Here is a 70,925-nt window from a genome sequence, read left to right as displayed (position 1 = left end):
TTTTCTTATAAAAGTTTGCAAATAAATAATATTTCATCATAAATCTTGGCCAACATGTATTCAGTTATCTTTTAGTAAAAAATGTACGTTTTTATTTTATTTTTTATATTATTAGTTATGTTTTCTTTTCCACATACTGTCACTAGAGATGAGCGAATCGAAGTAGCCGAAGTGGAATTCGAGTCGAATATCGGAAAAATTTCGATTCGCGCCGAATCCGAAAAATAGCCTAATTCGGACGCGCGAATCAAAATTTTTCCGAAAATGGCGGCTGACATGTGCGGCGACGGAGCGGGGATGTCTGGGAAGGCGCGCAGACAAGGCGCGCTGACCCATAATGCATTCCTCAACGACATGTGATCACATCAGCCAATCAGCAGCCAGCCAGCTAGCACTGTGTAATGGTCGAGCTATAAATAGCGGCCATTTTGGAATTCTTCATTTGCCTCCAGTCATTGAACAGAGGCAGACCGCTCTGTATTAGGGACAGGGACAGAGTTAGGGCCACAGAAACGATACTTGGGGACAGAGAAACGATACTTAGGGACAGAAAACTATTACTCAGGGACACAGAATTGTTAATTAGGGCCACAGAATCGTTACTTAGGGACAAAGAAACGCTACTTAGGGCCACAGAATTCATACTCAGGGACAGACAGAATTGTTACTGAGTGCCAGAGAATTGTTACTTAGGGCCACAGAAACGTTATTAGGGCCACAGAATTGTTACTCAGGGACAGACAGAATTGTTACTGAGTGCCAGAGAATTGTTACTTAGGGCCACAGAAACGTTATTAGGGCCACATAATTGTTACTCAGGGACAGACAGAATTGTTACTGAGTGCAAGAGAATTGTTACTTAGGGCCACAGAAACGTTATTAGGGCCACAGAATTGTTACTCAGGGACAGACACAGAATTGTTACTGAGGGCCACAGAACTGTTACTTAGGGCCACAGAATTGTTACTCGCACAGACACAGAATTGTTACTCGCACAGACACAGAATTGTTACTGAGGGCCACAGAACTGTTACTTAGGGCCACAGAATTGTTACTCGCACAGACACAGAATTGTTACACAGGGACACAGAACTGTTACTGAGGGCCACAGAACCGTTACTTAGGGCCACAGAATTGTTACTCGCACAGACACAGAATTGTTACTCGCACAGACACAGAATTGTTACTCGCACAGACACAGAATTGTTACTCAGGGACACAGAACTGTTACTGAGGGCCACAGAACTGTTACTTAGGGCCACAGAATTGTTACTCGCACAGACACAGAATTGTTACTCAGGGACACAGAACTGTTACTGAGGGCCACAGAACTGTTACTTAGGGCCACAGAATTGTTACTCGCACAGACACAGAATTGTTACTCGCACAGACACAGAATTGTTACTCAGGGAAACAGAACTGTTACTGAGGGCCACAGAACTGTTACTTAGGGCCACAGAATTGTTACTCGCACAGACACAGAATTGTTACTCGCACAGACACAGAATTGTTACTCAGGGCCACAGAACTGTTACTTGGGGCCACAGAAACGTTAATCAGGGACACAGAATTGTTACTGAGGGCCACAGAACTGTTACTTAGGGCCACAGAATTGTTACTCGCACAGACACAGAATTGTTACACAGGGACACAGAACTGTTACTGAGAGCCACAGAACCGTTACTTAGGGCCACAGAATTGTTACTCGCACAGACACAGAATTGTTACTCGCACAGACACAGAATTGTTACTCTCACAGACACATAATTGTTACTCGCACAGACACAGAATTGTTACTCAGGGACACAGAACTGTTTCTGAGGGCCACAGAACTGTTACTTAGGGCCACAGAATTGTTACTCGCACAGACACAGAATTGTTACTCAGGGACACAGAACTGTTACTGAGGGCCACAGAACTGTTACTTAGGGCCACAGAATTGTTACTCGCACAGACACAAAATTGTTACTCGCACAGACACAGAATTGTTACTCAGGGACACAGAACTGTTACTGAGGGCCACAGAACTGTTACTTAGGGCCACAGAATTGTTACTCGCACAGACACAGAATTGTTACTCGCACAGACACAGAATTGTTACTCAGGGCCACAGAACTGTTACTTGGGGCCACAGAAACGTTAATCAGGGACACAGAATTGTTACTGAGGGCCACAGAACTGTTACTTAGGGCCACAGAATTGTTACTCGCACAGACACAGAATTGTTACACAGGGACACAGAACTGTTACTGAGAGCCACAGAACCGTTACTTAGGGCCACAGAATTGTTACTCGCACAGACACTGAATTGTTACTCGCACAGACACAGAATTGTTACTCGCACAGACACATAATTGTTACTCGCACAGACACAGAATTGTTACTCAGGGACACAGAACTGTTTCTGAGGGCCACAGAACTGTTACTTAGGGCCACAGAATTGTTACTCGCACAGACACAGAATTGTTACTCAGGGACACAGAACTGTTACTGAGGGCCACAGAACTGTTACTTAGGGCCACAGAATTGTTACTCGCACAGACACAAAATTGTTACTCGCACAGACACAGAATTGTTACTCAGGGACACAGAACTGTTACTGAGGGCCACAGAACTGTTACTTAGGGCCACAGAATTGTTACTCGCACAGACACAGAATTGTTACTCGCACAGACACAGAATTGTTACTGAGGGCCACAGAACTGTTACTGAGGGCCACAGAACCGTTACTTAGGGCCACAGAATTGTTACTCGCACAGACACTGAATTGTTACTCGCACAGACACAGAATTGTTACTCGCACAGACACAGAATTGTTACTCGCACAGACACAGAATTGTTACACAGGGACACAGAATTGTTACTGAGGGCCACAGAACCGTTACTTAGGGACACATAATTGTTACTGAGGGCCACAGAACTGTTACTTAGGGCCACAGAATTGTTACTCGCACAGACACAGAATTGTTACTCGCACAGACACAGAATTGTTACTGAGGGCCACAGAACTGTTACTTGGGGCCACAGAAACGTTAATCAGGGACACAGAATTGTTACTGAGGGCCACAGAACTGTTACTTAGGGCCACAGAATTGTTACTCGCACAGACACAGAATTGTTACTCGCACAGACACAGAATTGTTACTGAGGGCCACAGAACTGTTACTTGGGGCCACAGAAACGTTAATCAGGGACACAGAATTGTTACTGAGGGCCACAGAACTGTTAGGGCCACCGAATTGTTACTCGCACAGACACAGAATTGTTACTCGCACAGACACAGAATTGTTACTGAGGGCCACAGAACTGTTACTTGGGGCCACAGAAACGTTAATCAGGGACACAGAATTGTTACTGAGGGCCACAGAACTGTTACTTAGGGCCACATAATTGTTACTCGCACAGACACAGAATTGTTACACAGGGACACAGAACTGTTACTGAGGGCCACAGAACCGTTACTTAGGGCCACAGAATTGTTACTGAGGGCAACAGAACTGTTACTTAGGGCCACAGAATTGTTACTCGCACAGACACAGAATTGTTACTCAGGGACACAGAACTGTTACTGAGGGCCACAGAACTGTTACTTAGGGCCACAGAATTGTTACTCGCACAGACACAGAATTGTTACTCAGGGACACAGAACTGTTACTGAGGGCCACAGAACTGTTACTTAGGGCCACATAATTGTTACTCGCACAGACACAGAATTGTTACACAGGGACACAGAATTGTTACTGAGGGCCACAGAACCGTTACTTAGGGCCACAAAATTGTTACTCAGGGACACAGAATTGTTACTGAGGGCCACAGAACTGTTACTTAGGGCCACAGAATTGTTACTCGCACAGACACAGAATTGTTAGTCAGGGACACAGAACTGTTACTTAGGGCCACAGAACTGTTACTTAGGGCCACAGAATTGTTACTCGCACAGACACAGAATTGTTACTCAGGGACACAGAACTGTTACTGAGGGCCACAGAACTGTTACTTAGGGCCACAGAATTGTTACTCGCACAGACACAGAATTGTTACACAGGGACACAGAATTGTTACTGAGGGCCACAGAACCGTTACTTAGGGACACATAATTGTTACTGAGGGCCACAGAACTGTTACTTAGGGCCACAGAATTGTTACTCGCACAGACACAGAATTGTTACTCAGGGACACAGAACTGTTACTGAGGGCCACAGAACCGTTACTTAGGGCCACAGAATTGTTACTCAGGGACACAGAATCGTTTAATTAAAGAGTATGTCAGACAACATGCAGAGGAGTGGCAGAGGAGGCAATGTTTTAGGAGCGAGCAGACGTGGCAGCAGAGGAAGGGGTCGAGGCAGCACTATTCGCAGCCAGAGGCTAGTGCTCCCGGTGTCATCCAGTACAGTGAGGAAGAGCTAACAGAGGGCGGTCAGGAACGGGGGGAGACATCCGCCTCTTCAGCAGCCAGGCGAAGAAGTAGTGGCGAGGAGAGTGGCTCGGTAGCCGGTGTAGAGACAGGTCTGTCTCCTGACCCACACGCAGCCGAGGGGGCTAGTAGTGAGGCGGAGACCCTAATTGATGATGATGAGGCTGATCGCACTTGGCAGCCTCGTCGTCATCAGGCTATTGCTTCCGCATCATCAGGAGAAGAGGGTGGCAGCTTGGCAGCGAGCAAAACAGTCGGTGGGTTGTCTCCATCGCCACACTCTGCCATGTGCCACTTTCAGGTCTCCTCACACACTGCTGGTGTGTTGAATTTTTTGACATAGGGTGCTGGCAGATTACGTGCCTCCCATAGCTGCTGCCAGGCCCCTAATCTGCCATGGGCCCCTATACCGCCTCCTCATGCTGCTGCCAGGTCCACAGTCTCTCATGCCATGTGCCACTTTCAGGTCTCCTCACACTGCTGGTGTGTTGAATTTTTTGACATAGGGTGCTGGCAGATTACGGGCCTCCTATAGCTGCTGCCAGGCCCCTAATCTGCCATGGGCCCCTATACCGCCTCCTCATGCTGCTGCCAGGTCCAGGCGAACGTAGTCACACAGGGGAGGAACTTCTGAGTGTAATGAACAGAGAAATCGACAGATGGCTGTCTCCGCACAAACTGAAAATCGGAACCATGTTGACCGACAACGGAAAGAACATGGTGTCTGCTCTGCGTCAAGGAACGTTGTGCCATGCGCCATGCATGGCTCACGTGTTCAATCTGGTTGTCAAGCGGTTCCTAAAATCCACCATCCCACTGCAAGACATCCTAAAAAATGGCACGTAAACTTTGCATGCATTTCAGCCATTCCTACACCGCAAAGCACACCCTCCTTGAGCTGCAGCGGCAGAACGGAATTCCACAGCATCGCCTGGTCAGGGTGCGGTAGACGTGGCGCACAGATCTCAACGCCACATGACCCCTGTGGGGGCAGGCAGGACAGGAAGAAGAGGAGGAGGTAGAGGAGGACATTTGTGCTCAGGAATTATTGAGTGAAATGGGTGGTTTTTCCACTCAGCGGACAGGAGTGGAGGAGCAGGAGCATCTGGTAGAGGAGGAGAAGGAGGAGACAGAGGACCCAGACGCACCGTGGCAGTATGCTGTGGAGATGGAGGCAGGGAGTCCCTCGCATTCCTTGGCACAAATGGCCCATAGCATGCTCGGTTGCTTGCGTAGCGACAGCCGAATAATAACCATCAGACAGAGGGATGACTTTTGGCTGTCCACCTTGTTGGACCCTCGCTACCGTTCAAAAATGGTGGCCTTTTTCACACCTGCTGAGAGGGAGGCCAAAATAACGTACTATAAAAACCACCTATGTAGTCAGTTGGTATCTGCCTTTGTGCGCCAACGTCCATCCTCAGACACTGTGGGCCCTGTGCGCTCGCGTTCCGCTGCCATGGCAGCAGGGGAGGGGTGGGGTGGTAGGAGCAGTGGCAGCTCCACCAGCAGCGGCTGCCTCAGTCTGCAGTCGATGATGAGTAGCTTTCTTCACCAGCGCAGTGAGGAAACTACTAACCAGCCGCAGCAGCAGCAGCAGCAGCATCAGGTGGACCTGGAGCAGGACCTCAAACAACAGGCTTGGGCCTACTTGGACAGCACCCTGCCAACCGAGGTAGACAATCCCCTTGACTACTGGTCAACGAAACTTGACCTTTGGCCCCAACTAGCTGAATTTGCCCTTGAAAGGCTGTCATGCCCGGCCAGTAGCGTGGCATCGGAGCGCGTGTTTAGTGCGGCAGGAGGTATTGTAACTCCGCGGAAGACACGACTGTCCACCCAAAGTGTGGAGAGACTCACGTTTGTGAAAATGAATCAGGCGTGGATTAGTCTGGATTTCAAACCACCAGTTCCTGACACAACTGACTAAATCCGCCATGAATCATGCCTCAAACATGTGCCACTTTCAGGTCTCCTCACACACTGCTGGTGTGTAGAATTTTTTGACATAGGGTGCTGGCAGATTACGGGCCTCCCATAGCTGCTGCCAGGCCCCTAATCTGCCATGGGCCCCTATATACCGCCTCCTCATGCTGCTGCCAAGTCCAGAGTCACTCATAGGTCCCTGTACGGCCTCCCATTGCTGCTGTCTCCATCGCCACACTCTGCCATGTGCCACTTTCAGGTCTCCTCACACACTGCTGGTGTGTAGAATTTTTTGACATAGGGTGCTGGCAGATTACGGGCCTCCCATTGCTGCTGCCAGGCCCCTAATCTGCCATGGGCCCCTATACCGCCTCCTCATGCTGCTGCCAAGTCCAGAGTCTCTCATGGGTCCCTGTACGGCCTCCCATTGCTGCTGTCTCTATCGCCACACTCTGCCATGTGCCACTTTCAGTTCTCCTCACACACTGCTGGTGTGTAGAATTTTTTGACATAGGGTGCTGGCAGATTACGGGCCTCCCATAGCTGCTGCCAGGCCCCTAATCTGCCATAGGCCCCTATATACCGCCTCCTCATGCTGCTGCCAGGTCCAGAGTCTCTCATGGGTCCCTGTACGGCCTCCCATTGCTGCTGTCGCCATCGCCACACTCTGCCATGTGCCACTTTCAGGTCTCCTCACACACTGCTGGTGTGTAGAATTTTTTGACATAGGGTGCTGGCAGATTACGGGCCTCCCATAGCTGCTGCCAGGCCCCTAATCTGCCATAGGCCCCTATATACCGCCTCCTCATGCTGCTGCCAGGTCCAGAGTCTCTCATGGGTCCCTGTACGGCCTCCCATTGCTGCTGTCTCCATCGCCACACTCTGCCATGTGCCACTTTCAGGTCTCCTCACACACTGCTGGTGTGTAGAATTTTTTGACATAGGGTGCTGGCAGATTACGGGCCTCCCATAGCTGCTGCCAGGCCCCTAATCTGCCATAGGCCCCTATATACCGCCTCCTCATGCTGCTGCCAGGTCCAGAGTCTCTCATGGGTCCCTGTACGGCCTCCCATTGCTGTAGTCTCCATCGCCACACTCTGCCATGTGCCACTTTCAGGTCTCCTCACACACTGCTGGTGTGTAGAATTTTTTGACATAGGGTGCTGGCAGATTACGGGCCTCCTATAGCTGCTGCCAGGCCCCTAATCTGCCATAGGCCCCTATATACCGCCTCCTCATGCTGCTGCCAGGTCCAGAGTCTCTCATGGGTCCCTGTACGGCCTCCCATTGCTGCTGTCTCCATCGCCACACTCTGCCATGTGCCACTTTCAGGTCTCCTCACACTGCTGGTGTGTAGAATTTTTTACATAGGGTGCTGGCAGATTACGGGCTTCCTATAGCTGCTGCCAGGCCCCTAATCTGCCATAGGCCCCTATATACCGCCTCCTCATGCTGCTGCCAGGTCCAGAGTCTCTCATGGGTCCCTGTACGGCCTCCCATTGCTGCTGTCTCCATCGCCACACTCTGCCATGTGCCACTTTCAGGTCTCCTCACACACTGCTGGTGTGTAGAATTTTTTGACATAGGGTGCTGGCAGATTACGGGCCTCCCATAGCTGCTGCCAGGCCCCTAATCTGCCATAGGCCCCTATATACCGCCTCCTCATGCTGCTGCCAGGTCCAGAGTCTCTCATGGGTCCCTGTACGGCCTCCCATTGCTGTAGTCTCCATCGCCACACTCTGCCATGTGCCACTTTCAGGTCTCCTCACACACTGCTGGTGTGTAGAATTTTTTGACATAGGGTGCTGGCAGATTACGGGCCTCCTATAGCTGCTGCCAGGCCCCTAATCTGCCATAGGCCCCTATATACCGCCTCCTCATGCTGCTGCCAGGTCCAGAGTCTCTCATGGGTCCCTGTACGGCCTCCCATTGCTGCTGTCTCCATCGCCACACTCTGCCATGTGCCACTTTCAGGTCTCCTCACACTGCTGGTGTGTAGAATTTTTTGACATAGGGTGCTGGCAGATTACGGGCCTCCCATAGCTGCTGCCAGGCCCCTAATCTGCCATAGGCCCCTATATACCGCCTCCTCATGCTGCTGCCAGGTCCAGAGTCTCTCATGGGTCTCTGTACGGCCTCCCATTGCTGCTGTCTCCATCGCCACACTCTGCCATGTGCCACTTTCAGGTCTCCTCACACTGCTGGTGTGTAGAATTTTTTGACATAGGGTGCTGGCAGATTATGGGCCTCCTATAGCTGCTGCCAGGCCCCTAATCTGCCATAGGCCCCTATATACCGCCTCCTCATGCTGCTGCCTGTCCAGGGTCTCTCATGGGTCCCTGTACGGCCTCCCATTGCTGCTGTCTCCATCGCCACACTCTGCCATGTGCCACTTTCAGGTCTCCTCACACACTGCTGGTGTGTAGAATTTTTTGACATAGGGTGCTGGCAGATTACGGGCCTCCCATAGCTGCTGCCAGGCCCCTAATCTGCCATAGGCCCCTATATACCGCCTCCTCATGCTGCTGCCAGGTCCAGAGTCTCTCATGGGTCTCTGTACGGCCTCCCATTGCTGCTGTCTCCATCGCCACACTCTGCCATGTGCCACTTTCAGGTCTCCTCACACTGCTGGTGTGTAGAATTTTTTGACATAGGGTGCTGGCAGATTACGGGTCTCCTATAGCTGCTGCCAGGCCCCTAATCTGCCATAGGCCCCTATATACCGCCTCCTCATGCTGCTGCCAGTCCAGGGTCTCTCATGGGTCCCTGTACGGCCTCCCATTGCTGCTGTCTCCATCGCCACACTCTGCCATGTGCCACTTTCAGGTCTCCTCACACACTGCTGGTGTGTAGAATTTTTTGACATAGGGTGCTGGCAGATTACGGGCCTCCCATAGCTGCTGCCAGGCCCCTAATCTGCCATAGGCCCCTATATACCGCCTCCTCATGCTGCTGCCAGGTCCAGAGTCTCTCATGGGTCCCTGTACGGCCTCCCATTGCTGCTGTCTCCATCGCCACACTCTGCCATGTGCCACTTTCAGGTCTCCTCACACTGCTGGTGTGTAGAATTTTTTGACATAGGGTGCTGGCAGATTACGGGCCTCCCATAGCTGCTGCCAGGCCCCTAATCTGCCATAGGCCCCTATATACCGCCTCCTCATGCTGCTGCCAGGTCCAGAGTCTCTCATGGGTCCCTGTTTGGCCTCCCATTGCTGCTGTCTAAATCGCCACACTCTGCCATGTGCCACTTTCAGGTCTCCTCACACTGCTGGTGTGTAGAATTTTTTGACAAAGGGTGCTGGCAGATTACGGGCCTCCCATAGCTGCTGCCAGGCCCCTAATCTGCCATAGGCCCCTATATACCGCCTCCTCATGCTGCTGCCAGGTCCAGAGTCTCTCATGGGTCCCTGTACGGCCTCCCATTGCTGCTGTCTCCATCGCCACACTCTGCCATGTGCCACTTTCAGGTCTCCTCACACACTGCTGGTGTGTAGAATTTTTTGACATAGGGTGCTGGCAGATTACGGGCCTCCCATAGCTGCTGCCAGGCCCCTAATCTGCCATGGGCCCCTATATACCGCCTCCTCATGCTGCTGCCAGTTCCACAGTGTCTCATGCCATGTGCCACTTTCAGGTCTCCTCACACTGCTGGTGGGTTTCATTTTTTGTCATAGGGTGCTGGCAGATTACGGGCCTCCCATTGCTGCTGCCAGGCACGTAATCTGCCATGGGCCCCTGTACCGACTCCTCATGCTGTGACGTTGCAACAAGGTGGAATTCAACCCTACATATGTTAGACCGCCTTTACGAACAGCGAAAGGCCATCACAGATTTCCTGATGTGAAAAGCGGATAAAGGTACTCCCTGTGTAACTTAGATGTCAGCCATTGGCAGCTCATGCGTGACACCTGCGCTTGCTCAGGCCCTTTGAGGAGGCCACGCTATTCGTGAGTCGGCAGGACTATGGGATGAACAACGTCATTCCTCTGTTGCACGTCCTGGAACAAATGCTGTTAACAATGGCTGGTCAGGGTGCGGTAGACGTGGCGCACAGATCTCAACGCCACATGACCCCTGTGGGGGCAGGACAGGAAGAAGAGGAGGAGGTAGAGGAGGACATTGGTGCTCAGGAATTATTGAGTGAAATGGGTGGTTTTTCCACTCAGCGGACAGGAGTGGAGGAGCAGGAGCATCTGGTAGAGGAGGAGGAGGAGGTGGAGACAGAGGACCCAGACGCACCGTGGCAGTATGCTGTGGAGATGGAGGCAGGGAGTCCCTCGCATTCCTTGGCACAAATGGCCCATAGCATGCTCGGTTGCTTGCGTAGCGACAGCCGAATAATAACCATCAGACAGAGGGATGACTTTTGGCTGTCCACCTTGTTGGACCCTCGCTACCGTTCAAAAATGGTGGCCTTTTTCACACCTGCTGAGAGGGAGGCCAAAATAACGTACTATAAAAACCTCCTATGTAGTCAGCTGGTCTCTGCCTTTGTGCGCCAACGTCCATCCTCAGACACTGTGGGCCCTGTGCGCTCGCGTTCCGCTGCCATGGCAGCAGGGGAGGGGTGGGGTGGTAGGAGCAGTGGCAGCTCCACCAGCAGCGGCTGCCTCAGTCTGCAGTCGATGATGAGTAGCTTTCTTCACCAGCGCAGTGAGGAAACTACTAACCAGCCGCAGCAGCAGCAGCAGCAGCAGCAGCAGCAGCATCAGGTGGACCTGGAGCAGGACCTCAAACAACAGGCTTAGGCCTACTTGGACAGCACCCTGCCAACCGAGGTAGACAATCCCCTTGACTACTGGGCAACGAAACTTGACCTTTGGCCCCAACTAGCTGAATTTGCCCTTGAAAGGCTGTCATGCCCGGCCAGTAGCGTGGCATCGGAGCGCGTGTTTAGTGCGGCAGGAGGTATTGCAACTCCGCGGAGGACACGACTGTCCACCCAAAGTGTGGAGAGACTGACGTTTGTGAAAATGAATCAGGCGTGGATTAGTCTGGATTTCAAACCACCAGTTCCTGACACAACTGACTAAATCCGCCATGAATCATGCCCCAAACATGTGCCACTTTCAGGTCTCCTCACACTGCTGGTGTGTTACATTTTTTGTCATAGGGTGCTGGCAGATTACGGGCCTCCCATAGCTGCTGCCAGGCCCCTAATCTGCCATGGGCCCCTATACCGCCTCCTCATGCTGCTGCCAAGTCCAGAGTCTCTCATGGGTCCCTGTACGGCCTCCCATTGCTGCTGTCTCCATCGCCACACTCTGCCATGTGCCACTTTCAGGTCTCCTCACACTGCTGGTGTATTCCATTTTTTGTCATAGGGTGCTGGCAGATTACGGGCCTCCCATAGCTGCTGCCAGGCCCCTAATCTGCCATGGGCCCCTATACCGCCTCCTCATGCTGCTGCCAGGTCCAGAGTCTCTCATGGGTCCCTGTACGGCCTCCCATTGCTGCTGTCTCCATCGCCACACTCTGCCATGTGCCACTTTCAGGTCTCCTCACACTGCTGGTGGGTTCCATTTTTTGTCATAGGGTGCTGGCAGATTACGGGCCTCCCATAGCTGCTGCCAGGCCCCTAATCTGCCATGGGCCCCCGTACCGACTCCTCATGCTGCTGCCAGGCCCGTAATCTGTCATGGGCCCCTGTTGTCGCTTGTTGGCATATTCCGCTCGTTCAGATGCTCCTTCTCCTGCTACTCCTCTTCACGGATTCCGTCAGCAGTCTTTCTTGGAATCCGTTTCCAAGAGACAACAGTTTGCGAGCACGCACCAGACGGTGCAGAAGCTGAACGTCCTCCTGTCCAAGTTGCTGCTGCCAGGCTCGTAATCTGTCATGCGCCCCTGTAACGCCTCCTCATGCTGCTGCCAGGTCCAGAGTGTGTCATGGGCCCCCGTACCGACTCCTCATGCTGCTGCCAGGCCCGTAATCTGTCATGGGCCCCTGTACCACCTCCCCATGCTGCTGCCAGGTCCAGAGTGTGTCATGGGTCCCTGTACGGCCTCCCATTGCTGCTGCCAGGCCTGTAATCTGCCATGGGCCCCCGTACCGACTCCTCATGCTGCTGCCAGGCCCGTAATCTGCCATGGGCCCCCGTACCGACTCCTCATGCTGCTGCCAGGCCCGTAATCTGCCATGGGCCCCTGTACCGCCTCCTCATGCTGCTGCCAGGTCCAGAGTGTGTCATGGGTCCCTGTACGGCCTCCCATTGCTGCTGTCTCTATCGCCACACTCTGCCATGTGCCACTTTCAGGTCTCCTCACACTGCTGGTGGTTTCCATTTTTGTCATAGGGTGCTGTATGGCCTCCCATTGCTGCTGCCTCCACCGCCACACTGTGGCTCCACACTCTGGTTTTGGCCCCGTGACTGCCCAAATGGGTGAAGTGTGCGGTGATTCTAAGATCGACGGCACTCATCTGCATGTCATACTGACTGACAGTATTATTTCTCTTCCCCAGCAGACTCCAAGGGCATTTAAATTAAAGGTACAGTGTTCAGCACTAATATTAAGTCTCTCTGAAGCCTAGAAACACCCTTTTTTAAGTTAAATTCACAGCGAATATATTCGACTCAAATCAAAATTTTTCCACGAATTCGCCGAATCAGTCGAATCGAATTTTTGAATACTTCGCTCATCTCTAACTGTCACCCTAGCAGTACAGTGTCACCATGGTGACACTGTACTACTTGTGGGGGGTGATGTTTTTTTTTTTTTACACTGATTGCTTTTACACCCATAAAGGCTGTAAAAGCAATAATTTCTCCTTCTCTTTGGCTGCATTCTTGCAGCCATTGAGAACTACTGTGTAAGCTGTGATTGGTCACAGCTTGTCACATGGTACAAGGCTGTTGTGAATAGCCCTGTACCATGTGACCTCTGTGATCATTCACAGATTTCACACGTAGTAAGCAATGATGTCAGAAGTGACATCTTGCTTACTACTCTGCATGTGATCACTGATTGGCCAATCAGTGATCACATGATCAGGACCTCACACAGAGGTCCTGTATGACAATTGGTGTTCCACTGTGTCCAGAGTACACAGAGGGGACCGGATCGAGGTGCTGCGTGCTCCCAGGGAGCGTGCACAGTCCAAAAAGGGGGGCGCCGTTTATGAACGGCAACCTGCCCTTGGACTGCCACCGTATATACAGCGGCTGGACAGCAAGTGGTTAAGGATTGGCACCATTGGGGGGCGGGTACCCGAATTTGACAGGTACTTGCTCCCAATTGCGGTCGGACCGCCTAGGCGATCGGAAACGGAAGGTGTCCTCCCTCCTTCCCCTCCTGTAGTCTTCTGGGACACGTGACAGGTCCCAGAAGACTAAAGAACCATTCATGAAGCGCAGCGCTCCTCGCACATGCCCAGTGGGTACCTGGCTGTGAAGCCACAAGCAGTCACAGCCGGGTGCCCACACTGAAGATGCCGGCCTCCAGGAATCCAGGATGGCAGGTGTAATGGGCTGCGGGGGACACACCATGGGACCGAGGGACAGGTAAGTGGCTGTTTTTTAAAAATCAGAAGCTACTGTTTTTGTAGAGGCTGACTTTTATTTTTTGACAGGGTCAGTGGAACTCCGCTTTAAATCCTCATGATTGTGAACCTAGGGTCAAAACGGACATAAGCAAATTGATTGTAAACAAATAGCAACTGTTTACATTTGTTCAGTTCCGTTTCAATGGATCTGGATGTTGGCTGTTCCATTTAAAAAAACCAACCCTGAACAGATATGGATTATTATTATTATACAGGATTTATATAGCGCCAACGGTTTGCTCAGCGCTTTACATTATAGTGGGGGACAGAAAACGAGACAGCACAGTAACAATACGATACACGAGGGGTTCGAGGGCCCTGCTCCTTGGAGCTTACAATCTAGGAGGGAGGGGATGGTGGTACAAGAGGAAATAGCTGTGGGGGATGGAGTGGTAGGAGGAGTGGAGGAGATCGGCAATTAGCAGAGGGCGGGGTAGGCTTCCCTGAAGAGGTGGGTTTTCAGGGTGGATGTAGGCAGATATAAACAGATGATCATTTGTTTACATTCACTCACTCATCGATTTACATCATGGTTCAATCTGGATCCATCTAAAAAACTGTCAGATCTAGACTGAAAACTCATGTGAAAGGGGCCTAAAGCCTAGTACACTTGATGAAAATATAGGATGAATGATTATCCGTTGTTTTGGTTTTTTTTTTGCATTCTCGTACGATAGAATACAACTTTGGAAGTGATGTAATGTATTGTATTTGTATTGTGTTTTCAGACGAAAACTGTACTGATTAACCAAAAATCATAGAATCTGGTATCTTACGAGAAACAATTTTGTGTTGGTCCCTATGACAGACAGCAGAAATATTATTTTATTTTTGTACTGTTTTGTTGAACTCCACAGGTTTGGCCAACAGTCAGCCTGCCTGCTCTTTGAAGCTAGGAGTTCCTGTGCCCCGCAGGGGGTGGGAGATGAGGTTGATCTCAGCAGGGGGCCCAGACAGCATGATGTCCTGTGGCTGTGAAAAGCCAGATGTGTCAGCACTGGGTGCTTGTGGCGTGGTCAAATTCAAAAGACAATAATGTCCCTATGGGGGGAGAATGGTCAGAGTTTGAGTCAGGATGGAGAAAGAAGCAAATGGATGCAGGCTTTGCTAGGAGATGCATTGAACTGTGCTTTGATTTGTGCACTGCTGGGACTTGTGGTTCTACATTGCCTGTGTTGTCTTGAAGCTGCTGCCAAGACACACAGCCCTCTGAAGATCCTTGAGGAGTTGGTGCCTAGCTGGCTAGACTTCCTCTGCTGAGGCCACTGTTGGCTGGTGAGTCCCTGAATTGCTACCCTGTGCTCTGCCTGTCTGCTGTGTGCCACCCCCTGTGAGGACCAAACCTGGAAATTGTCTACCAGAACTGCCCCTCTGCTGTGTGCCCCCTGTACTTAACCATTGTCTGCCAGAACTGTCCTTCTGCTGTGTGCCCCTGGACTTAACCATTGTCTGCCAGAACTGTCCTTCTGCTGTGTGCCCCTGGACTTAACCATTGTCTGCCAGAACTGTCCTTCTGCTGTGTGCCCCTGGACTTAAACATGTTCTGCCAGAAGTGCCTGTGAAGTGTGCCTGGATGTAACCAATTGCCCTTCTGCTGTGTGCCCTTGGTTTTAACCATTGTCTGTCAGAACTGCCCCTGTGCTGTGTGCCCCCTGGACTTAACCATTGTCTGCCAGAACTGCCTCTGCAGTGTGCCCCTGGACGTAATCAATGTCTGCCAGAGCTGTCCCTCTGCTGTGTGCCCCCTGGACTTAACCATTGTCTGCCAGAACTGCCCTTCTGCTCTGTGCCCCTGGACAAGGGCCTCCTCCCCACAACCCTGGGCGGTGATTGCGGGGGTCTGCAGGTGGGGGGCTTATTGGAATCTGGAAGCCCCCTTTAGCAAGGGGCCCCCCAGATCCCAACCCCCTCCATGTGAATGAGTATGGGGCACATGATACCACTACCCATTCACAAAAAAAAAGTGTAGAGTGAAAAAAGACAGGAGACAGTCTTTGACAACACAAAATAAAAGAATGTCCCCCGGAGTAAATCCAACATCAATCACAATGCCACCCGAAAAAAGGAAAACAAAAGGCTCCGCTTCCAAAGCTGGCTCCTGGCCGTCTGACTGCTCCGCTGGCGTAACAGTTCTGAAATATATAAGGGGCGGGGCCACCCTGGAGCATCACGTGTGTGACCCTGCCCCTTGTGGCATCATCAACCGGGGCATGCTGGGTCATTGATGTCACAAGGAGGTGGGGTCACACACATGGTTTCACTGGGTGGCCCCACCCCTCACACATATTTAAGAAATTGCAAGCCAGCTGAGCAGGCAGACTGCTGAGAGCCAGTGTCAGGAGCGGAACCTTTTCTCTTTTTTTCTTTTTTCGGGTCGTCGTCATCAGGAATCGTGATTGGCGTTGGATCTACTTCGGGGGACACTCTTTTATTTTTCTTCTTTTGATAAAGGACTTGTCAAAGAGTGTCTCCTGTCTTTTTTTCATACTACATTGTTTTTTTTTTTTTATGTGAATGGGTAGCGGTACCATGTACCCCATACTCATTCAACTGGGGAAGGGGGGGGGGGCAGGATCTGAGGGCCCCCTAAAGGGGGCTTCCAGATGCCAATAGGACCCTCACCCAAAGACCCCCACAACCGTAGGCCAGGGTTGTGGGGAAGAGGCCCTTGTCCCCATCAACATGGGGACAAGGTGCTTTGGGGGGAAACCCCCCATGTTGAGGGCATGAACCTGGTATAGTTCAGGGGGGGCATTCACTTGTCCCCCCCCCCTTTTCCTGACCTGCCGGGCTGCATGCTCGGATAAGGGTCTGGTACGAATCCTGGAGGGGTCCCCACACCATTGTTTCTTAATTTTGGCATGGGGGTTCCTCTCAATACCCATACCAGACCCGTAGGGCTTGGTATGAATAGAGGGGGGACCCCACAATGTTGTTTTATTATTTTGTACATTATTTTTAATGCCATTTATATGCAGCTGAGCTGCAGTTTGTAGGTGTTGTGTGGGTGTGGCTTTGACTTTAGTGTAGGCGGGGACACAGGGGGCCCCATTATCTCTTATTGCCTGGGGGTCCTATGAGTTGTCAGTCCACCCCTGGGTGCTATATAAGTTCTGTATAATAATAATAGTCAATAAAAATACAAGTCAACTATAGTGGTCAACAACAGCTAGAGATGTGCACAACGGAATCATTTGTTTTGTTTCAGATTCATTTGTTAATAATTTGTTATTGGCATATTCATTATCTTAGAATTATTCTTTTTTTAAATTAGTTTTTAATATTTGTTATTTTAAAATCAATATCAAATTATTTGAATTCAAAAATTAATTTGAATTCAAAATAGAAACGCATTGCAATAATGATTCCCACTCTGACTGCTGAATAGAATAAAATAGAATAGAACAAAATTATATTCTAATTTATTATTTTATTTCAAATCTATTCTTTTTTTTTTTCTATTTTGTTTCTGTTTTGTTCTATTGTATTCTTTTCTTTTCTGTTCTATTCTATTCTTTTCTACTCAATTCTATAAAGCAGGCTAAGTATGAATCATCATCTTATTTCACTTTTATACCTTACTGTATTATTAAGTGTTCTTGCATGACAAGACCACTTCCTGTTATCTCACATATATATTCTTATTATTATAGCCAAATTTACCACCCTAACTCCTCCCACAGTTTTTACACTACATAGACAGTAATATACCGAAACATGCGGATTGTTCCCGATTGGTGTGCTATTACTTTGTGGAATGTTTCGCCTAATGGTTCACAAAATATCTGCTTTTTTGCGGTGAAATTGGTCCCATAGGAATGAATGGCGGAATGTTCAAAACTAGAGTGGGAGCTGACAAAAGCTAGAGTGTGAGCTGAAAAATCAGGACATGAGTTCTAAACTGCCATCACTCCCTCATTTTCAAGCCCACCTACACATATCTTATATCAAAACGGTCAGCTATCCCTGCTGCCACTAAAAATGTCCACGGCTAAGCCATAGTCCTCTCCTGATAATTTTCACAATATGACCATTTGTTTGCAATTCACGCTGCCCATTGACATTCATTGGAACTCCACTCTAGCCACCTCAAATTTGAAAGGCAATTTCTAAACTGCGACTGTTCCTTCATTGTTAATATTTCAGAGACATACTATGCAGCAAACTGTAGGTCTGGGTCTTGTGATTCTCATAATATAAAGCTCTTCAGTGTAGGAGTTATAATTTTTAAACTACAACTGTTTGAAGATGGCAGCCGCCAGTGAAGTGAGCAAGTTGGAGCAGTTTGTTTTTAACCACTCTTCTCTGCCCTTGCTGTACAGTGAGTTGCCATAGGAACCCAGGTGTGTGAGCAGGCAGCAGAGTGACAAAAGCTACTCCACCCAGTTACTCCGCCCACTCCAGTTGTAGACTACTGGTGGAGGCAAGAACACTTCACACAATTTCCCCATAAATTGTAGCTTTTCAAGTTGCAATATGTTTCCATTTTGAATCTTAATTATTTTTTTCAAAATCAGATAAATCCAAAATTTGAATACATCCTGATTCCTACTCTCTGAATAATGAATATTTCTTCAGAATTATGATTTGTAAAAAACAAATCACACAAGTCTAATAACAGCATACCCAGAAGCCAGACCATTCTGCCAGGGAAATAAACTGACCCAAATGAACTATTTAAAGTGTCACTAAACCCACATCAACAAAAACTATCATGAAATGCCGTAAAATATGCTGTTTATACTCAGTCACTATGGAATTCATTTTCTGTACTCTGCAAAAAACCTGGTTGATCCTGCTGTTTTCTCTCTATCTCTCCCTTCTGTCCATGTCCTCAATTCAGTTGGGGATTTTGTAGAGCAGTGTTGGTAGTTACTGCACATGCTCAGTTTTCAGCGAGTTTCTATGTTAAGCATTTGCTTCCTATCACATCTGAGCAGCACATCTGACTATAGATTCACACATGTGGGTGTATACACAGCAGTAAATGACAGCCCACTCCCTCCTCACCCATGTCCACTAACCAGCTAAACACAATGGAGTTGGATATTATATCTTGACTGATGGAGGTTTCACCTCCCTGTTATTCTAAGGCACAGGCTGGAGGGGCGGAAATCTGCCAACACCATGTTACTGCCAAAAAATAATAAATATTTAATTTCAAATATATATTTGTATGAACATTTAAAACAGTTTATTGATATTAATTATTTGTGCTCTGTATCCCAAATGCCTCTTTTTTCCCCCTCATTTTAAACATGTGACCACCAGCAGAGGCCTAGAAGCTCCTCCTAGACAGAATGGGAAACAGCTGGGTCATGTGACAGCTGTATATCTATTAGGAAAAAGGTACTTCCATTTTTTTTTTAAATTCAGAAAAGAGATAGCTAAGTCCAGCAAAGAGACATCCCCATATGGCAAAGAGATGGCCCAATCCAGCAAAAAGACAGTCACAGGCAGCCTGGTAGCACAGGCCCACATCTACAGATGTGGCCCCTCAGCATCCCTATAATCCTACTCTGCAGAAATGTTAATTGTGCAGCCACAATACTAGAACTTACATTCAATGGGCAGGCCAGTCCTCAAAAGCTCCCCCAGGCACACACTACCGTTCTGCTCTCCTCTCCATCTTTCTCTAGTCTTCCGGGCTCAATTTGACTGAACCGTGCTCTATCACTGCCAGTCACATGACGACTGATGCCCTGCCCAGCCTACAGGTGAGAGGAGGCTCAGGAGGATCTTGTCTGTTGAGCCATGTCCCCCCCTCAGTAACAAGTTACTGAAATAAAATACAGTGGAGTGGACAGCTTGGGGCAGCTGGGCCCCTTGAGGCCCTGATGACATCACCCCTCTGACGGGAGTCACCTGGGTGCCGTGCGCACCCCTTGAACCTTCATAGTGACACCACTTGTGCAGAGCAGTGACATTGTGTATATTGGTCATGTATTTTCTCGTTTGCTGTGTGCAAAGTCATGTCTGTTGTCCATGCCCAGGGTCATTGGGAACCCTTGCATTGCCCCTGACTGGAGCTCATACAACACACATAGCTGACTATGTCCTTGCTTTGACCAAACAGAACCATAGGAGACAATAAATGGCTAGTGCTGGGTTTCCCTTTATTAAAAAAAAAAAAAAAAAACATGGTACACTTTGTATTATTCGAAAAAAAAAAATAAGATTTTATCTAAATTATTCTACAGATACAAGGAGTCAGGTTTTTTTTTAATGTTAAAGCCCAACTCCAGCAATTAAAAAAAATACCTTGCACTGTAAGGGTAAACAGATGGAGCCAGAGAGCTGAATGATTTCCTAATAGGCCATGTTATACCTGAATTTGTCTAAAGGATGAAGCTAGAGAATATTATTTCTGGAAGGGCAATGTTATACCCATATTTTTCCACAGGATGGCACCAGAGAATGAAATAATTTCCCAATGGGAAACTCGAATTTGAAAACAGGATGGAGACAGAAAGTGCAATTCTATTATCTGGCGCCATCCTCTGGTCAAATACAGGTATAGCATTGCCCTTTGGGAAACCATTCTACTCTCTGGCTCCATCCTGTGGACAAACATGGGTATAACATCGCCCTTCAGGAAATCATTAATAAAGGATAAGTTCACCTTTGGGAACAGGTTACTTGTTTTTAGGGTGGAACATGTAACAAGTTCCCACTGCAGTGACTGCCCCCACCTTCCCTGGCACAGCAGTAGGAGGAGAGGTTTCCCCATACCAGCTGTCAGTTTTTGAAAACAGCGTGGCTGTGCAGGGCTCCACCCACATGGCCACATCATTCATTCACAGAGTTCTGTGAATTAATGAACTACAAGTCCCAACAGCCTTTTCAGATGTTGGCTTGTAGTTCTCAGTGGAGAGCTCTGAAGTTGTTCATTGAGGCTTCCTGTCAGACGGCATTCTCAAGGGGGATGTACAGGCACACAGATACACTGACAGTGTGCAGGAGATCTGCATGGCACAAGAGATCTGATAAATGCTGGTACAATGTTTTCCAGGCTAAAAAAAAAAAAAAAAAATTTATATATATATATATTTGTATTCTAACTATTAAAGTGTTACTAAACCCAGGACCCCAAATTCACTATATCTGGTCTCCCCAGACCCTGCATTCACTATATCCGCTCTCCCCGGACCCTGCATTCATTATATCCATTCTCCCCGGACCCTGCATTCACTATATCCGGTCTCGCTTGACCCTTCATTCACTATATCCGCTCTCCCTGAACGTTGCATTCACTATATCTGCTCTCCCTGGACCCCGCATTCATTATATCTGCTCTCCCCGGACCCCGCATTCACGATATCTGGTCTTGCCGGAACCTGCATTCACTGTATCCGCTCTCCCCAGACCCGGCATTCACTATATCCGCTCTCCCTTGACCCCTCATTCACTATATCCTCTCTCTCCGGACCCTGCATTCACTATATCCGCTCTCTCTGGACCCTGCATTCACTATATATGGTCTCCCTGGACCCTGCATTCACTATATATGGTCTCCCTGGACCCTGCATTCACTATATCTGGTCTCCTACAGTACACACAACATGGAAATGCAATTATTTTAGTAAATATAAACTGCTAAATACCTTTTCTCATCAGCAGTTAGAGCAGTTTTGTGACTATCAGTGTCAAGCCCACCACTAGGATAAAGCTTGTAGGAGTTTTCTTTCTGCTCTAGGAGGATGCAGAACCCCTAATCTCTGTGTGGACAGTGCTGATTGACTTTGTGCTGATCACATGCACTCCCTCAAGAAAAAAAAAAAATCTCTAGCAATACACACTAAATGGAGCATGTGAATGTCTACGGTTCAGTCTGGAAATAAGTGGTCACTTGAAAAGGATGGAATAGAGAAGACAGGATCAAACAGCTTTTTACACAATGCAGAGGATTAACCCCTTAGGTTCCACAGTGAGTATAACAAGCACGCTTTACTGCATCTACAGACTGATTGTAGTGTTGTGGGTTTAGTAACATTTTAAGAAAAAACAAAACACAAAATAAATGAAACCTAAACCATAATCCCTGATACAAACGTCCACTTGTCTGTAAGGTTAGACAGAATGTATTAGTAATGTGAACAGGAAACATTGGAGATCGGGATGAAGGTTTGTAACTACAAAGCTGCCCTCCATCACCTGGGGGGCCCCTGGAGGTCCCCAGATTTGTCCGAGGAAAGAGGAGAGCGACACAACACTGCGATCGGTCTCACAGAATTTCATTGAGCAAAGAGTTTTTCTGTGACTCAACATTAAAAAAAAAACAAGAGCTAACGATATCTAAGAATATAAACACATCGACATATTTTAGGAGTCTCATGACAAGTACGTTTTATTACATTTAAAGAATTGTACAGATTGTATCGTGTATGACCAGCTAAAAACCATCTTCCTTTCCCAGACTTTACAACTACTAGACATCCGTATACCTACAGGAGAAACAGATTCCTATAGACAGCCCTTTGTATGAGAAGGTGGGCGGCCCTGAGAAGGGCCTTTGTGACGATGAAGGGGGGGGGGGGTTATGAGGATTTATCCCCCGAATCCGTAGAGAGTGCGTCCCTGCCGTTTGAGAGCATAGACAACATCCATGGCGGTGACGGTCTTCCTCTTGGCGTGCTCGGTGTAGGTGACGGCATCGCGGATGACATTCTCCAGGAAGACTTTCAGCACTCCGCGGGTCTCCTCATAGATGAGGCCGGAGATGCGCTTGACTCCCCCTCTGCGGGCCAAACGTCGGATGGCGGGTTTGGTGATGCCCTGGATGTTGTCCCGGAGCACCTTCCTGTGGCGCTTGGCGCCGCCTTTCCCCAGACCCTTCCCTCCTTTACCGCGACCAGACATGACGATTCTTCTCTGCTACAAAGACCGACTGAGCTTTGGGCTGGGCCCGCCTTCCTTTTATACAGCCTGAGCGGACCTGATGGGAACCTTCCTGGGAAGAGGCGGAGTCACACCCATTCTTTATACACAATACAATTGGATTCATTTGGAAGCTTTCTCCACGTTCCGCCCTTTTCAGATCCCTTAATGACAATAGAAATCCATCTCCAGGAGAGAAATCTCTTCATTCTTCTCAATGGTTTTCTATTTCTTCCTCGGAGATTACACAGAAACATTCATCTTTCACATTTCAGAACACAAACCATCATCACCAGTTACTATTGTTAGCAGCAATTTAATATTGAGAAATATGACTTGGAAATAAACAACACAAACATTTATACCGATGCCCCACGTTCCTCTTTATAATTCCCAGCGGACCTGAAGGGAGACTGGTGGAAAGGGGCGGGGTCACAGCCATTCATTCCTCCGAAGAGAACTTCATTTATTTGGACCCTTTGGATGATTTTTAATGACTGATTTGGAGGAGGAAAACGATTTGGTTCCTCAGACATGTCATATGTTCTCTCTGGATACATTGTCCGTATTTCTCCGGCAGTCTCCTTATTTCTACCAGTCATTTCACATTTGTTTGTATGAATATTCTGGATGTGATATGGGGGGGGGGGATCTGTAACTGCTACATGTCTGAAGGAGGGACACATAAATATCGGTCAGTGACATGATCGTATACAGATGTGATCATGGAATCTACAATACTTGTATTCACAATGTGTTACATGATTCGGTAAATATGGAAATCCATCTCCAGACTCATCAATACATCTACTTGGGATGAAAGCGATGATAATACTTCTCGGATAAATGTCTCATCTGATGATCTCCTTTGTTCTCTGGCTCGGATTTGGCGGTATAATCGGGCGGGATATATGTAACGATCAACACAATTCCGGCGGTCAAACTTTGATGACAGAAATTTAAAATATGAGCCAATCACAGCTGTGGGCGGTTCCTTCATCAGCCAGTAACGTTTTCCTTACGAGGAATCCATAAAAATGTATCCGGATTTTTTTATTCTGGGAGGGAAAGAAAACATTGCAATGAACTTGATGTTCCGGAACTCGCAGAGCCTGGAATGAATGGAAGGATTGATCGATCTTCCCGGATAAAACGGTCAATGGATGCAGATTGTCTGTAACGGTCCATAGAATTCCGGCGGGAAAGATGAAGTAGAAAGTGGAGCCAACGGACAGTTCTGGGCGATTCCTTCAGATAAAACGTTTCTCTACTCGGGAGTTTGAAGAGATCTGTTCCCTCAGTCGGGAGGATCGTTGTTCGGTATATATTGAATATATAGACTTGATTGATCTCTTCTCTAAGACAAACTCAACAAACGTCAAACTCCATTTTGTCGGGTTTTGTATTATGAGGAATTGGAGTGAAAATAAAACATTTCATATTTGGAGATTTGAATGAAGCGATTAGAAAGTTGATCCAATGACAGTTATAGACGTTTCCTTCAGACAGTAAAACATCTTTTTTTTCTACGTGGAGTGTGAAGGAGGTGATGAGATCTGTTCCCTCAGTCGGGAGGATCGTTGTTCGGTATATATTGAACGATCTCTGATCTTCAGGAGAAACTCATCACAACTAAAGGAAGGCGGATAAGATCCGTCCCTGGAATAAGATGTCATTTCCCCAGAGTCTCACACTGACAACATTTTCTATTATGTTTTATACCTATAAATAGTTTATAACGTTTTGTACCGTAAATTATATTAATAAATAAAAGCCGTTATTTTATCTTGCGACAACATAAGCAAAAAGGATCTCCGACTTCTCCCCGAGAGTCCATCCCACAGAAGCGGGAGATAGAGAGGAGTGTGGGATTGGTGTCCATAGAAGCCGTATGTCCGCCCTTTGTATGGAGATGTGGGGGGCTCTGAGAAGAGCCGTTGTGTTGGCGGATAGAAGGGAATCCTGTGGGGGGATTACTTGCTCTTGGCGGCCTTGTGGCTCTCGGTCTTCTTGGGCAGCAGCACGGCCTGGATGTTGGGCAGGACTCCTCCCTGGGCGATGGTGACGCCGCCCAGCAGCTTGTTGAGCTCCTCGTCGTTGCGGACAGCCAGCTGGAGGTGTCGGGGGATGATGCGGGTCTTCTTGTTGTCTCGGGCGGCGTTGCCGGCCAGCTCCAGGATCTCAGCCGTCAGATACTCCAGGACGGCCGCCAGATAGACAGGAGCTCCGGCCCCGACCCGCTCGGCATAGTTGCCCTTCCGGAGCAGACGGTGAACACGACCGACGGGGAACTGAAGACCGGCCCGGGACGATCGGGTCTTGGCCTTAGCCCGAGTCTTGCCTCCTTGTTTGCCGCGACCAGACATGATTGGATGACTGACGAATCTCACACAGATAGGCCCCAGCAGCCGCTTCCTCTCCTTTATACACTCCATGCTCTGACGTCACACGCTGGGATTGGTTGCTTTTGAATTCAGTCAATAGCGGTCAGACTTGTTTCCCTTCCAATCTATACTGGAGAAAATAAAGCATGACGTCACTCTCTATCATATGACCGAGTCCTCCAATAGAAGAGTGAGGATAGAGGAGGCTCATTTGCATAGACCGCCTATAAAAGCAGCACATGAGGGCGGCTCCACAACACTTTTCCCGCAGCCAGCCAAGCAGTGGTGAACCCTGATCATGCCTGAACCAGCCAAGTCTGCGCCGGCGCCCAAGAAGGGCTCCAAGAAAGCCGTGACTAAGAGCCAGAAGAAGGACGGCAAGAAGCGGAGGAAGACTAGGAAGGAGAGTTATGCCATCTACGTGTACAAGGTGCTCAAGCAGGTCCACCCCGACACCGGCATCTCGTCCAAGGCCATGAGCATCATGAACTCCTTCGTCAATGACATCTTCGAGCGCATCGCCGGCGAAGCTTCCCGCCTGGCTCATTACAACAAGCGCTCCACCATCACCTCCCGGGAGATCCAGACCGCCGTCCGCCTCCTCCTGCCCGGAGAGCTGGCCAAGCACGCCGTCTCCGAGGGCACCAAGGCCGTCACCAAGTACACCAGCGCCAAGTAATCCCCCCGCCCCCCGGGGCCCCATCATCCCAACAAGGACACAAAGGCTCTTCTAAGAGCCGCCCACCATTCCAATCACTGAGCTGTCATCACATTGTATTGCCGCTAGAGGTCCCCCACACGTCACACTTACACGGGGTTTCTAGATTTCTTCTCGCTATCAGAATACCAGCCAGCCTTCCAGATCCCATTTATTGTGGAATTCCTGATTGTTCCATTTGGAGGATTTCATTTGTACAGAATATTGTCTTCTAGTGGATCCAGAAACAACCCGCATTGTAGATCCCCGGACAGAAGGCAGAGATTTGTCCCCATTAGCTATCAGCGTTCCGTTCTTTCACAAATGTTCGTGAAGCGGTCTGCATGCCTCGGGGCTTGATGGGAACACCGGAACCCAATGATATGGAGGGCCGGCCCAATACTACTGGTAATATAGTGTGTATCTATATGTATCTGTATTTTCCATTAGCGCATTAGGTGAATTTCAGGTGCATCAGATTAATACACAGAATGGAAAGTGGAGGTTATAAATTGTAATACGGTTATCATTAATGGGGGGGGGGGGGGGGGATACATTGGGCCGATTAAACCCCCCCCATTTACTTTGTCATCTAATTTACTGAATTATGGACAGAAATAGTCTTCTCTCGGGGTTTACAATTCTTACATTGATAAGAAGTTCTAATTTTTATTTATAAACATCTTTCTTATCAATGTTTTCCCATCTGGCAGTAAGGAGCTCCCAGAGAGATCGGGATATTCTACTAACAAAGAACCTGCAGATCTTGGCGGGAGACTAAAAAAAAAACATTCTTAAAATATAAGACACATAAAATATTTGTTACAAATAAACTAACTGTAAAATGAATGGGATGAATTGCTGCAGACTAGATGTCCGCCTCCTCACATCCTCAGCGATAGATTGTCATTGTGCCATCAAAGTCCACACTGTCCTCGCCGGGATCGGATTGTCCTTGGAAGTGGGATTCGGAGAGAAAAGGCAGAAATCACATTGTATCTCCTCCCAGATCCGCACACAAGTCATGTCTCTTGTCATCTCGCTCTTCTATAGACAATACATTGCAGCCCTTCTGACTGTCCCTGTTAGTCCACAATTGTGCTGGATGGACCGAGATGGGCGACAAACGTTCTGCTTCTTAGTCCCGAACAGAGGAATCATCGGATCCGTGAGATCGGAGGAGGATCTTCTGTCATCCCATTCACTGTATTATGGAGGAATCCAGTCCGATGTCAATGGATGTAATTGTTACATTGTACAGGGAGTCTCTGATCTCTGATTATTAGCAGATCTCTGATTAATCTTCTCTTCTTTGGTAGTAAGGAGAGCTCCGAGCATTGTATGATGTGGAGGAACTCCCCTCCCCCACCCCTGACACAGCGGGCTTCTCTACCTACAGAGATAACGTGCAGATTCTGGCGGGCATTTTGAAAATCCCGCTCTTTTTAAGTAACCCAATCATTAGAAGGGGCGTGACGTAGTTCTCCAATCAGAGGGCAGGGATGTGTATAAATAGCTGTGCAGAGCGGAGGCGCATTACATTCGCAGTTGCAGACAAGAGAGGAGTAGAGATGGCTCGTACCAAGCAGACCGCCCGTAAGTCCACCGGAGGGAAAGCTCCCCGCAAGCAGCTGGCCACCAAAGCCGCCCGCAAGAGCGCCCCGGCCACCGGCGGAGTGAAGAAGCCTCACCGCTACAGGCCCGGCACCGTGGCTCTCCGAGAGATCCGCCGCTACCAGAAATCCACCGAGCTGCTCATCCGCAAGCTGCCCTTCCAGCGCCTCGTCCGAGAGATCGCCCAGGACTTCAAGACCGACCTGCGCTTCCAGAGCTCCGCCGTCATGGCTCTGCAGGAGGCCGCAGAGGCTTATCTCGTCGGACTCTTCGAGGACACCAACCTCTGCGCCATCCACGCCAAGAGGGTCACCATCATGCCCAAAGACATCCAGCTGGCACGCCGCATCCGCGGAGAGAGGGCCTAGACCCCCCGCAACAGACATTCCACACAACCCGCCAACCAACGGCTCTTCTCAGAGCCACAACCTCCCCCCCACACAGAGCTCTGTACCGGGACTTCTCCGCCTTTCCACCTCATGGCGCCTTTTACATTTCAGCGCAATCTGGAGGCGCCCATTACAACATGTAAAGAACCAAACCGGTTTACACAACGCGGCGCCGTCTGTACATGGGGGGGATTTTTTTTCCTTCCAAAGCAAATAGTTTGTGTTCTCCCTCACTTGCCGGGTTTCTGTCTCAGCTAATGTGACCTCACTGCTGACAGGGGCAGGCAAGGATACTGTGCAGGGGCCCCATGTCCTTATCAATGACGTCATGGGTGGTTTTGTTACCAGCAGCTAGTAAATTGGGGTAAATGTTGCTGCAAATCTCAGGATAATTAATCTATATCTATTTGTGGTGATTGATTCTCACCTCTTTTTGCCTTTCTGTGATCAGAGAATCCATCATAGTTTGATTTTGGCCTGTCTGGTCTGGATTATATAATTCTCTCCCCCAAAAAATTAGTGTGATCCTTATCAATTCCTAATTGGGGCGGAGAAGAGTTGTTCATTTGATCATCTCCCTATAAATATAGACCAGTTTATGGGGGAGGTCACAGATGGCTCTGTCCTGTGAGGGCATTTTCAGTTGAACACAACAGGATAACTAAAGCAGCAGGAAGAACTCTACTGCACACTGGATGGGCTGCAGGCAAACACCCTGAGAAACGTCTACAAGTCTGATTCCCACTCCATGTACCTGTTTAATATGCCACCTCTATTCCTCATATTACTATCCTTTGCTCTCAATCTCCTTTCTTTATCCCTCTTCTCCACCTCGATTTATACATCTCACCCTCACTGCTACCATCTCCCTATTACTGCTCTCATCTCCTGCTTTACTTTACTCACCAGCTGACCCAAACACCAGGACAGGAAGGCTTGTGCCCTCATATACATCCCGCTCCCAACTTACTTTCCTCACCCTGCTTCTCCTAACCTCTGGGGATATCTCCCCACCACACCAGGCACCCTCGTTCCTCCAGAAATAGCTGCAATCCACTCCATTTAATCTCAATCCCCATGCTCCTAGAAACCACCCTCCCTTTTTCCATGTGCGCTCTGGAATGCCCACTCTGTCTATAATAAGCTCACCTCTGTCCATGACCTTTGTGTCTCCCACTCCCTTAACCTACAAGCAATTACAGAAACCTGACTCCAAGCAGAAGATTCTGCTTCTCCAGCAGCACTTTCCTATGGAGGCCTTCTCTGAGCTCACTCACCCAGACCCAGTAGTTGGAAAGATGGTGGAGTTAATTTGCTTCAATCCCCACTGAGCACCTTTCAAGTCCTCCGTAATCCTCCCTCTCTATGCTTCTCTTTTGAGACTTTCTGCTTTCAGCTGTTTTCTCCGAGTATTGCAATGATCTATCGACGATCTTGACCGGTTTCCTGCTTTCTTGATGACTTCTCCGCCTGGCTACCCTACTTTCTCTTCTCTGAAATACTATCATTCTTGGAGATTGTACCATCCCCATTAATGTGAACAACCCGGCTACATCCCAACTCTTCAACCCAATTTCATCTTTTACCTTAACACAATGGACACGGTCCTCCACTCACTCTGATGGGATTACAGACCTTGTTTTCTCCCATCCTTGCACTCCCTACAACCTCACAAACACCCCCTTTCCTCTCTCTTCACCTTCAAACACCTAACCCTCTGAACAGCAATTACCTGCAGAAACCTTCACAACTTTACCCCTTCTCTTTTCCACTCTGCAACTGACCGCCTCTATGACAGAATCTCTCCCCTGTCCAGCCGTGACCTGGCCACTGCTTTATACAACAGTTTGCTTTCATCCACACTAGACTCACTTGCTCCCCTAACAACATGAAGCATCAGGCCCCACCATTACAACCGTGCAGACTGACACCAGAAATCTTAAGCGACATAGTTGTGCACTGGAGCGATTGTGTCATAAAACCAAATCTCAGCAAGCATTCACCGGATATAAATCTGCTTTCCTAACATACAATTCCTCCCTCCATGCTGCCAAACAAGCCTACTTTGTCACTTTTATTAATACCTTGTCATCCAGTCCTCATCGTCTCTTCTCTACTTTTAACTCTACTTTCTCTACCCAGTACCTCACTCACTGCTCATGAGATTGCAAATCATTTCAAAAACAAGATTGATGCAATTTGTAGGGGCGTCTCCACTACACAGACATCCATCCCACTTAACATACCTTATATTAAACCTCCCTCAACACTTTCCACTTTTGATGTTGCTACTACCGTAGAGGTCACTAAAGTTTTCTCATTAGTTCGTCTCACTACCTGCCCCCTGGATCCTGTCCCCTCACAACTACTACGGTCACCCTCTTCTTCCATCCTATGTTCCCTCACATCTTCAATCTCTCCCTCTCTAACGGTGCCTTCCCCATCCCTCTGAAGCATGGGCACATCCTTACTCCCATACTTAAAAAGCCCCCCTGGACCTTAGAAACCTGAACTTAAGACCCATTTCCCTCTAAACTCTTAGAACACTTAGTGGACCCCAATGACCCGAACAACCTCAGACCCATTTCCCTGCTCCCATTTACATCTAACCTCCTCGAGTGCTGAGTCTACACCCGCCTAAGCTCTCACCTAAATGACCTCCTCGATCCCCTACAGTCCGGCTTCCGTCCCCTACACTCCACCGAAACTGCCGTACTCAAACTCTCCAACGACCTGCTAACCGCCAAAGCTAATGTCCATTATTCAGTGCTCCTACTTCTTGACCTCTCTGCGGCCTTCGACACAGTCGACCACCCCCTCCTCCTCCTCAAAAAACTACACTCCCTCGGCCTCAGAGATTCTGCTCTCTCCTGGCTCTCATCCTACCTGTCACAACGCTCTTTCAGCATTACCTATAATGCTACCACCTCCCCCTCAAGGCTCTGTCCTCGGGCCCCTTCTCTTCTCCATCTACACCTCCTCCCTTGGCCAACTCATACACTCTCATGGCTTCAACTACCACCTCTATGCCGACGACACAAATCTATCTCTCAACTCCCCACCTCACCCCCTCAGTCTCTGCCCGAATCACACACCTACTGAGCGACATATCAGACTGGACGTCGCTCCACTTCCTTAAACTGAACCTCTCCAAAACCGAGTTTCTTGTCTTTCACCCCAGCCCGGACACCACCCCCCACTGACTTCTCCATCACATCAAACCCGCCTCGCAGGACAGAGTACTTGGTGTCATTCTGGACTCCAACCTATCCTTCCAGCCCCATGTCCAATCTTTAACAAACTCGTGCAGACTCCACCTCCGCAACATCGCCAAAATATGCATGTTCCTAACCCCAGAAACCACTAAACAGCTCATCCACTGCAACTCCCTCCTCACTGGCCTGCCTCGCCGCTGGCTATCCCCGCTTCAGTCGATCCTGAATACGGCTGCCAGACTCATTCACCTTTCCAACCGCTCCATCTCCGCCACCCCCCTCTGCCAATCCCTCCACTGGCTTCCGATTGCGCAACGGATCTAATTCAAAATCCTTACACTGACTTACAAAGCTGTCCACCATACTGCCCCGTACTACATCACTGACCTAAGATCCAAGTACCACCCAGCACGCACACTCCGCTCCTCACAAGACCTCCTCTCTAGTTCCCTGGTCTCCTCCTCCAGTGTGTCACCCATCCTCTGGAACTTCCTGCCCCAACCCATCAGATTATCACCTACTCTCCTTTAGGAGCACCCTGAAAACCCATCTCTTCAGGGAAGCCTACCCCACCCCCTGCTAACCTCCTCCACTCTTCCTACCACTCCATCCCCGACAGCAATCTCCTCCTGTGCCACCATCCCCTCCCTCCTAGATTGTAAGCTCGAAAGAGCAGGGCCCTCAATCCCCTCATGTTTTGCATTGTTCTTTCACATGTTCTGTCCCCCTTTGTAATGTACAGCACTGAGCGAACTATTGGCGCTTTATAAATACTGTATAATAATAATAATAATAGTGAGGAAGGAGCTCAGGCGATTGTAGACTGGCAACAACCTTCTTGACCCTTTAGTCTGGCTTTCGCTCACTCCACTGAAACTGCCCTACTAAAACTCACTAATGATCTACTAACTGCTAAAACAAATGGCCACTATTCCGTTCTCTTACTACTTGACCATCCCCTCCTCCTCAAAGGACTCTGATTTCTCCTGGTTCTCCTATCGCAACGCTCCTTTAGCATTACCTATAACTCTGGCTCCTCCTCTCCACTTCCTCTTTCTGTAGGGGTCCCTCAAGGTTCTGTCCTTGGACCCCTTCTCTTCTCCATCTACAACCTCCTCCCTTGGTCACTTGATAAACTCCCATGGTTTTAGGTACCATCTCTATGCTGATGACACACAAATCTATCTTTCTACCCCTCACCTCACCCCTTCAGTCTCCTCTCGCATTACTATCCTACTAAGTGACATATCGGCATGGATGTCACTCCACTTCCTCAAACTCAATCCGAAACTGAGCTCACAGCTTGTTGCTGATCATTCTAACCCGTCTAGAGGATGATGTCTCCCAATCATTGGAAGGATTCTCCTTAGAATGTTCAGAATGGCCGCATGAAATCCTGAAATGATCGACTAGAAGAGGAAATATGAATGTTTAGTCCCCCAGAGATCTCTTGGGCAGTGTTTGGGAATTGGATTTATTTCTATCAGATCTTCTAAATCGGGAACAGATGACATGCGGAGCACGCAGCGATGTCGGTGTATGTATGGAGAGCTCTGTTGGGGGGAGGTGGGGGGCTCTGAGAAGAGCCTTTGGGGGGTGGAGATGAAGGAGGTCGCCGCCCATTATTTCTTCTTCGGAGCGGCCTTCTTGGGCTTAGCCGCCTTCTTAGCTGCCGGCTTGGCCTTAGCGGGACTCTTGGCGCCTTTTTTCGGCTTGGCTGTAGCTTTGCTCTTCTTGGGGCTCTTGGTCACCTTCTTGGCTGCAGCCTTTGCTGGTCTCTTGGCGGCCGGCTTCTTGGGGCTCTTGGCTGCGGTGGGGGCTTTGCTGGCCGCCTTCTTCTTGGGGGACTTGGCGGCCTTCTTGGGGCTCTTGGCTACGGTGGTTGTTTTTCTGGCCGCCTTCTTTTTGGGGGACTTTGCAGCCTTCTTAGCAGCCAGTTTCTTGGGCTTCGCCTTGGCGCCGTCGGGCTGCTTCTTGTTGATCTTGAACGATCCGGAGGCTCCATGGCCTTTGACCTGGACGAGGCTCCCCTTAGTCACCAGCGCCTTGAGGGCGATCTTCAGGCGGCTCTTGTTCTTGTCCACATCGTATCCTCCAGCGGACAGGACCTTCTTGAGGGCGGCCAGGGACACCCCGCTGCGCTCCTTGGAAGCGGACACGGCTTGGACGAGGAGCTCGGACACGGCGGGACCGGACGCCTTCTTGCTGCCTTTCTTGGCTCCTCCTCCGGCTGACGCCCTCTTAGCCGGCTTCTTCTTGGCGGCGGCCTCCGCTGGAGGAGCGGCGGCTGGGGCGCTCTCAGTCTCCGTCATGACTCGGGAAATGTTTCCACAATAGTTCATTACAAATCACACGGCGCTCCGCCTTATATACAGACCTTCTAACGCTGCGATTGGTTGTCACACAACTCCACTCTGTCCTGCTATTGGTTACACATCACACACGCCCACTGGCTGTCAGTCCACAGTCTGGGAATCTTCTCTCTCTCGTTGTGTTTCCCGGTAGATATAAAACCGATTTTAATCCGAAATAGAACGATGTCCGATGTGCACCGGGGAGCCGATCTGCTCCCTGGACTGTCACTTATCGGGGGTCACTTCCAGCTGTCAGGAGCTGCTCACGAGGCTGAACACAGAGGCTGCAAACACAACCATTCTCCGGAGTGGGGGGCCCATTCTGCCTTCTACCTGCTTGGGGGGACACATTCTACCCACAAAACAATCTGCTCCCGTCCCCCACTACAATCCGCTTCACATTACACGAGGGAAGAGGGGAGATCGCCAAACATTTCCCTCTAATACACAACTCGGCTCATCTCTAGCTGACTACAAGGAGCCGGGAACAAAAACATCGGCCGATCACAGGAGATCCTTGTGTCATGTCATGGCAGACATTGGGAGACATACAAAGGGCTCCGCCCATTACAGGGTGTCACGTGTCATGGCCTAGGTGTCATTATTGGATCATCATCACAAATGGACATTGAGAGCCAAATCCTGCCAATGACTTGATTGCCGCATTTCACTCCACAGCTCCATAGACTGCTCAGGGGGGAGGTTTGCTCGGAATCCTCGGATCTACAATAGGATTTGATGCTTTCAGTGATGGAAGTCAATCCATCACATTTGGATTCCCTGAGAGATCATTTCAGGAATAGGAAGTTTGCTGCAAATCCCATTCTTGTCTATCATGTGGGGAATGTGGAGAGGAAATGTCGGCTATTTGGAGGGGAATGAGCGGTGGGGTTCCTCTAAGACCAACACATGTCTACTGACCCTGACACTTCTTTTCTTTGTACTAACATGTAAAAGCCTCCAGGGTGTTCCCTTCTCCTCAGTCCAAGGAGAAAGAATTGCACCGACAAGAAGGGAATACACCAAACGATGGACCTGAAAACAACAAAGTATCGCCGACAGGATTCACTTGTTACAATGATTCTAATCCGGATACAATCCCCTCCCCAGATAAGCCATGGCCTAGGGACCTATAAGTGACAGGGAGACATGTACCCCCCCCCCTCCCATACCTAAAAGAATGTTTTGTTTTCATGTGGCATTGAGGACAAACAGGAAAGTGTACAAATTGTGTGATGTACACAAAAAAAAAAAAAAAAACACGCACAAAACAAACAAAAACAAAACAGACAAAAAACAATTTCTTTTTCGTAAAAGAAGAGGATTGCAGCGTTTTTTCTGCTCTCTGCGCTCCATCTTCGGTGTTTGTCCTGTTTAGTGTTATCAGGTAGAGGGAAAGTAAAGGAATATTGCCAAATGTTGAGTTGTCACCAGAATATGACCATAAAGAGTTCAATACATCACCTGGGAGACTTCACCCCTTTGATGAATATGTCAGCTGACATGCAACGCTCCTCCCCCCCCCCCCCCCCCCCCCAAGAGCACCGCTCCTCTCTATCCACAAAGCACCGCTCCTCTCTATCCGGGACGGACTAACCTGCATATTGGGGGGATGGGATGATTGGCTGCAATGCTCAACACCCCCATTAGGTGTCAGTATATTTTACACACATAGACGGGAAGGATTTTGTTGTTACTTTAAATATGTTTCACTTTTCTTCTCTGCTGGATACATTGTTGCAATCTATCAACATTCGATTCCCCCAGAGATCATTTCAGTAATGAGACCTTTGCTGGAAATCCTAATATTATCTGCCATGTGGTGGATCAGGGTGTCCCTCTTTTGCTCAGTCCAAGAAGAAGGGAATCATATTATTAATATTATTTGATGATGGTGATTATTATTATTATTATTATTAATAATATTCAGGATTTATATAGAGCTAACACTTTGTGCAGTGCTATAAAAAATATAAATGGAGACAATACAGCAACAATACAATTCAATACAAGAGGGTTAGGAGGGCCTGCTCCAGGGAGCTTACAATCTAGTACAGAGGGGCTGGTGGGACAAAAGGTAATAACTGCGAGGAATAAACTGATTGGAGAAAATAAAGAATCCATCAAAAGCTTTACCTGGAAATTGCTTTGGCATACTCCCCCCCCTCCCCCCCATCCCCAGATGTTTTAAGATGTACCTCAGCTAGTGTTGCATTTTCATAAGCTCACAGACACCAAGACAACCCCCCCCCCCCCCCACCCCACCCCCCCTGCACACTCGGTCTTTGTAAAAAATGAATAGAATAATAGGAACAATCGGAACACTATTGTACAAAATTAAAATCAGTTTTGGATAAAGAGGAGAAAGGGTAAACAGTTTTTTCCTGCTCCCTGTGCCCCATTAGGTTTACCTTCTCTTTTTTCCCTGTTTACTGTTATCAGGCAGAGTGAAAGTGAAGGAATTTGCCCAGTTTTGGGTTGTCACCAGAATCCTGGGAGACTCACGCCCTCTGAATATATCAGTTCTCATCTGCATCACAGCTCCTCTGTGTCACATGTATGCCTTATGCAGTGTGTTGCTTGACACAGCCAAAGACAGAGGGGAGAATACTCTCCATGAAAAAAAAAATAACAAATGGGGGAAAACGTGTGAAGTCCCTCCTAAATTCCGACTGGACCCTTGATCCGAGCACAGGCCTGGAAGGGCAGGAAAGGGGGGGGGGGGGGGGGAATTGAGCGACCTCCCCTGCACCTTACCAGGCCATGAGCCATCAGCTTTGGGCGGGGGGGGACAAGGGTCTCTTCCACACAACCCTGGCCCGGTGATTATGGGGGTTTTGCGGGCAGGCAGGCTCATTAGCATCTTTAATTGAATACAAAACAACAGTTTTTGACAAGTCTTAATACCCACTGCCATATAACTGATATACTGCTACATGGCGGTACAGGTGCACAAAATTATGTAAATATACTTTTTTTGCATTTCCGGGTGATGGGCGTGTGAGGCGTGCGACCGCCCTACCCTCTCCGCTGATCGCAGCCCGGGTGTCAATCACCTGTTCCCGGCCGGTGATTACCTGCCAGTACATGTTGATTGCCGAGGATCACTGACCGAGAGGAGGGCTGCTTTGTTTACCAACATCCCTCCTCCCTGTCAGCTTGGGCACACTTCACTGGATGGCTGAGCAGAGCCATCTAGAGCAGTGTGCTTTACAGTGAAGCACCCCCCTCCCCACTCTCTAGAAAAAAAAAAAAAAAGACCCAGCACACAGTTAACCCTTTGATTGCCCCCAAATGTTAACCCCATCCTGTCCAGTGCCATTAGTACAGTATCAGTGGGTTTTTTTTTAGCACTGATCACTGTATTGGTGTCACTGGGGATGTCAGTGACACCAAGTCAGTCCCCCCCCCAGTTTTAGAATGTCCACCGCAGTACCGCTATATGTCGCTGATCGTCGACATTATTGTTAAATCAAAAACAAAAAAATTCCAGTATCTATACCGCCATTTGTAAACGCCATAACTTTCCCATAAACCAATTCTTTTACATGTATTAGGATTTTTTTTGGAAAAGACATGGAGCAGAATACATTTTAGACTAAATTTATGACAAAATTTTATTTGTATTTATTTATTTTACTGGACATGTTGAACTTCTTCTACGCCATCCTATAGTAGAAATAACTTGTGAATCATCTTAACCAAAAATTTGCAGATGTCTATACTCCCCAGCAAAACATCTGCGTTTATGAGTCCTCGTTAATTTTTCTGGCCGCCTTGCATTCAAACAATTTTTCCCCAGAAAGCGTGCCAGATAAGGGCTCAAGATGTAGAAGACCTGTGAGAGGGCAACAGGCTATACATATAAGTTTTGGATTTAAGAGGGAAAAAATCACGTGGAGCCCCCCGAATACCCAGACTAAATGGAGAGCAGTGGCAAGATAGTTTGGGACTTGGTGTCATAATTTTTTCATATGGGGTACCACTTACACATGGAAAATATTTATTCAAGCGTGCCACTATTTAGACATTTGTACAATCTTGGACCAGAGACGTACTGGTACATCAATGGACTTTGAATGGTTATACCAGGATGATGCCTGCAGCTGCATGAAATTGTCCAAAATGTCTTGGTATGCCGACGCCTTAAAAGTTTCCTTCACTGGGACTAGGGGGCCAAGCCCAACCCCTTAAAAACAACCCCCACCATAATCCCCACTCCACCAAACATTAAACTTGACACAATACAGTCAGGCAAGTACCGTACTCCTGGCAACTTCCAAACTCAGAGACGTCTCTGTTGTGCGAATCTGAAGGCCACAAAAATTTTGGAGGTCCTTACCGATTGACTGTGCAGACAGTTGGTGACTTCTACGCACTGTGTGCTTCAGCATGTGCTGACCCAGCTCTGTCATTTTAGGTGGCCTACCATTTGGTGGCTGAGTCACTGTTGTTCCCAGTTGCTCAGGGGTGGACTGACAACTCATTGACCCCCCCCCCCCCAAGGAATAGGGGATCACGGGGCCCCTGTGTCCTTGCCCAAACTCAAAAAAGCCTATGAAAAAGGTACCAGGGGCATCTCATGGGGCCCCCTACTGACCTTGGGCCCTGGGGCAGTGCCTGAGTTTCCAAATGGTCAGTCCGCCCCTGCGTTGCTTCCACTTATAATCCCACTAACAGTTGAGCGTGGAATATTTAGTAGCCAGGAAATGTCACAGATGGACTTATTGCACAGGTGGCAACTTATCACGATACCACGCCTGATTTGAATTCACTGAGCTCCTTAGAGCTTACAGTCTAAAAGATTTGTGAAAGAATGGGTCACTCTAAGGAGCAGGGCCCTGCTAACCCTAATGTATTAAACTCTATCCTTGCTGTATTGTCTCCCTTTATATTGTAAACTGCTAAGAAAACTGTCTGTGCTATATAAATCCTGAATAATAATAATTCACAAATGTTTGTAGAAGCAGTCTGTATGCCTAGGTGTTTGATTATATACACCTGTGGCCATTTGAATCCAATGATTTGGAGGGGTGTTCCAATACTTTCAGCAATATAGTGTATGTGTGTATAATGATATACACTGCTCAAAACAAGGAAAACTTTTTTAATCAGAGTATAAACTCAAGTAATTTAAACTCCTGGGATATTGATCTGGTCAGTTAAGTAGCTGAGAGGGTTTCAGTTTCAGTTGTTTTTGTGATAATAAAATTAACAACAGGTGCACTAGATGGGCAACAATGAGGTGATCCCCAAAACAGAAATGGTGTTGCAGGTGGAGGCCACTGGCATCTTTTTTGTTTGCCACTAGTTTTGCACTTGGCTAGGGTCAGTGTCACTACTGATATGAGGACATGGCATGAAGCGATACCTGGACCCTACAGAGGTTCCCATAGGCAGTCCAGCTCCTCCAGGATGGCAGTTCAATAAGTGAGAATGGAGAAAAGCCTGAATTTTTTCTCACAAATGCTCCATCAGCACTAGGACTTAAGAAACCTCCTATAAATTGTTAACAAGATGTTATGCTACACCGGGTCGGTTAAAGAGGTGCTTCCGCCAGACGTCAGGCCTATGTTGGCTTTGTGAATCAGCCGAGGGCTCCCTGTTAGATATTTGGTGGCAATGCCCAAGGCTTATGCCATTGTGGCTCAACATTTGCGGTTGACATACTCTATTACTGAGACTGCATTAGACTAAACCCCCAAATGTTGTTTCCTCCATATCTCTGAGTGCTCTTTGAAGTCATATAAGCAATCTTTGGTATGGCACCTTTTGAATGTGGCCAAGTCCCTAATCCCCAGGCATTGGAAAACCACTCATGCCCCCTCGATTCAAGACTGGATAAGAGAGGTTAACATCATTCAGGAGTTGGAAAGGACATTGACTATGACCGATCACATGGTTGCCAGATTCCATAAACTATGGTCCAATTGGTATGCTTTCACTTTCTCAAAAACATATAGAGGGCCAATGGGTGATTAACTCTTCGATGTGCATATCATGCTGGTGGATACTTGACTCCGCTTGCGGAATTAGATCTGTTCTTATGACTGCTGTTTCTTTCTTTCTCTACTAAATCTCCTTCCTCTATTCATGCACATTATTATGTCAGATTTGATGTTTGTACTTGCAATTTATAAACGTTTTAATCTGTGAATGCTCATGTAGAACATTGATCTTATTGTACTATTAAGTTTTTCCAGAAGCCAACTTTGTTACTGTGTACTACATGACTTCATAACATGCAAATCTTTTTTTTTTTTTTATTTGTAGTTCATTGATGTTTATATGTTCTGCTTTCTAAGAATACAAATTATTTGTTAAAAATAAATAAATAAAATATTCCACCCTTACTCCCCATGTAGAACAAAATATAGTCTCTTATTCTCATCAGGAAGGGGTCAAATGTGCTCCTAGGCATGCATAGCCATAATATTTCTCCCATTTCTGAAAAGATTATGGGCATAATTATTTTTCTACATGGGGATCATGGGTGGATGGTTGCAGATACACATGTCAACACCCATATTTGACATGTTTCTCCTAAGAATATGGGTATAGTTATTTTTTTCTATATGAGTATTATGGGTGGCATCACACATCTGGCTATAGAGGTCTCACCCATGAGCCTGTTTTTTAAAATTGAGATGTGCGTTACTACTTATCTTTCTATTAAATACCTTCACAGTACACACTTAGAGGTTCTGTGTTTCTTGGTTTCCCTTCTGTAGAGTTATACTTCGCTCCTACACAGCTTGCCCTTAGTGCCTACTGAACTACCCTTACCCCTGCCCATTTGGAACTCATCATACATACATAGACTGCCACACCATGCGCCTGTTATCGCTTTTGCAAATGTGTTCTTAGGCATGTTTACCATGTTATTCCACCCATTATCCTCAGAGAAAAATTATGAATCTTCAGAAATAGATCAAATATGGTTCTTGACATGTGTATCCACCATAATACACCCATAATCCCTATGTTGAAAAAGAAAAAAAAAATCTAATCTCATATTCATATCAGAATGGGGTCAAATGTGTTCCTAGGTGTTTAAACATATTACACCCACAAATCCCATATAGAAAAATAACTATACCCATATTCTTAGGAGAAAACTCAAATATGGTCCTTGAAGTGTGTACCTGCAATCATCCACCCATAATCCCCATGCTGGAAAAAAATAATATTCTAATATCAAACAGGTCAAATGTGTTCCTAGGCATGTTTACCATGATATTCCCCCATAATCCCAGATATAAAAGCAATGTTACCCATATATTTAAAAAGGTGAAATGTAATGTGTATGGGATGTGTAACCTTTATATTCCTCCCATAATCCCCATACAGATCCATAATAACCACATTATCAGAAATGCATTAATTTTTTGCTTGGCGTTTGTACTTTGTAATCTTTAGATATAGAACCGTTTTAGTAAAACGGTTGAAATGTAATGCTTTCCACATCTCATACTATATGAAATCAGTAAATCTATTCCTAGTAATATATGGAGTAATGTTTCCATGATTTCTGTATAATTTCCTATGATGCCATGTTACAGCCGCACATATATCAGTCAGTGAAGAGTTAAACATTCGCCTCTACTACGTGTAACAATGTATCAAGCAGAGCAGAAAAGAGAAACAAGAAAATCCTTCCCGTCTATGTGTGTAATATAGTGACACCTAATGGGAGTGTTGAGCATTGCAGCCAATCCTCCCATCCCCCCAATGTGCAGGTTAGTCCGTCCCTAGAACGAATGTCCAGTGTAAGTGTGACGTGTGGGGGACCTCTAGCGGCAATACAATGTGATGACAGCTCAGTGATTGGAATGGTGGGCGGCTCTTAGAAGAGCCTTTGTGTCCTTGTTGGGATGATGGGGCCCCGGGGGGCGGGGGGATTACTTGGCGCTGGTGTACTTGGTGACGGCCTTGGTGCCCTCGGAGACGGCGTGCTTGGCCAGCTCTCCGGGCAGGAGGAGGCGGACGGCGGTCTGGATCTCCCGGGAGGTGATGGTGGAGCGCTTGTTGTAATGAGCCAGGCGGGAAGCTTCGCCGGCGATGCGCTCGAAGATGTCATTGACGAAGGAGTTCATGATGCTCATGGCCTTGGACGAGATGCCGGTGTCGGGGTGGACCTGCTTGAGCACCTTGTACACGTAGATAGCATAACTCTCCTTCCTAGTCTTCCTCCGCTTCTTGCCGTCCTTCTTCTGGGTCTTAGTCACGGCTTTCTTGGAGCCCTTCTTGGGCGCCGGCGCAGACTTGGCTGGTTCAGGCATGATCAGGGTTCACCACTGCTTGGCTGGCTGCGGGGAAAGTGTGCTGGAGCCGCCCTCATGTGCTGCTTTTATAGGCGGCCTATGCAAATGCGTCTCATCTCACCTAACTCTTCTATTGGAGGACTCGGTCAGGTGATGGAGAGCGACGTCACGCTTTCTTTTCTCAGTTACAGATTGGTGTAGAAACAAGTCTGAATGCTATTGGCTGTATTGAAAAGCAACCAATCGCAACGTGTGACGTCAGAACATGGAGTGTATAAAGGAGAGGAAGCGGCTGCTGGGGCCTATCTGTGTGTGATTCGTCAGTCATCCCATCATGTCTGGTCGCGGTAAACAAGGAGGCAAGGCTCGGGCTAAGGCCAAGACCCGATCGTCCCGGGCCGGTCTGCAGTTCCCTGTCGGTCGTGTTCACCGTCTGCTCCGGAAGGGCAACTATGCCGAGCGGGTCGGGGCCGGAGCTCCCGTCTATCTGGCCGCCGTCCTGGAGTATCTGACGGCTGAGATCCTGGAGCTGGCCGGCAACGCCGCCCGAGACAACAAGAAGACCCGCATCATCCCCCGACACCTCCAGCTGGCTGTCCGCAACGACGAGGAGCTCAACAAGCTGCTGGGCGGCGTCACCATCGCCCAGGGAGGAGTCCTGCCCAACATCCAGGCCGTGCTGCTGCCCAAGAAGACCGAGAGCCACAAGGCCGCCAAGAGCAAGTAATCCCCCCACAGGATCCCCTTCTATCCGCCAACACAACGGCTCTTCTCAGAGCCCCCCACATCTCCATACAAAGGGCGGACATACGTTGTCAGTGATGTGAATGTTCTTGTTCCATGTATAGGACAATGTGATCTCATTACAGGGATTGTCCTCCATACTTTAGTTCTGATGATTTCCTTCTGGAGATCATATATACCGAACACGCATCCTCCTCCCCCTCCAGGAACAGATCTCACCTTCAGTCATCAGATGTATGGTTTTCTATGAAGGGATCTCTAAGATCTGATTGGTTCAGCAGTAAACATTCCCGCCGGAATTCTATGCACGATCCTCTAACATTGAGATGTAATTCTTCCGGAGAACATCGATCATCGGCCCCTTCATCTCGGGCAGTTTAATGGACCAAGAATAGGAAATCCGTTGAACATCTTCATGTCAGATCGGTTCCAGCTTCGATTTGTAATTCAGAATACAGAATCCGCCCCGCTATAGAGATCAATGGAGAGTCTACGGAACAAATATTTTCTGGGCGGAAGACGGAGACAGATCTCAGGATACATTTATTTGGACTCATCAGAAAGTTATTGGCTGATGGAGGGAACGCCCACAACTGTGATTGGCTCAGATTTCACATTTCTGCTTTTAAATTTTCCCGCCAGAATGGTGTAGATCGTTACAATTAAATATTCATAATTATTATACCGCCAAATCCGACCCGGAGAACAAAGGAGATCATCAGATGAGACGTTTATGCGAGAAATATCAACACTTTAATTCCAAGCAGATTCATCGATCATTCCGGAATGACTATTTACATGATTCAGTAATCTAAGTCCAAACACTTCTGTAGGTTCTATTTATTCCAAGTCCTCAAGTCCAGGATCCCCCACTGCTATATATAGAACATGATAGGGAGATGATTTATATTGTAGATCTCTTCCTTTCTATATGATGGGAAATAAAGTATTGTACATTTCATGATCAGATCTGTACATGTTCATGTCACTGACCCATAATAATCCTGACACTGCCATATATATATATATATATATATATAGCAAATATTTCATGTCTGGACAATAATAGTGATAGATAAAGCAAACAAAAACAGTCCTTTTACCTCTTTGTATCCGCAAAATCAAAAAAATGTTTAACTAGAAGCTTCAAAGTCAAGGAAATTCTCTGCAGAAATTGCTGTGACCCGCCCTGCCAGGACTTATAAACAGGAAAATAGGACATCGTTTTTGTTTTTCCTTTTCAAATTAATATTTAAATCATATGAAATAAACACAATAATTAGTGATTGTAGTCTCTGTTATGAAATGTGAAAGATTAATATTTTCGAGGACTAAACAGAAGACCATTGAGAAGGAGGAATATAAGTGCCTTCTACAGATGTATTGTTTTTGCCTCAAAGTTTCTGACACCATATACACGAAGAACATTGTAATGAATGGGTGTGACTCCGCCTCTTCCCAGGAAGTTTCCCATCTGGTCCGCAAAGGATGTATAAAAAGAAGGCGGGCCCAGCCCAGAGCTCAGTCGGTGTTTGCAGCAGAGAAGAGTCGTCATGTCTGGTCGCGGTAAAGGAGGGAAGGGTCTGGGGAAAGGCGGCGCCAAGCGCCACAGGAAGGTGCTCCGGGACAACATCCAGGGCATCACCAAACCCGCCATCCGACGTTTGGCCCGCAGAGGGGGAGTCAAGCGCATCTCCGGCCTCATCTATGAGGAGACCCGCGGAGTGCTGAAAGTCTTCCTGGAGAATGTCATCCGCGATGCCGTCACCTACACCGAGCACGCCAAGAGGAAGACCGTCACCGCCATGGATGTCGTCTATGCTCTCAAACGGCAGGGACGCACTCTCTACGGATTCGGAGGATAAATCCTCATAACCCCCCCCCCCCCCTTCATCATCACAAAGGTCCTTCTCAGGGCCGCCCACCTTCTCATACAAAGGGCTATTGATTGATGATTTCCAGGGTTCTATCTGCTCCTTCTGGGGGGAGAAGGATTGCCGCTCATTCCAGTATTGGAGGGGCGATGGAACCCGCTAACCGAATATCACTTATTTAGAAACTTTGTTACAAAGAGGAAACCGATTTGGTTCTTCAGACATGTCATGTTTTCTCGATTCATTGCACATATGTATCTGGCAGTGTTATATCTGTAACAGATACAAGTCTACAATATAGCGTTCTCACAGATCTGATCTAGAAATCTATAATTTCTTATAGTAATGTTTTACGTGATTCAGTAATCATCAGGATCTATTAGTGGATATTGCTGACTAATCGATAAATCTGCTTTGAATGAAAGACGTTGTCTCCATCAGCCAGTAATGCTTTTCTTGCGAGGAAAAAAACATGTATTCGGCGATTTTTATTCATAGTGCAGGAAGTTCAACAAAATCAATAAACTGAGAACTCCATCTTGTCGGATTTTGTGTACATTTGCAATGCTCTTATGATTTTTCTAATTGCAGAGCCTGGAAGGATTGATCGATCGATTTTCTGTATCGGATTCTGAGGTAAAGAGGGCGGATTGTCTAACGTTCCATAGAACTCCGGCGGGAGATTGGAATTTATTAAGCAATGACAGTTATAGGCTTTTCATTTATATAAAACACCCAAATAGTTTGGGAGGAAATTATCTGATCAGGAAGATTTTTTTTTTTTGTTTACAAACGATTTTATTGTACATGAGTAGACAGTAAAACAACAGCACACTTTAAAAGTGATATTGTCAGCAAAAACAAGGCACTTTTGAAAAGTACAATACATAAAGGTATATTAACATAACAAAGAAGATAAGAAAAAAAAGAGGAAGTTACAAGTGCATGAAGTACGTAAACGACAAAATAGGTTAGGTGATACACCTGTCAATAGTACATGCCAGCCAACTTTTACTGGGGATGTTATTAAGCATGTAATAAGTGTCTGCAATCTCTCCATGACTCCCATTTTTTATTGTATAAGTGCAGCTTATCCAGTAGGGTATAATGAATGCGTTCCATAAGCATTACAGTGTCAATTCTGTGTAAAACGGAGTCTAAGGGTACAACATTGGACCTCCAATGTAGGGCAATAGACCATAAAGTGGCAATACATAATGTGTGTATCAATCTCAGATTGGCATCAGAGACCCCTGGGATATGGGCCCCCAACAAACAGGTCTGCATGGACAATCGTATCGGGGCGCCCGACAATAAGGTAGCGACCTCAGAAATCCTACGCCAGATCAAAGATATGGTCGGGCAATCCCAAAATATATGAACCAAAGTACCCGTGCAGTCACAGCCCCGAAAACATAGAGGGGACGTTTGTGGAAACAGTACATGTAGTCTTGACGGGGTATAATACCATCTGGTTAGAACTTTAAGGGCCGTCTCACGAACCGAAAGAGATCTAGAGCTCTTGCATATATTATCCACCATGGAATCCCAATCCTCATCCGAAAAAGTGACGCCACAATCCTCCTCCCATTTTCGTCTGTACAAAGGGGGAGCATGAAAAAGACAGATCAAAAATTGGTGATAAAGATTTGAGATAAGACCCCTACCCCTGGGAGAGTCACGGCTGACACGTTCAAAAAAGGAAATCGGAGAGGATGGGGTAAGGCCAAAGCGCGCCTCAAAAAAGTGCCTAATCTGTCTATAACGAAGGTACTCGCGAAGAGGAACATCAAACAACACGCGCAGCATATCAAAGGTAATATAAGATCCTCCTCTTTGGAAATCAGACAATCTGATAAAAGATCGATCATACCACCAACGAAACATATGAGGGGAAGAAAAGGCTACAACAAAAGTAGGATCCCCAAAAAATGACACACCTGGGGGAATAGAAGAGACTAAACCCAATTTAGATTTTGTTTGGACCAAAGCGTCAGTGAGTGAGTCACTATGGAGTTATGAAAAACAGTCGATCGGGGGGAGATGTTAGACCATAAAATTCCCGGTAAATAAAAAGGGCGTATCGACTGAGACTCAAACTTGATCCACGGGATTTGAGAGTTAATAGTAGCCCATTGTGACAATTGCGCAAAGCGAGCCGAGAGATAATATAGCCAAAAGTTAGGAAGACCGAGACCTCCCGACCGTTGTGAGCGATACAAAATGGATGAGGCAAAACGTGGATGCTTATTTCCCCAAATAAAATTATTAATAGTCCGCTGAAAATGATCCAAAAAGGTTTTTGAGACCGGAACTGGAAGTGCTCTAAAAAGATAAAGCAATTTGGGCAAAACATTCATTTTAACCGCCGTGACTCTACCCAGAAAGGAGATATGATAACCGTGCCAGATCTTCAGTAGAGTAGAGAGACGCGATACACATGGTGGATAATTAGCCGCAAATATATCCGAGTATCTGGGAGTGAGGTTAATCCCCAGATAGGATATCCTGTCCTTGACCCAGCGAAATGGGAAAGAACTACGGAGAGATGCACTTAGGGAGTCAGGAACATTAACAGGCATGACCACAGATTTGGTAAAATTAACGGTGAGACCTGACACTTTGGCAAAATCGTTCAATACAGCACACAAGTTAGGTAAAGAAGTCAACGGGTTAGTAATAAAAAGCATAACATCATCAGCATACATGCTCAATTTAAAATGTGAAACTAATAATGAATAGCCAGAAATTTCCGAATGTGATTTAATCGCCAATGCCAAAGGTTCCAACACCAGCGCAAATAAAAGGGGTGAAAGAGGACAGCCCTGGCGGGTACCTCTACCCAATGTAAAGAAGTCAGAGTTACAGCCAGGAAGCCTAATTCTCATTTTAGGAGAGTCATACAGGGCATGTATGCCTGCCAAAAAACCCTCACTAAAGCCCATTTTCTGTAGCAAGGAGAACAAGTAGGGCCAAAGAACACTATCAAAGGCCTTGTTTATATCCAAACTCATCAACAGAACCTCTTTGGAATGTAAATTGGCATCTTGAATAACATTTAGAGTGAGACGAATGTTATCAGTAATAAATCTGTCGGGAATAAAACCCGACTGGTCTGGAGAGACCAAAGAGGAGATGACAGGGGCCAACCGGTCCGCCAAAATACGGCTAAATATCTTTAGATCATTATTCATGACTGAGATTGGTCTATAGTTTTGTGGCAAACAGTGGTCCTTCTGTGGCTTGGGTATTAGAGACATGTTAGCCAATAACATCTCCTCAGGGAACTTACCCCCCTGCAAAACATCATTAAATAAAGTTATCAAGTATGGAGCCAATGTAGAGGCAAAATGTTTATAATAGCTAGCGGTAAATCCGTCAGGACCCGGCGCAGTAGAGCGCTTGAGCGCACCTATCGCACATGTTATTTCCTCTAAAGTACAGGGGGCATTAAGAGTGACAATCTGAGAGGGTGTAAGGGCAGGGAGGGGTATAGAGTCCAGCCAAGAGTCCGACAGAGGGACAGAATCCGACTGCGGAGGAGCTAGTAGTTTTGAATAAAAATGTTCGAAAATACCCAAGACTTCCTGAGGTAGAGATGAGATAGCACCCGAATTTGTGCGTAATTTATACACGTGTGGGGGGCGCAGAGAGTGGTTCAACTTCCTTGCGAACATGGTAGATGCCGAGTTGCTATGTAATAGGAATGAGGCCTTCGACCAGCGAAGGGCCTTTTCAGTTTTTTGGGAAAGCAGGGCATTCAGTTCCAAGCGCTTTTGGGACAGTAGCTGTTTATTAAGCAGAGATGGATTAGCGACATGGCTTCTATAGTGTGCTTCTAATTCTCGGGTTAGAAGTAGTATTTGCTGCCAACGTTTTCTATTTCTGGATGAGGCCATGGAGATAAGTCGGCCACGTAGGACCGCCTTGTGGGCTACCCAGAGTGTGGCTGGGGAAATATCAGGGGTTAAATTAGATTGAAAATATTCCTGAATAGATGTAACCACTTCCTGGCGAGAGTCGATATCGGTTAGCATAGAATCATTAAGTCTCCAAGAGAAAGGAGTAGGTGCCAATCCCACAAATGTGATAGATAAGGCCACAATACTGTGATCCGACCAGGGGCTCAAATGAATGCAAGCTACCCTAGAATTAGCTAGTAAAATTGGGGTACAATATATATAGTCTAATCTAGCATAAGAGTCATGTGGGTGGGAATAAAATGTGTAATCCCTGGCTCCGGTGTTCTGCGCTCTCCAGGCATCCACCAACTGGAGGGTATCTAATTTCTTAGTAAGGGATTTTGGGAAAGCCTGGGAAGAATGCGAGGGGGAACTACGGTCCAAAAGAGGATTTGCCACCAGATTAAAATCCCCACCCACCAAGAGATGAGGGGACAAAAACCTATCCAGAGTACCAAAAAATTTTGAAAAAAAGGTAGCTTGAGCTGAATTCGGTGCATATACATTAGCAATAGTAAGTTCTCGACCTGAAAGGGTGCCTTTAAGAATGATAAACCTACTGTCCGGATCACGATACGCATGTTGAACCTCAAAGGGGAATGAATTATGTAGAAAGATGGCTACGCCCCTACTCTTGGAGGAATGCAGGGTATAATACCCCTGCCTATAAGATCTATGAAAATATGTCGGGTGTTTTGCAGCTGCAAAATGTGTTTCCTGTAATAAGATAATCTTGGCTCCCAGTCGTTTATATTGAAGAAAGGCCGTTTTGCGCTTGTTTGGCGAATTGAAACCCTGGACATTATGCGAAATACATTGAATTACCATAGTAAACAGAGCTTATTACTATCATCATAAAAGTATATATTACAAAGATATCCCCTAAAATTAATTGGCTAGACATAGAGATCCGCAGGTCTATAGCAGACAGACGTACAGGTGGCAGAACCAGCCCAGGGGACCCCCCGGCCCCAACATGGGGGCCATGATGTCCATAGACCGACACAACACAATCCTCATGCACTAAAGTGTTGAAAAAAGAGAAGACAAAAAACAATAGAGAGGAGATTTGAAGAGCTCCTACAAATAAGGTAACTAAAGAACATGGATCAGGCTGAAAATTTGTCATACCTGATAAAACAAAAAGTTCAAATATTAAGGGGCAAAATGGGCCCAAACCCTGTCTCCCTAAAACATGGAAAACGGAACTGCCACCCCTCAATCGGGCGGCGACACTTCCGGCCATGTCAGGAGGCAGGGTGGGGTAACGTGTCAAAGAGTTGTGGAACCATAAACCAATGGGCGCAATTAAGAGGGACCAAAGACCCTTGTTATACCTTAACTCGTCCAGCTATCAATGCAAGGCACACACATATTACTCAGGATTATAAAATTAACATAGCAGTAACCATAGAAATACACATCCTGACAGCATAAGATGTAAGAAACAAAATCCCTGTGTCTCAATTCTCGGTAAAGTCATAAAAGACAATAGGCAAGACCAAGGACTGTCAAACAATAGGTAATAGGCAAGTGAGAATGGACCTATCAACCCGGATCCTGTCTGACTCTCCTTCTATCTCTCCGTGGAGATGGGGTATGCCAAATGGGAGAGACACGAGGGGTAGAGGGTGGACGTTGAGGTGATGGGGCATCCGCTAGGCCCAGTTTGGCCAAGATTGCTCTACCTTCAGAAGGAGATGTAGCTATATATGTGCTCCCATTATGTGGAACAATCAACTTAAAGGGAAAGCCCCATTTGTAGCGAATACGAGCTGAGAACAGGACCGTTGTGACTTCTTTCATTTTTCTACGCTTCTCCAACGTGGCCGGGGAAACATCCGGAAAGATTTGTAAGACCGAGCCTTCAAAGGAGATCGTAGGGGTATTGCGAGCAGCTCTGAGTATTTCCTCTTTGGTCAAAAAGTCCCTCATGCACAGGACAATATCCCTAGGTGGCTTGTCAGTAGGAGGTTTAGGGCGCAGGGCTCTATGGATGCGGTCACAGGCAAAAGACCCAGGGTCACGATCCGGGAGGAGTGATTGAAATAATTTGGTCACGATTAAGGAGAGGTCAGACATAGACTCCGGGATTCCCCTGATTCGCAGATTATTCCTGCGATTGCGATTATCAAGGTCCTCCACCTGCGCCTGTAGTTGAAAAAAGGCCGTTTGTAAATGATCATGCTCTCTGGAAAGTTCACCATAGGCCAGGCTAAGTTCATCGTGTTTGGTTTCTAAGCGGTCTGTCCTGGAGCCCAATGTGGCTATTTCCTGAGAGAGAACATTAGTGCTTTTATGCAATTCTGATTGAAATTTGGCGGCTAGTTTGGCGTACATAGATTCCAAGCAGGACTCCAAGTCCCCTTTTGTAAGTTGCTGTGTATTTTCACTGACCAAGGCCGATAAGGGAGCGGTGGTATCCTGTGTGGGATCGGACAGGGATGCTCGCTCTGTATTGACTGGAGACATGTTACAAAGCTCGTGTGCCTTAAGTAGGTATGTCGTGAGGGACTTCTGGGCTTGTCCCTTTTTTTTCTTTGTGGACGGCATACAGGGAGTCTCCTGGGGATGATCAACTGAAAATAGGATAATGAATGGAGATTATAACCCCAGGGGACCTATAACGCCCAAAATAGGTTTAGGGTTGTAGTTACATGAATGCGGTTAGATTCATCTGTGAGAACATTATATTGTAAAGATAATTAGCAAGTCATGGAAGGGTAGAGAGGACATAGATCACAGTAACACGCAGATATAGCACACCGGAGCAGGATGATGGCACCAGATCCCAATCTAGGACACAAGAGGGACAAGTGGGAAGCAGAGGACCTCCAACACCAAGCACAGGGCCCTCCAGGGAGACACTCCACGGGGCAATATCAAGGCCCCAGTAGGCCTCTGAGCCCAACATGGGCTGTGGTTACAGGAGATGGCAGGCTCCGGGGTCAGCAACGTGAGGCCCACTTCCAGGTCACTGCGGGGGGAGCTAATAATAAGAGGGCACCCGCATCCCCCACTCACTGTGACCAGATGGAGGCTCCAGACCGGTGATGTAGGCCGCCGCCACCGCGGGAAGCAGCAAGGCTCAGTGGCGTCTCTCCCCCAGTCCCAGCAATGCAGAGGGCGCCGCGGATGTCCCCAGGCGATCTCCCACAGCCCGGATGGCAGCAGGTGCGGATGGGAGAGCTGATGGGTGGCGCCGGAGCCCCGGCCCGCGCGGCCGCACCAGGCCGCGGACGTCAGCCGCCACGAGGGGCGGAAATATCACCCGGGCTCCGACTCCCCGGGATCAGGGATACTACCCGGGTCCTCCGCCGGCACTCCGTGATCCGCTGCCGCACGGATGGCAGCGGACTTAAAAGCTCGGCACCGGATGGCAGCAGGTGCGGATGGGAGAGCTGATGGGCGGCGCCGGAGCCCCGGCCCGCGCGGCCGCACCAGGCCGCGGACGTCAGCCGCCACGAGGGGCAGAAATATCACCTGGGTTTCGACTCCCCGGGATCAGGGATACTACCCGGGTCCTCCGCCGGCACTCCGTGACCCGCCGCCGCACGGATGGCAGCGGATCTAAAAGCTCGGCACCGGAGCTCCGGATTATGCGGCCGCTCCGGTCGCCATCTTGGACACGCCCCATCAGGAAGATTTTTGATAAATCACTCTATTAGTTTTCTTCCACCCAAAACGTTAATCCTTCAGCTCTAACAAAAACAAAAAAACAAACTGCCTAACAATGTTTGTAATCAGCATTGCTCAGCCCTAAAACAGAAAGATAAGAAACATTGTTTAATTTTGTATCCTTCTGTTTATTCATCTACAGGTCAAAGGGATGAACTTCAATCTGCAGTTGCAGTCAGTTAACAGCAATCTGTCAAATATGTAATTTTTAATGAACTGTTCCTCTGTTTAACTCCTTATTAACTCTTAATTTACTGTAATCGGTCCTAGTTAACTAATTTTTATCTTTCTCCATTGAATTATCTTCATGATTTTTTTTTCTTTTTTATAAATTATTGTATTAAAAATTATAACTTTTTTTAGTTTGCTTTGTTATTTTCACTCCTTTAAGCACTTCTCATCCTCCCGCCTGCCTTGTACAGCGATGTACCGGTATGCTGATGTGACTTTACCAACACAAGGGGACGCTGTGCGATCCCGGTAATCAGGACCCGGTGATCATCTGATCACAATAATGCAAAGCTGTTATGACTCAATCTTAAAACCGTTTATTGATATTTATTTGTACTCTGTATCCCAAAAGCGTTGGAGTTGCCGCCATCCATATGCAGGAAGAGAAGGGATAATGTAAATTGAACAGTGGGGGGTTTAGTATCACTTAACGGGGAAAAGGAATGTGGAGTTCTGGTTTAAGTTGAACGATATCAACACATCTGCCAACTGTGTTACAGTTTCCAAAGCATATGTTGGGATGCAACTTTGCCTGATCTGGCTAAACCATCTGGGGTCTATATATGACATCATGGATACAATTGTAATTTGTTGAGAATTGTTGTTATAAAAATGATTGTTGTCTTATCAAAGGTGACCGGCCCGGACATGAACTTCCAGAGTGTCCACACCCACATACTCTACCTTAACAGCAACATCTTCCCCAGGAGGAGCCTTGACTGAATGCACATTCCTCCATTTGTGGGCAAAAACCTAAACATCTCAAAACAATCTCCTTTTTTGGGCTCATTTTCAAACATGAATACACTGGTGGAAAGCAAAATGCGGGATAATTCATGACAGCTGAGGGAATGCTTGAGACTAGAGATGAGCGAAGAAATGAAAAATTCGATTCGACTGATTCGGCGAATTCGTGGACAATATTCGATTCGAGTCGAATAAATTCGCTGTGAATTTAACTTAAAAAAGGGTGTTTCTAGGCTTCAGAGAGACTTAATATTAGTGCAGAACACTGTACCTTTAATTTAAATGCCCTTGGAGTCTGCTGGGGAAGAGAAATAATACTGTCAGTCAGTATGACATGCAGATGAGTGCCGTCGATCTTAGAATCACCGCACACTTCACTCATTTGGGCAGTCACGGGGCCAAAACCAGAGTGTGGAGCCACAGTGTGGCGGTGGAGGCAGCAGCAATGGGAGGCCATACAGCACCCTATGACAAAAATGGAAACCACCAGCAGTGTGAGGAGACCTGAAAGTGGCACATGGCAGAGTGTGGCGATAGAGACAGCAGCAATGGGAGGCCGTACAGGGACCCATGACACACTCTGGACCTGGCAGCAGCATGAGGAGGCGGTACAGGGGCCCATGGCAGATTACGGGCCTGGCAGCAGCATGAGGAGTCGGTACAGGGGCCCATGGCAGATTACGGGCCTGGCAGCAGCAATGGGAGGCCGTACAGGGACCCATGACACACTCTGGACCTGGCAGCAGCATGGGGAGGCGGTACAGGGGCCCATGACAGATTACGGGCCTGGCAGCAGCATGAGGAGTCGGTACGGGGGCCCATGACACACTCTGGACCTGGCAGCAGCATGAGGAGGCGGTACAGGGGCGCATGACAGATTACGAGCCTGGCAGCAGCAACTTGGACAGGAGGACGTTCAGCTTCTGCACCGTCGGGTGCGTGCTCGCAAACTGTTGTCTCTTGGAAACGGATTCCAAGAAAGACTGCTGACGGAATCCGTGAAGAGGAGTAGCAGGAGAAGGAGCATCTGAACGAGCGGAATATGCCAACAAGCGACAACAGTGGCCCATGACAGATTACGGGCCTGGCAGCAGCATGAGGAGTCGGTACGGGGGCCCATGGCAGATTACGGGCCTGGCAGCAGCTATGGGAGGCCCGTAATCTGCCAGCACCCTATGACAAAAAATGGAACCCACCAGCAGTGTGAGGAGACCTGAAAGTGGCACATGGCAGAGTGTGGCGATGGAGACAGCAGCAATGGGAGGCCGTACAGGGACCCATGAGAGACTCTGGACCTGGCAGCAGCATGAGGAGGCGGTATAGGGGCCCATGGCAGATTAGGGGCCTGGCAGCAGCTATGGGAGGCCCGTAATCTGCCAGCACCCTATGACAAAAAATGGAACACACCAGCAGTGTGAGGAGACCTGAAAGTGGCACATGGCAGAGTGTGGCGATGGAGGCAGCAGCAATGGGAGGCCGTACAGGGACCCATGAGAGACTCTGGACTTGGCAGCAGCATGAGGAGGCGGTATAGGGGCCCATGGCAGATTAGGGGCCTGGCAGCAGCTATGGGAGGCCCGTAATCTGCCAGCACCCTATGACAAAAAATGGAACACACCAGCAGTGTGAGGAGACCTGAAAGTGGCACATGTTTGGGGCATGATTCATGGCGGATTTAGTCAGTTGTGTCAGGAACTGGTGGTTTGAAATCCAGACTAATCCACGCCTGATTCATTTTCACAAACGTGAGTCTCTCCACACTTTGGGTGGACAGTCGTGTCCTCCGCGGAGTTGCAATACCTCCTGCCGCACTAAACACGCGCTCCGATGCCACGCTACTGGCCGGGCATGACAGCCTTTCAAGGGCAAATTCAGCTAGTTGGGGCCAAAGGTCAAGTTTCGTTGCCCAGTAGTCAAGGGGATTGTCTACCTCGGTTGGCAGGGTGCTGTCCAAGTAGGCCTAAGCCTGTTGTTTGAGGTCCTGCTCCAGGTCCACCTGATGCTGCTGCTGCTGCTGCGGCTGGTTAGTAGTTTCCTCACTGCGCTGGTGAAGAAAGCTACTCATCATCGACTGCAGACTGAGGCAGCCGCTGCTGGTGGAGCTGCCACTGCTCCTACCACCCCACCCCTCCCCTGCTGCCATGGCAGCGGAACACGAGCGCACAGGGCCCACAGTGTCTGAGGATGGACGTTGGCGCAGACAGGCAGAGACCAGCTGACTACATAGGTGTTTTTTATAGTACGTTATTTTGGCCTCCCTCTCAGCAGGTGTGAAAAAGGCCACCATTTTTGAACGGTAGCGAGGGTCCAACAAGGTGGACAGCCAAAAGTCATCCCTCTGTCTGATGGTTATTATTCGGCTGTCGCTACGCAAGCAACCGAGCATGCTATGGGCCATTTGTGCCAAGGAATGCGAGGGACTCCCTGCCTCCATCTCCACAGCATACTGCCACGGTGCGTCTAGGTCCTCTGTCTCCTCTTCCTCCTCCTCTACCAGATGCTCCTGCTCCTCCACTCCTGTCCGCTGAGTGGAAAAACCACCCATTTCACTCAATAATTCCTGAGCACCAATGTCCTCCTCTACCTCCTCCTCTTCTTCCAGTCCTGCCCCCACAGGGGCCATGTGGCGTTGAGATCTGTGCGCCACGTCTACCGCACCCTGACCAGCCATTGTTAACAGCATTTGTTCCAGGACGTGCAACAGAGGAATGACGTCGTTCATCCCATAGTCCTGCCGACTCACGAATAGCGTGGCCTCCTCAAAGGGCCTGAGCAAGCGGCAGGTGTCACGCATGAGCTGCCAATGGCTGACATCTAAGTTACACAGGGAGTACCTTTATCTGCTTTTAACATCAGGAAATCTGTGATGGCCTTTTGCTGTTCGTAAAGGCGGTCTAACATATGTAGGGTTGAATTCCACCTTGTTGCAACGTCACAGCATGAGGAGTCGGTATAGGGGCCCATGGCAGATTAGGGGCCTGGCAGCAGTTATGGGAGGCCCATAATCTGCCAGCACCCTATGACAAAAAATGGAACACACCAGCAGTGTGAGGAGACCTGAAAGTGGCACATGGCAGAGTGTGGCGATGGAGACAGCAGCAATGGGAGGCCGTACAGGGACCCATGAGAGACTCTGGACCTGGCAGCAGCATGAGGAGGCGGTATATAGGGGCCTACGGCAGATTAGGGGCCTGGCAGCAGCTATAGGAGGCCCGTAATCTGCCAGCACCCTATGTCAAAAAATTCAACACACCAGCAGTGTGTGAGGAGACCTGAAAGTGGCACATGGCAGAGTGTGGCGATGGAGACAGCAGCAATGGGAGGCCGTACAGGGACCCATGACAGACTCTGGACTTGGCAGCAGCATGAGGAGGCGGTATATAGGGGCTTATGGCAGATTAGGGGCCTGGCAGCAGCTATAGGAGGCCCGTAATCTGCCAGCACCCTATGTCAAAAAATTCAACACACCAGCAGTGTGAGGAGACCTGAAAGTGGCACATGGCAGAGTGTGGCGATGGAGACAGCAGCAATGGGAGGCCGTACAGGGACCCATGACAGACTCTGAACTTGGCAGCAGCATGAGGAGGCGGTATATAGGGGCCCATGGCAGATTAGGGGCCTGGCAGCAGCTATAGGAGGCCCGTAATCTGCCAGCACCCTATGTCAAAAAATTTAACACACCAGCAGTGTGAAGAGACCTGAAAGTGGCACATGGCAGCAGAGTGTGGCGATGGAGACAGCAGCAATGGGAGGCCGTACAGGGACCCATGAGAGACTCTAGACTTGGCAGCAGCATGAGGAGGCGGTATATAGGGGCCCATGGCAGATTAGGGGCCTGGCAGCAGCTATGTGAGGCCCGTAATCTGCCTGCACCCTATGTCAAAAAATTAAACACACCAGCAGTGTGAAGAGACCTGAAAGTGGCACATGGCATGAGAGACTCTGGACCTGGCAGCAGCAGGAGGAGGCGGTATAGGGGCCCATGGCTGATTAGGGGCCTGGCAGCAGCTATGTGAGGCCCGTTATCTTGCAGCACCCTATGTCAAAAAATTTAACACACCAGCAGTGTGAAGAGACCTGAAAGTGGCACATGGCAGCAGAGTGTGGCGATGGAGACAGCAGCAATGGGAGGCCGTACAGGGACCATGACAGACTCTGGACTTGGCAGCAGCATGAGGAGGCGGTATATAGGGGCCCATGGCAGATTAGGGGCCTGGCAGCAGCTATGTGAGGCCCGTTATCTTGCAGCACCCTATGTCAAAAAATTTAACACACCAGCAGTGTGAAGAGACCTGAAAGTGGCACATGGCAGCAGAGTGTGGCGATGGAGACAGCAGCAATGGGAGGCCGTACAGGGACCCATGAGAGACTCTGGACCTGGCAGCAGCAGGAGGAGGTGGTATATAGGGGCCCATGGCAGATTAGGGGCCTGGCAGCAGCTATGTGAGGCCCGTAATCTGCCTGCACCCTATGTCAAAAAATTTAACACACCAGCAGTGTGAAGAGACCTGAAAGTGGCACATGGCAGCAGAGTGTGGCGATGGAGACAGCAGCAATGGGAGGCCGTACAGGGACCATGACAGACTCTGGACTTGGCAGCAGCATGAGGAGGCGGTATATAGGGGCCCATGGCAGATTAGGGGCCTGGCAGCAGCTATGTGAGGCCCGTTATCTTGCAGCACCCTATGTCAAAAAATTTAACACACCAGCAGTGTGAAGAGACCTGAAAGTGGCACATGGCAGCAGAGTGTGGCGATGGAGACAGCAGCAATGGGAGGCCGTACAGGGACCCATGAGAGACTCTGGACCTGGCAGCAGCAGGAGGAGGTGGTATATAGGGGCCCATGGCAGATTAGGGGCCTGGCAGCAGCTATGTGAGGCCCGTAATCTGCCTGCACCCTATGTCAAAAAATTTAACACACCAGCAGTGTGAAGAGACCTGAAAGTGGCACATGGCAGCAGAGTGTGGCGATGGAGACAGCAGCAATGGGAGGCCGTACAGGGACCATGACAGACTCTGGACTTGGCAGCAGCATGAGGAGGCGGTATATAGGGGCCCATGGCAGATTAGGGGCCTGGCAGCAGCTATAGGAGGCCCGTAATCTGCCAGCACCCTATGTCAAAAAATTTAACACACCAGCAGTGTGAAGAGACCTGAAAGTGGCACATGGCAGCAGAGTGTGGCGATGGAGACAGCAGCAATGGGAGGCCGTACAGGGACCCATGAGAGACTCTAGACTTGGCAGCAGCATGAGGAGGCGGTATATAGGGGCCCATGGCAGATTAGGGGCCTGGCAGCAGCTATGTGAGGCCCGTAATCTGCCTGCACCCTATGTCAAAAAATTAAACACACCAGCAGTGTGAAGAGACCTGAAAGTGGCACATGGCATGAGAGACTCTGGACCTGGCAGCAGCAGGAGGAGGCGGTATAGGGGCCCATGGCTGATTAGGGGCCTGGCAGCAGCTATGTGAGGCCCGTTATCTTGCAGCACCCTATGTCAAAAAATTTAACACACCAGCAGTGTGAAGAGACCTGAAAGTGGCACATGGCAGCAGAGTGTGGCGATGGAGACAGCAGCAATGGGAGGCCGTACAGGGACCATGACAGACTCTGGACTTGGCAGCAGCATGAGGAGGCGGTATATAGGGGCCCATGGCAGATTAGGGGCCTGGCAGCAGCTATGTGAGGCCCGTTATCTTGCAGCACCCTATGTCAAAAAATTTAACACACCAGCAGTGTGAAGAGACCTGAAAGTGGCACATGGCAGCAGAGTGTGGCGATGGAGACAGCAGCAATGGGAGGCCGTACAGGGACCCATGACAGACTCTGAACTTGGCAGCAGCATGAGGAGGCGGTATATAGGGGCCCATGGCAGATTAGGGGCCTGGCAGCAGCTATAGGAGGCCCGTAATCTGCCAGCACCCTATGTCAAAAAATTTAACACACCAGCAGTGTGAAGAGACCTGAAAGTGGCACATGGCAGCAGAGTGTGGCGATGGAGACAGCAGCAATGGGAGGCCGTACAGGGACCATGACAGACTCTGGACTTGGCAGCAGCATGAGGAGGCGGTATATAGGGGCCCATGGCAGATTAGGGGCCTGGCAGCAGCTATGTGAGGCCCGTTATCTTGCAGCACCCTATGTCAAAAAATTTAACACACCAGCAGTGTGAAGAGACCTGAAAGTGGCACATGGCAGCAGAGTGTGGCGATGGAGACAGCAGCAATGGGAGGCCGTACAGGGACCCATGAGAGACTCTGGACCTGGCAGCAGCAGGAGGAGGTGGTATATAGGGGCCCATGGCAGATTAGGGGCCTGGCAGCAGCTATGTGAGGCCCGTAATCTGCCTGCACCCTATGTCAAAAAATTTAACACACCAGCAGTGTGAAGAGACCTGAAAGTGGCACATGGCAGCAGAGTGTGGCGATGGAGACAGCAGCAATGGGAGGCCGTACAGGGACCATGACAGACTCTGGACTTGGCAGCAGCATGAGGAGGCGGTATATAGGGGCCCATGGCAGATTAGGGGCCTGGCAGCAGCTATGTGAGGCCCGTTATCTTGCAGCACCCTATGTCAAAAAATTTAACACACCAGCAGTGTGAAGAGACCTGAAAGTGGCACATGGCAGCAGAGTGTGGCGATGGAGACAGCAGCAATGGGAGGCCGTACAGGGACCCATGAGAGACTCTGGACCTGGCAGCAGCAGGAGGAGGTGGTATATAGGGGCCCATGGCAGATTAGGGGCCTGGCAGCAGCTATGTGAGGCCCGTAATCTGCCTGCACCCTATGTCAAAAAATTTAACACACCAGCAGTGTGAAGAGACCTGAAAGTGGCACATGGCAGCAGAGTGTGGCGATGGAGACAGCAGCAATGGGAGGCCGTACAGGGACCATGACAGACTCTGGACTTGGCAGCAGCATGAGGAGGCGGTATATAGGGGCCCATGGCAGATTAGGGGCCTGGCAGCAGCTATAGGAGGCCCGTAATCTGCCAGCACCCTATGTCAAAAAATTTAACACACCAGCAGTGTGAAGAGACCTGAAAGTGGCACATGGCAGCAGAGTGTGGCGATGGAGACAGCAGCAATGGGAGGCCGTACAGGGACCCATGAGAGACTCTAGACTTGGCAGCAGCATGAGGAGGCGGTATATAGGGGCCCATGGCAGATTAGGGGCCTGGCAGCAGCTATGTGAGGCCCGTAATCTGCCTGCACCCTATGTCAAAAAATTAAACACACCAGCAGTGTGAAGAGACCTGAAAGTGGCACATGGCATGAGAGACTCTGGACCTGGCAGCAGCAGGAGGAGGCGGTATAGGGGCCCATGGCTGATTAGGGGCCTGGCAGCAGCTATGTGAGGCCCGTTATCTTGCAGCACCCTATGTCAAAAAATTTAACACACCAGCAGTGTGAAGAGACCTGAAAGTGGCACATGGCAGCAGAGTGTGGCGATGGAGACAGCAGCAATGGGAGGCCGTACAGGGACCATGACAGACTCTGGACTTGGCAGCAGCATGAGGAGGCGGTATATAGGGGCCCATGGCAGATTAGGGGCCTGGCAGCAGCTATGTGAGGCCCGTTATCTTGCAGCACCCTATGTCAAAAAATTTAACACACCAGCAGTGTGAAGAGACCTGAAAGTGGCACATGGCAGCAGAGTGTGGCGATGGAGACAGCAGCAATGGGAGGCCGTACAGGGACCCATGACAGACTCTGAACTTGGCAGCAGCATGAGGAGGCGGTATATAGGGGCCCATGGCAGATTAGGGGCCTGGCAGCAGCTATAGGAGGCCCGTAATCTGCCAGCACCCTATGTCAAAAAATTTAACACACCAGCAGTGTGAAGAGACCTGAAAGTGGCACATGGCAGCAGAGTGTGGCGATGGAGACAGCAGCAATGGGAGGCCGTACAGGGACCATGACAGACTCTGGACTTGGCAGCAGCATGAGGAGGCGGTATATAGGGGCCCATGGCAGATTAGGGGCCTGGCAGCAGCTATGTGAGGCCCGTTATCTTGCAGCACCCTATGTCAAAAAATTTAACACACCAGCAGTGTGAAGAGACCTGAAAGTGGCACATGGCAGCAGAGTGTGGCGATGGAGACAGCAGCAATGGGAGGCCGTACAGGGACCCATGAGAGACTCTGGACCTGGCAGCAGCAGGAGGAGGTGGTATATAGGGGCCCATGGCAGATTAGGGGCCTGGCAGCAGCTATGTGAGGCCCGTAATCTGCCTGCACCCTATGTCAAAAAATTTAACACACCAGCAGTGTGAAGAGACCTGAAAGTGGCACATGGCAGCAGAGTGTGGCGATGGAGACAGCAGCAATGGGAGGCCGTACAGGGACCATGACAGACTCTGGACTTGGCAGCAGCATGAGGAGGCGGTATATAGGGGCCCATGGCAGATTAGGGGCCTGGCAGCAGCTATGTGAGGCCCGTTATCTTGCAGCACCCTATGTCAAAAAATTTAACACACCAGCAGTGTGAAGAGACCTGAAAGTGGCACATGGCAGCAGAGTGTGGCGATGGAGACAGCAGCAATGGGAGGCCGTACAGGGACCCATGAGAGACTCTGGACCTGGCAGCAGCAGGAGGAGGTGGTATATAGGGGCCCATGGCAGATTAGGGGCCTGGCAGCAGCTATGTGAGGCCCGTAATCTGCCTGCACCCTATGTCAAAAAATTTAACACACCAGCAGTGTGAAGAGACCTGAAAGTGGCACATGGCAGCAGAGTGTGGCGATGGAGACAGCAGCAATGGGAGGCCGTACAGGGACCATGACAGACTCTGGACTTGGCAGCAGCATGAGGAGGCGGTATATAGGGGCCCATGGCAGATTAGGGGCCTGGCAGCAGCTATAGGAGGCCCGTAATCTGCCAGCACCCTATGTCAAAAAATTTAACACACCAGCAGTGTGAAGAGACCTGAAAGTGGCACATGGCAGCAGAGTGTGGCGATGGAGACAGCAGCAATGGGAGGCCGTACAGGGACCCATGAGAGACTCTAGACTTGGCAGCAGCATGAGGAGGCGGTATATAGGGGCCCATGGCAGATTAGGGGCCTGGCAGCAGCTATGTGAGGCCCGTAATCTGCCTGCACCCTATGTCAAAAAATTAAACACACCAGCAGTGTGAAGAGACCTGAAAGTGGCACATGGCATGAGAGACTCTGGACCTGGCAGCAGCAGGAGGAGGCGGTATAGGGGCCCATGGCTGATTAGGGGCCTGGCAGCAGCTATGTGAGGCCCGTTATCTTGCAGCACCCTATGTCAAAAAATTTAACACACCAGCAGTGTGAAGAGACCTGAAAGTGGCACATGGCAGCAGAGTGTGGCGATGGAGACAGCAGCAATGGGAGGCCGTACAGGGACCATGACAGACTCTGGACTTGGCAGCAGCATGAGGAGGCGGTATATAGGGGCCCATGGCAGATTAGGGGCCTGGCAGCAGCTATGTGAGGCCCGTTATCTTGCAGCACCCTATGTCAAAAAATTTAACACACCAGCAGTGTGAAGAGACCTGAAAGTGGCACATGGCAGCAGAGTGTGGCGATGGAGACAGCAGCAATGGGAGGCCGTACAGGGACCCATGACAGACTCTGAACTTGGCAGCAGCATGAGGAGGCGGTATATAGGGGCCCATGGCAGATTAGGGGCCTGGCAGCAGCTATAGGAGGCCCGTAATCTGCCAGCACCCTATGTCAAAAAATTTAACACACCAGCAGTGTGAAGAGACCTGAAAGTGGCACATGGCAGCAGAGTGTGGCGATGGAGACAGCAGCAATGGGAGGCCGTACAGGGACCATGACAGACTCTGGACTTGGCAGCAGCATGAGGAGGCGGTATATAGGGGCCCATGGCAGATTAGGGGCCTGGCAGCAGCTATGTGAGGCCCGTTATCTTGCAGCACCCTATGTCAAAAAATTTAACACACCAGCAGTGTGAAGAGACCTGAAAGTGGCACATGGCAGCAGAGTGTGGCGATGGAGACAGCAGCAATGGGAGGCCGTACAGGGACCCATGACAGACTCTGAACTTGGCAGCAGCATGAGGAGGCGGTATATAGGGGCCCATGGCAGATTAGGGGCCTGGCAGCAGCTATAGGAGGCCCGTAATCTGCCAGCACCCTATGTCAAAAAATTTAACACACCAGCAGTGTGAAGAGACCTGAAAGTGGCACATGGCAGCAGAGTGTGGCGATGGAGACAGCAGCAATGGGAGGCCGTACAGGGACCATGACAGACTCTGGACTTGGCAGCAGCATGAGGAGGCGGTATATAGGGGCCCATGGCAGATTAGGGGCCTGGCAGCAGCTATGTGAGGCCCGTTATCTTGCAGCACCCTATGTCAAAAAATTTAACACACCAGCAGTGTGAAGAGACCTGAAAGTGGCACATGGCAGCAGAGTGTGGCGATGGAGACAGCAGCAATGGGAGGCCGTACAGGGACCCATGACAGACTCTGAACTTGGCAGCAGCATGAGGAGGCGGTATATAGGGGCCCATGGCAGATTAGGGGCCTGGCAGCAGCTATAGGAGGCCCGTAATCTGCCAGCACCCTATGTCAAAAAATTTAACACACCAGCAGTGTGAAGAGACCTGAAAGTGGCACATGGCAGCAGAGTGTGGCGATGGAGACAGCAGCAATGGGAGGCCGTACAGGGACCATGACAGACTCTGGACTTGGCAGCAGCATGAGGAGGCGGTATATAGGGGCCCATGGCAGATTAGGGGCCTGGCAGCAGCTATGTGAGGCCCGTTATCTTGCAGCACCCTATGTCCAAAAATTTAACACACCAGCAGTGTGAAGAGACCTGAAAGTGGCACATGGCAGCAGAGTGTGGCGATGGAGACAGCAGCAATGGGAGGCCGTACAGGGACCCATGAGAGACTCTGGACCTGGCAGCAGCATGAGGAGGCGGTATATAGGGGCCTACGGCAGATTAGGGGCCTGGCAGCAGCTATAGGAGGCCCGTAATCTGCCAGCACCCTATGTCAAAAAATTCAACACACCAGCAGTGTGTGAGGAGACCTGAAAGTGGCACATGGCAGAGTGTGGCGATGGAGACAGCAGCAATGGGAGGCCGTACAGGGACCCATGACAGACTCTGGACTTGGCAGCAGCATGAGGAGGCGGTATATAGGGGCTTATGGCAGATTAGGGGCCTGGCAGCAGCTATAGGAGGCCCGTAATCTGCCAGCACCCTATGTCAAAAAATTCAACACACCAGCAGTGTGAGGAGACCTGAAAGTGGCACATGGCAGAGTGTGGCGATGGAGACAGCAGCAATGGGAGGCCGTACAGGGACCCATGACAGACTCTGAACTTGGCAGCAGCATGAGGAGGCGGTATATAGGGGCCCATGGCAGATTAGGGGCCTGGCAGCAGCTATAGGAGGCCCGTAATCTGCCAGCACCCTATGTCAAAAAATTTAACACACCAGCAGTGTGAAGAGACCTGAAAGTGGCACATGGCAGCAGAGTGTGGCGATGGAGACAGCAGCAATGGGAGGCCGTACAGGGACCCATGAGAGACTCTGGACCTGGCAGCAGCAGGAGGAGGTGGTATATAGGGGCCCATGGCAGATTAGGGGCCTGGCAGCAGCTATGTGAGGCCCGTAATCTGCCTGCACCCTATGTCAAAAAATTTAACACACCAGCAGTGTGAAGAGACCTGAAAGTGGCACATGGCAGCAGAGTGTGGCGATGGAGACAGCAGCAATGGGAGGCCGTACAGGGACCATGACAGACTCTGGACTTGGCAGCAGCATGAGGAGGCGGTATATAGGGGCCCATGGCAGATTAGGGGCCTGGCAGCAGCTATGTGAGGCCCGTTATCTTGCAGCACCCTATGTCCAAAAATTTAACACACCAGCAGTGTGAAGAGACCTGAAAGTGGCACATGGCAGCAGAGTGTGGCGATGGAGACAGCAGCAATGGGAGGCCGTACAGGGACCCATGAGAGACTCTGGACCTGGCAGCAGCAGGAGGAGGTGGTATATAGGGGCCCATGGCAGATTAGGGGCCTGGCAGCAGCTATGTGAGGCCCGTAATCTGCCTGCACCCTATGTCAAAAAATTTAACACACCAGCAGTGTGAAGAGACCTGAAAGTGGCACATGGCAGCAGAGTGTGGCGATGGAGACAGCAGCAATGGGAGGCCGTACAGGGACCATGACAGACTCTGGACTTGGCAGCAGCATGAGGAGGCGGTATATAGGGGCCCATGGCAGATTAGGGGCCTGGCAGCAGCTATGTGAGGCCCGTTATCTTGCAGCACCCTATGTCAAAAAATTTAACACACCAGCAGTGTGAAGAGACCTGAAAGTGGCACATGGCAGCAGAGTGTGGCGATGGAGACAGCAGCAATGGGAGGCCGTACAGGGACCCATGAGAGACTCTAGACTTGGCAGCAGCATGAGGAGGCGGTATATAGGGGCCCATGGCAGATTAGGGGCCTGGCAGCAGCTATGTGAGGCCCGTAATCTGCCTGCACCCTATGTCAAAAAATTTAACACACCAGCAGTGTGAAGAGACCTGAAAGTGGCACATGGCAGCAGAGTGTGGCGATGGAGACAGCAGCAATGGGAGGCCGTACAGGGACCCATGAGAGACTCTAGACTTGGCAGCAGCATGAGGAGGCGGTATATAGGGGCCCATGGCAGATTAGGGGCCTGGCAGCAGCTATGTGAGGCCCGTTATCTTGCAGCACCCTATGTCAAAAAATTTAACACACCAGCAGTGTGAAGAGACCTGAAAGTGGCACATGGCAGCAGAGTGTGGCGATGGAGACAGCAGCAATGGGAGGCCGTACAGGGACCCATGAGAGACTCTGGACCTGGCAGCAGCAGGAGGAGGTGGTATATAGGGGCCCATGGCAGATTAGGGGCCTGGCAGCAGCTATGTGAGGCCCGTAATCTGCCTGCACCCTATGTCAAAAAATTTAACACACCAGCAGTGTGAAGAGACCTGAAAGTGGCACATGGCAGCAGAGTGTGGCGATGGAGACAACAGCAATGGGAGGCCGTACAGGGACCCATGAGAGACTCTGGACCTGGCAGCAGCAGGAGGAGGCGGTATATAGGGGCCTATGGCAGATTAGGGGCCTGGCAGCAGCTATAGGAGGCCCGTAATCTGCCAGCACCCTATGTCAAAAAATTCAACACACCAGCAGTGTGAGGAGACCTGAAAGTGGCACATGTTTGAGGCATGATTCATGGCGGATTTAGTCAGTTGTGTCAGGAACTGGTGGTTTGAAATCCAGACTAATCCACGCCTGATTCATTTTCACAAACGTGAGTCTCTCCACACTTTGGGTGGACAGTCGTGTCCTCCGCGGAGTTACAATACCTCCTGCCGCACTAAACACGCGCTCCGATGCCACGCTACTGGCCGGGCATGACAGCCTTTCAAGGGCAAATTCAGCTAGTTGGGGCCAAAGGTCAAGTTTCGTTGCCCAGTAGTCAAGGGGATTGTCTACCTCGGTTGGCAGGGTGCTGTCCAAGTAGGCCCAAGCCTGTTGTTTGAGCTCCTGCTCCAGGTCCACCTGATGCTGCTGCTGCTGCTGCGGCTGGTTAGTAGTTTCCTCACTGCGCTGGTGAAGAAAGCTACTCATCATCGACTGCAGACTGAGGCAGCCGCTGCTGGTGGAGCTGCCACTGCTCCTACCACCCCACCCCTCCCCTGCTGCCATGCCAGCGGAACGCGAGCGCACAGGGCCCACAGTGTCTGAGGATGGACGTTGGCGCACAAAGGCAGAGACCAACTGACTACATAGGTGGTTTTTATAGTACGTAATTTTGGCCTCCCTCTCAGCAGGTGTGAAAAAGGCCACCATTTTGGACCGGTAGCGAGGGTCCAACAAGGTGGACAGCCAAAAGTCATCCCTCTGTCTGATGGTTATTATTCGGCTGTCGCTACGCAAGCAACCGAGCATGCTATGGGCCATTTGTGCCAAGGAATGCGAGGGACTCCCTGCCTCCATCTCCACAGCATACTGCCACGGTGCGTCTGGGTCCTCTGTCTCCTCCTCCTCCTCCTCTACCAGATGCTCCTGCTCCTTCACTCCTGTCCGCTGAGTGGAAAAACCACCCATTTCACTCAATAATTCCTGAGCACAAATGTCCTCCTCTACCTCCTCCTCTTCTTCCTGTCCTGCCCCCACAGGGGTCATGTGGCGTTGAGATCTGTGCGCCACGTCTACCGCACCCTGACCAGCCATTGTTAACAGCATTTGTTCCAGGACGTGCAACAGAGGAATGACGTCGTTCATCCCATAGTCCTGCCGACTCACGAATAGCGTGGCCTCCTCAAAGGGCCTGAGCAAGCGGCAGGTGTCACGCATGAGCTGCCAATGGCTGACATCTAAGTTACACAGGGGAGTACCTTTATCCGCTTGTAACATCAGGAAATCGGTGATGGCCTTTCGCTGCTCGTAAAGGCGGTCTAACATGTGTAGGGTTGAATTCCACCTTGTTGCAACGTCGCAGATCAGGCGATGCTGTGGAATTCCGTTCTGCCGCTGCAGCTCAATGAGGGTGTTCTTTGCGGTGTAGGAATGGCTGAAATGCATGCACAGTTTACGTGACATTTTAAGGATGTCTTGCAGTGGGATGGTGGATTTTAGGAACCGCTTGACAACCAGATTGAACACGTGAGCCATGCATGGCGCATGGCACAACCTTCCTTGACGCAGAGCAGACACCATGTTCTTTCCGTTGTCAGTCAACATGGTTCCGATTTTTAGTTTGCGCGGAGACAGCCATCTGTCGATTTCTCTGTTCATTACACTCAGCAGTTCCTCCCCTGTGTGACTACGTTCGCCAAGGCATACCAGGTGCAGCACAGCGTGACACCGTTGCGCCCTGCACATGTGATATGCCGGTCGGGTAATGGGACTTGGCACGGGGGTGGCGGCTGAGGACACGGCGGAAAAAGAGGTGGTAGAGGCGGACATGCTTGCTGGACCAAGGACGTGCAAACGTGGAGGCAAAAGCGTCGTGACCTGTCCAAGTTGCTGGTGCGGCTGTGCCGGCACCACGTTCACCCAGTGGGCCGTAAATGACATGTACTGTCCCTGACCGTAGTTACAGCTCCACACGTCGGCGCTGCCGTGCACTTTGGCAGAGACCGACATGCTCAAAGACTGGCCCACCATCTCTTCTACATGTGAATGCAGGGCTGGCACTGCCTTTTGGGCAAAGAAATGACGGCTTGGCACTCTCCACCGCGGCGCGGCACAAGCCATCATTTCTCGGAAAGGTGCTGAGTCCACCAGTTGGAAAGGGAGGGACTGCAGCACCAGCAACTTGGACAGGAGGACGTTCAGCTTTTGCACCGTCGGGTGCGTGCTCGCAAACTGTTGTCTCTTGGATACGGATTCCAAGAAAGACTGTTGACGGAATCCGAGAAGAGGAGTAGCAGGAGAAGGAGCATCTGAACGAGCGGAAGATGCCAATGAGCGACAACTCCCCTCAGCAGAGGTGTTGGAGCCTTGACTGGCTGATAGAGGGCGATTGACGACGTCGGGTGACGGAGCAAGTAACGGAGCGGGTGATGGAGCGGGGGCTGGGGCAGGCAGAACCGCCGTATGTTTATCACGGTTTTCCCAGGCCACCGAATGGTGACGCTGCATATGCTGACGCAACGCTGTAGTCCCAACATGGGCCCCCTGGCCACGCTTGCATTTCTGGCCACATAGTCGACATACGGCTACGTTTACTTCCTCGGGCGGCTTGAGGAAAAATTGCCACACCACCGAGTAGGAAACTTTGCCCCCGCTACTCTTCACTGGCTGACTGCTACTTCCTCCGTGCGCACCGGCACCACTACTGGCCGTGGTGGTAGGCTGCAGTGGAGCTGGTGCTCTACTCCGTGGACGTTTGGCTCCACTGACACTGATGCGACCCTGCTGCTGTCTCCTGGGCAACCCACCGACTGTTTTGCTCGCTGCCAAGCTGCCACCCTCTTCTCCTGATGATGCGGAAGAAATTGCCTGATGACGACGAGGCTGCCAAGTGCGATCAACCTCCTCATCATCAAGTAGGGTCTCCGCCTCACTACTAGCCCCCTCGGCTGCGTCTGGGTCAGGAGACAGACCTGTCTCTAGACCGGCTACCGAGCCACTCTCCTCGCCAGTACTTGTTCGCTTGGCTGCTGAAAAGGCCGATGTCTCCCCCCGTTCCTGACCGCCCTCTGTTAGCTCTTCCTCACTGTACAGTGGGGCTGAGCCCACAGCATGCGATACTTCGCTTGGTGAGGGAACAGCAAAGGACAGGGGCAGGTAGAGGACACGTGATTTCAGTGGGCTTGGTCCCGGGCCATGCCAACTAACGGTTGTGTCTGACGTACCCACCGACCGTTGGCTGTAGGTGTCAGAGGTGACCTGGGAAGAGGAAGACGACCGAGCCAACCAATCAATGACGGCAGGGTTGTCGGTGGAGACACGACCGCTGGATGACACCGGGAGCACTGGCCTCTGGCTGCGAATACTGCTGCCTCGACCCCTTCCTCTGCTGCCACGTCTGCTCGCTCCTAAAACATTGCCTCCTCTGCCACTCCTCTGCATGTTGTCTGACATACTATTTAATTCAACGATTAGGTGTCCCTGAGTAACAATTCTCTGGCACTCAGTAACAATTCTGTCTGTCCCTGAGTATGAATTCTGTGGCCCTGAGTAACAATTGTGTGTCTGTGCAAGTAACAATTCTGTGTCTGTGCAAGTAACAATTTTGTGTCTGTGAGAGTAACAATTCTCTGGCACTCAGTAACAATTCTGTCTGTCCCTGAGTAACAATTCTCTGGCACTCAGTAACAATTCTGTCTGTCCCTGAGTATGAATTCTGTGGCCCTGAGTAACAATTCTGTCTCTGTGCGAGTAACAATTCTGTGTCTGTGCAAGTAACAATTTTGTGTCTGTGAGAGTAACAATTCTCTGGCACTCAGTAACAATTCTGTCTGTCCCTGAGTAACAATTCTCTGGCACTCAGTAACAATTCTGTCTGTCCCTGAGTAACAATTCTCTGGCACTCAGTAACAATTCTGTCTGTCCCTGAGTAACAATTCTCTGGCACTCAGTAACAATTGTGTGTCTGTGCAAGTAACAATTCTGTGTCTGTGCAAGTAACAATTTTGTGTCTGTGAGAGTAACAATTCTCTGGCACTCAGTAACAATTCTGTCTGTCCCTGAGTAACAATTCTCTGGCACTCAGTAACAATTCTGTCTGTCCCTGAGTATGAATTCTGTGGCCCTGAGTAACAATTCTGTCTCTGTGCGAGTAACAATTCTGTGTCTGTGCAAGTAACAATTTTGTGTCTGTGAGAGTAACAATTCTCTGGCACTCAGTAACAATTCTGTCTGTCCCTGAGTAACAATTCTATGGCACTCAGTAACAATTCTGTCTTCCCTGAGTAACAATTCTCTGGCACTCAGTAACAATTCTGTCTGTCCCTGAGTATGAATTCTGTGGCCCTGAGTAACAATTCTGTCTCTGTGCGAGTAACAATTCTGTGTCTGTGCAAGTAACAATTTTGTGTCTGTGAGAGTAACAATTCTCTGGCACTCAGTAACAATTCTGTCTGTCCCTGAGTAACAATTCTCTGGCACTCAGTAACAATTCTGTCTGTCCCTGAGTATGAATTCTGTGGCCCTGAGTAACAATTGTGTGTCTGTGCAAGTAACAATTCTGTGTCTGTGCAAGTAACAATTTTGTGTCTGTGAGAGTAACAATTCTCTGGCACTCAGTAACAATTCTGTCTGTCCCTGAGTAACAATTCTCTGGCACTCAGTAACAATTCTGTCTGTCCCTGAGTATGAATTCTGTGGCCCTGAGTAACAATTCTGTCTCTGTGCGAGTAACAATTCTGTGTCTGTGCAAGTAACAATTTTGTGTCTGTGAGAGTAACAATTCTCTGGCACTCAGTAACAATTCTGTCTGTCCCTGAGTAACAATTCTCTGGCACTCAGTAACAATTCTGTCTGTCCCTGAGTAACAATTCTCTGGCACTCAGTAA

General features: G+C 49.2%; 8 protein-coding genes across 8 annotated transcripts; 4 read left to right on the top strand and 4 right to left on the bottom strand.

The window, feature by feature from the left end:
* Window positions 1–22,430: 22,430 nt before the first annotated feature.
* LOC149442300 (histone H4) lies at window positions 22,431–22,742 on the bottom strand. Its single transcript, XM_089656287.1, has one exon. It carries the CDS (start codon window positions 22,740–22,742, stop codon window positions 22,431–22,433), a length of 312 nt encoding a protein of 103 aa, XP_089512413.1.
* Window positions 22,743–24,675: 1,933 nt separating this feature from the next.
* LOC149442299 (histone H2A type 1) lies at window positions 24,676–25,138 on the bottom strand. Its single transcript, XM_089656323.1, has one exon. The coding sequence runs from the start codon at window positions 25,124–25,126 to the stop codon at window positions 24,734–24,736; it is 393 nt and encodes a 130-aa protein (XP_089512449.1). The 5' UTR covers window positions 25,127–25,138; the 3' UTR covers window positions 24,676–24,733.
* A 208-nt stretch (window positions 25,139–25,346) lies between these two features.
* On the top strand, window positions 25,347–25,888 carry LOC149442298 (histone H2B 1.1-like). The gene has a single exon (XM_089656253.1). The coding sequence runs from the start codon at window positions 25,443–25,445 to the stop codon at window positions 25,821–25,823; it is 381 nt and encodes a 126-aa protein (XP_089512379.1). The 5' UTR covers window positions 25,347–25,442; the 3' UTR covers window positions 25,824–25,888.
* Window positions 25,889–27,397: 1,509 nt separating this feature from the next.
* On the top strand, window positions 27,398–27,883 carry LOC149442297 (histone H3). The gene has a single exon (XM_089656252.1). The coding sequence runs from the start codon at window positions 27,413–27,415 to the stop codon at window positions 27,821–27,823; it is 411 nt and encodes a 136-aa protein (XP_089512378.1). The 5' UTR covers window positions 27,398–27,412; the 3' UTR covers window positions 27,824–27,883.
* Window positions 27,884–32,507: 4,624 nt separating this feature from the next.
* Window positions 32,508–33,373, bottom strand: LOC149442296 (uncharacterized). Its single transcript, XM_089656251.1, has one exon. The coding sequence runs from the start codon at window positions 33,369–33,371 to the stop codon at window positions 32,682–32,684; it is 690 nt and encodes a 229-aa protein (XP_089512377.1). The 5' UTR covers window positions 33,372–33,373; the 3' UTR covers window positions 32,508–32,681.
* Window positions 33,374–41,249: 7,876 nt separating this feature from the next.
* On the bottom strand, window positions 41,250–41,723 carry LOC149442295 (histone H2B 1.1). Its single transcript, XM_089656250.1, has one exon. The coding sequence runs from the start codon at window positions 41,693–41,695 to the stop codon at window positions 41,315–41,317; it is 381 nt and encodes a 126-aa protein (XP_089512376.1). The 5' UTR covers window positions 41,696–41,723; the 3' UTR covers window positions 41,250–41,314.
* Window positions 41,724–41,999: 276 nt separating this feature from the next.
* On the top strand, window positions 42,000–42,462 carry LOC149442294 (histone H2A type 2-B). Its single transcript, XM_089656322.1, has one exon. The coding sequence runs from the start codon at window positions 42,012–42,014 to the stop codon at window positions 42,402–42,404; it is 393 nt and encodes a 130-aa protein (XP_089512448.1). The 5' UTR covers window positions 42,000–42,011; the 3' UTR covers window positions 42,405–42,462.
* Window positions 42,463–43,974: 1,512 nt separating this feature from the next.
* LOC149442293 (histone H4) lies at window positions 43,975–44,286 on the top strand. The gene has a single exon (XM_089656286.1). The coding sequence runs from the start codon at window positions 43,975–43,977 to the stop codon at window positions 44,284–44,286; it is 312 nt and encodes a 103-aa protein (XP_089512412.1).
* The last annotated feature ends 26,639 nt before the right edge of the window (window positions 44,287–70,925 follow it).

Source organism: Staurois parvus, unplaced genomic scaffold (assembly GCF_062004578.1).
Source record: "Staurois parvus isolate SC_StPar_1 unplaced genomic scaffold, SC_StPar_1.0 ptg000897l, whole genome shotgun sequence".
NCBI lineage: Eukaryota > Metazoa > Chordata > Amphibia > Anura > Ranidae > Staurois > Staurois parvus.
The sequence above is the reverse complement of the archived record's forward strand: the minus strand, read 5'-3'. Positions and strand labels throughout refer to the sequence as shown.

What these genes read in the sequence shown, in the direction of transcription:
- LOC149442294 (XM_089656322.1), top strand. Translation starts at nt 42,012, where the DNA reads ATGTCTGGTCGCGGTAAACAAGGAGGCAAGGCTCGGGCTAAGGCCAAG.
- LOC149442297 (XM_089656252.1), top strand. Translation starts at nt 27,413, where the DNA reads ATGGCTCGTACCAAGCAGACCGCCCGTAAGTCCACCGGAGGGAAAGCT.
- LOC149442295 (XM_089656250.1), bottom strand. Translation starts at nt 41,695, where the DNA reads ATGCCTGAACCAGCCAAGTCTGCGCCGGCGCCCAAGAAGGGCTCCAAG.
- LOC149442298 (XM_089656253.1), top strand. Translation starts at nt 25,443, where the DNA reads ATGCCTGAACCAGCCAAGTCTGCGCCGGCGCCCAAGAAGGGCTCCAAG.
- LOC149442300 (XM_089656287.1), bottom strand. Translation starts at nt 22,742, where the DNA reads ATGTCTGGTCGCGGTAAAGGAGGGAAGGGTCTGGGGAAAGGCGGCGCC.
- LOC149442299 (XM_089656323.1), bottom strand. Translation starts at nt 25,126, where the DNA reads ATGTCTGGTCGCGGCAAACAAGGAGGCAAGACTCGGGCTAAGGCCAAG.
- LOC149442293 (XM_089656286.1), top strand. Translation starts at nt 43,975, where the DNA reads ATGTCTGGTCGCGGTAAAGGAGGGAAGGGTCTGGGGAAAGGCGGCGCC.
- LOC149442296 (XM_089656251.1), bottom strand. Translation starts at nt 33,371, where the DNA reads ATGACGGAGACTGAGAGCGCCCCAGCCGCCGCTCCTCCAGCGGAGGCC.